The following is a 71,645-nucleotide window of genomic DNA, read 5'->3' as shown; positions in this document are numbered from 1 at the left end:
TTTCCACGCCCTTTCTAGGGCACGGTTTGGGACTATTCTCTTTTTTTAAAGAATTATTATGAAGCAAACAAAAAGTGCTGGTGGAAGTTGCAATGTCCAAACCAAGCAAGGGTTAATCAGGCTTTGGGTACATTTTTCACGTCTGTCATTAATTCTTTGGCTCATCTCAGTCTTCTTTCACCCTACCCTCGGGCTGGAACTGGGCCTATCAATGGTCGTTAAACTGCTTTTGCAGAGGAGACACCACCAGTTCATTTTGCCCTGAAGCCAGATTTGAATTGTAGAATCCAGAGACAAAGGCTGGTGCTCCACACTCAGTGCACAGCATCCTCTCAAAAACACTTACGCTCCCTTTTTCTCACACACACATGAAGAATTTTCTTACTCCATGACTTTGTGGTTGGGCTATTCTTGTCTCTTACCTGGGTTTCCAAAACCTTCAGCCTACCCGAAGTCCCAGGGACCACAGGCTCGCTGAGGAGGTACTCGCAAATTACAGGGCAATTGAACGTGAACAAAGCCAAGAAAATGAAGTCAGATCTTTCCTTCTGCTTGCGAGGATTTTGACATTATTTGAGCAAATCCCCAGATGATGCAGGGGAAAAAAAAAATAATAATATCAATATTCTTCACCTGAGCATCAGTACCTCTTAATTTTAGTGGCAATTGAAGGTGAAGCTGTCTGTGAGACTATTTCTTTACAAAGGCTTTTTTTAATACATGCTGTCATAGCACTTGCACAGACCCCACTGCCTAGGACAGCCAGGGACATGGAAACACAGGGACAAACGCCTCTGCACAAGGACGTGCACGCCGAGGCACACAGCTGGGGCAGAAGCATCATCCTCAGTGTCCAGCAGAGCCCTGCCGACCCCTCCATACCCCTCACTATGGCTGTTCCCTCCACAAGCTCCCCAGCCTTTTCTTGCAGACTTCAAGAAAGGGAGGTCTCACCAGGCTCATTGCAGCAAGGAGCTGCCATCGCCCTTTGGGTTCTGCGCCTGCTTTCCTGTCCCCATCGCTCCGGTTCCCGTCACAAGGTTGATTTCTGCCAGAGGTATGGACCAGCTCACACCTTTCACATTCAGCTTTAATCACCTTCCATCAGCTGAGACTACCAAGCTCCTTTAACCCATTTTGGGGGAAATAGCCTAAGAAACTGAGAAACTACTGCAAACGGGCACCACTCATCTCGTTTACACAAGCTGCCAGAAACTGCCTGGGAAGGAAAACTTCTCTCCCAATTCCCCACTTTTTCCCTCATGCAGAATTGCATGCAGCTGTGATTGCATTTGGGATGTGCCAGTGTAAAACCCACTCCCCTTATCTTTAAAGATAAATCTTCCACTTCATGCTTGTGGTGCCGATATTTATCTTCAATAACGTCAGCAAAATTGAACCCGCCATGACTTTTATTTTTCAGATACAACGTTCTTGTCAGCAGTAGAGAGCTTAAGTGTTCTTTCCTTTCACACCTATTAGGTTGGAACAAGCTTTATAAGCGTAAATAATGTTCCCCGTAGCATAATGAAAGACCTTATTATAGCCTGGGATTAATTTTTCTAATCTATTTACAAGCAAAAAGGTCAAACTCTAATTTGACACTGAGGAATGGAGGCAGGACTCATTATCTCCAGAAAGACTCAAGAAAATGGATGAGCATGAAGACATGATAGTTATGGAACGTGAATCCATGTCCTAGCTTCTTGCTAAAAACTATCCAGCAAAGCAGTGCATCGCAAACGTCATTAGCTACAGGAAAAATGAAATTCCTAATTACTAAGTGAAAATGTTTTGATCTCAACAATTAATTAATTTTTAAAAGTCATGTTAACTGCTCAAAAATGCATTCCGTTCTTTCCCTCCTTCACGTAAAAGCTCTGCATTATCCTTTTGTTACCATGGGATCATCAGGACATAGCCACACGCAGGGCATAGTTAGGCATGAAGGGGCCCTCGCAAACCTCATCTCAGCACCCATGGATCCCACCTAGTGCCCCTCCTGCTGCAGTGCCACTCTGGGCACCGCAGACACCGCAGGCAAAACTGCTTTGTGGCCAGCACCGCCAAGATGGTACCAGCCCCGCTCCTCGGGTGATGCTCCAGCGCTTGGACACACAGCCCCGGCACAGGGCAGGGGTTGCTGCTTCGTTGCTGTTGCTCTGCCTTAAGTGATTACCCGGAAAGGGCATTTTTTGCAAAACAAATCTCACCCCGGTGATTTGGGAAAGGGCTCGGTTTCCACCTCCGCACACGGCTCCGCTGTTCCTGAGGCTGTGCCTCCCTCTCCAGGCAGCCCAGGAGCTGGAATTGCTGCTGGTTGTCATTTCATGAACTTTCCTCCGAGCAAAAGTTAATTGACATGGGCTTAAGGTAGCTGGCAATATCTGCTGGCCAGCCCGCACGACGGCTGCTCGTTTCTGTCGTGGGTAACGATGTGGACAGGCTGCCAAACGCCTCTGATGGAAATCATCTCACGGAGCACTGGAGGTGTCACGCTGAGCTCCAGTTCAGGCTGCGAAGCTGCAGAATACAAAATACAAGATCACCACCGGCGTTTTTGTAACTGGGTATTTTTGTCCTGTGTTCACAACAGCTTTGCCCGAGTCTTCAGGATTTCACCTTGCGGTGCCTCAATCCGCTGCCTTCCCACGCAGCGTCCCCCAGCCTGTGTCCCTGGAGGCTGCAGCGCAGAGGCACAGCACCTGCCTGAGCCTGGGGCTCGAATCCTGCCAACACACTCCCAAACCCACCTGAATATCAGAATTCCTACTATGTTTGCCATCCCAAAGAATTCCAAGTGCCCCTGTGACAGGGATGTCAGTGCTCCCTTTCCCCCCCTGTGACAGGGATCTCGCTCAGGGACATCCACAGGGCTTTTCCCACTCATTTTTCTGAATTTTCCTTGTAGGACTTTACTCCTAACGGTATTTCTGTGAGGAAGCCCAGCAGGGACCAGCATTTCTAGCTGCACGGTCTCGGGGCAAGCCCAGACCCCGCAGGGTCCATGGCAGAGCAACCCTAACTCATGCCTGGCCATGCCTGGAGAGAAGTGCTCTGCAAACATGCCGGTGAATAACACTAAACAGGTACTAAAATATTCTATAAACAGGAAAAAAAAAATCATTGCGTAAATATTACTTATTCTCCTCAATTGCTGGTTAATAATGTAGAATTTTGTCCTGCATACAAGCCTTCACTGCTACTGAAGAGTAACGCACATTCTTAAATACGTGCGAGAGTGCTTGGCGCTTTGCCCACTAATAGCCCAATAATCCAGCAAGTGAATAAACCAAAACCCCCCTTGTAATAACCCCTTCCCAAAGAGCACTCGGGGGTGTGTTCACAGCCAGCGTGGGGCTTGCCACTCGATACAGATATTTGCACTAATGCTCCTTGCGTAGCAGACTGCGCTCCTCGGACATCAGAGGGAGTCAATGTACAGAGACCACGTATATTTATTCAGCCTGTTAACTGTATTTGCGTGTGTTTATTGCATTTATGCGTATACTTAATGTATTTACTTAACTCTATGAAAAATGTGCCAGGAGATTTTTCAGTTTGTATCCATCTTCACCAAATGCAAACACAACCAACCTCATTATGAGCCCAGCACAGAGCACTGGTTCCATTCGTACTGAAAATTGATGCTGCCAAAATTGATATTATCTTATTTCTGCCACAAGAATCACATGAAATTATGTTGCCTAACAAAGCAAGAAATAAATATAGTGGGAAAGCAGTGTCCAGTGCTCCTGGAGTTAGCAGTACAGCCTGTGCAGAGCCAAATACATCATCATATATAACTCCTACCATAAGAAATACGCAATATACCACTTATTTTTATGAGATATTTCTTACTGGTGTCATGCAGAAAGATGTGGCTATTGGGAGCATGAAGGATGTAAGCGCATCTCATAGTAAGCCGCATTCTGCGAGCAATCTAGGGAATCATATATTAATATAAACCACTTGCTTTTTATATTTTCCCTTTTAATACAAAGAGTCGCTTTTTATGCATTGGAACAGATGATCTTTCATGGGAGAGGACGGCTGCGTCTCAACTGCCTTTTGCCTGAGACATTTAAATTAAGGACCATGGAGCAAGAAACCCCACAGCTCCAGCCACAAGAGCTTCTTTGCTCTGTCACACAGGGGAAATCAATGCCACCCTCAGCCGGAAAATGCAGCCCGTACGCAGCAAATTGCTTATTTCCCCAGTTCCTTCCAAAATCCACATTGCTGCAGATCCTGAGCATTTTGGGGGAGCTGAGCCGCAAAGAATAGACTAAAATGCACTAAGACAAGCAAAACCATAAAACATCCATTTCACAGGCAATGGATATGTGCTTACGTGGGATGTCTCCTTCCTCCTGCGCTCCTCAGGCTCTTATTCCCAGAGAATTCAAGTACCTGGAGAAAGACATGAGGACTTCAGTTAATTAGTTCTCTGGCAGTCCTGTTGGGGTTTATTCCAAATAGCTCTGGTGATTCCTTAATGCCAAAGAAAGGAGGAGAGGGAAAAAAAAAATAGAAAACCAGATATTGTGAGGGCTTTTATGTCCCAGGCTAAATAAACACGCAGGATTATAGACACTGCCGGAACGGAACAGAACAGGTTTCCTGCCTGGGGCAGGGAAGGAAAGGAAGGTGAAAAAACTTTCCTGCAGCACATCCAATGGCATAAATCAGAGCAGCTTTTAGTACAATCTGTCTTTTCGGGCACCACGCATCTCTGGAGTGTTGTATTGAGCCTGGCCCCACCACCACTTTGCTGGGCATATAAATGGGACTATCAAACTACTGAGGCAGTTTTCTGCATTTACTACAGAAACCGTACTTTTGAAAACTTCATCCCTGCTGTGGGCATAATCAAGGGATAATTAAGACTTAGCAAAGCCTACAGCCTTTCTTCTCTGGCTCTTCCTCTGCTTTTCATGAAAGGGAGAAGACAGGAGCTTGCACAGCATGCCAGACTCTTTTCCTTTATTTTTTTTTATCGCCTTGCTAACTATTTTGTGGTTTCCAGATCAAGCTACAGAAAGATCCTCCCCCTCCACCTCCTCCCCACACCCTTCCCAGACCACAACGAAACTCCGCAGCAGATTTCTCATGCTGCTGATAATTATCACTTTATCACTTTCTAACATGATTGTCAGAAAATGGCTCTCAGTAACTATCTGAAAGCATTTTCAAAATTTACTTTAAAATAAGATTTACAAAGGCCATAAAATTCCGTTCCAAAATCCAGGCATCCACTTATGAAAACAAGTCACATCTGAAATAACCTGTTATCACTATTTATGTCTTCATCTTTTGACGTCACATCTCATGTTTTGACTTCTCTCCCATGCCAGCCAAGAGAGCCTAGCCCGGCAAGCGGGGTCAAATGTCGTGGGACCGAAGGAAGCAAGAGGATCCCAAACTTCATCCCTGAGCATGCGGGATCAGTTTAGCGGGGCATCATTACACCTGAGGAAATATACCTTTCCTCTCTGTTGGGCTTCCCAGCTCTGCTCGGTGATGAACAGACGCGCTGGTGATTGAAGCGGCAGTATTGGGGTGCGGGGGTTGCCAGAAGTGGGGAACCCCTGGACGTCACCCTCCACAGGGATGCAGATGCTGCGGCGTGTGGCAGAGGCATCCCGGAGCAAGGGCAGAGTTCTTCCCCAAGTGGATCCTGTTATCCATGGCCTTTCCAGCAACCATCTGGGCTATGCCAAGCTGTTAGCATGGCTCACACGGTGTTTAAACAGTTTGGCTGGGTGCTCTGGATAATTATAATAAGCTACAGCCCTAAAACCCCCACAAAATGTGATTCTACTCGTGCTGACTTATCTGACTGCAGCACTCATTCTGTCTCCTGGGAGTATTTACAAGAAGCAGGGAACTTCTTGCCAAAACGGGGCTGGGAAGCAAAAAAAGCAGCCATCCGCCACTGTTTGCCTGCCTTTCCCTGTGCCTGCCGACCTGACATCTCCTTCAGCCTGGGGAAAACCCATGCCAAGCCACAGCAGTGCATCCCGCAGCAACGCATCTGCCGTTTATTACCAATTAATTTACTGTAAAGATCCTTTGGGGCTTGCAAATACTGAATGTAAAGTGACTATAAATGTGAATTATTAGCTTTTTATAAGCCTGAGCTCTCCGTCACTTCTCTGACGGCCGCTGGCAGATCAGCACACAGGTCGGGGAGGGTTTGCATTCATTTTGCCCCCGCTGCTTTTCCCCACTCCTTTGCAGTGGGGCTGGATTTTGGCTCCGGTTTGCCTGAGGTGGCTGCTCCATCTGCCGGCTCCACAGATGGGGTTGTCTCCGTCTCCTTGGCAGGGAGGATCAGATCAGGGCTCAGCCCGCTGCAAGGCACCAGCTGCAGCATCTCCCAGAATAAACCATGCATCTTTCTCCCATAGCAGGAACAAAAACTTTAAAAACCCTCCTGGGTGGGTGGTTACGCTGCGGGTATTGGGGTCCGGAGGCACTGGGAACAGCGTGATGCCCCACGGGGATGGGATTTCATGAGAGCTTCGCTCCCACTCAGGCACTGCTGCTTCGGGAGGAGATTGTTTTTATGAAACAATCACTCAACTTCCATTAACAAACACATCAGCAGGCTCTGCCGCCGCCTGAGATGATTTGGACTTGAGCTTCTCCCTGGTGTGCCACCTGCTCTTAGCCAGGGACACAGAAGGGACAGCAAAACGTGGCAGAGGTGCGGGATGCTGCACAGTCATCTCCTACAGCAGAACCAAAACGAGGAGCAATTTAGATGGCCAGGACCAAGAAATGGCAGAAAGTTCTTTCCACACCAAAGGACATGTACAATGCCACAGGATCAGTAAGCAGCACATCCTGTGCAGCAGTAGTCCATTATTTTTAGTAGTAGTAGTGGTGTTTTTCTAGAGGCAAACACAGATATGACATACAGCTAGGGACAAGGGTGGCATTGTACAAAGTACACCACCATCATTAATGGATTTGGCTGGCAAGGCGCTGAACAACAATTCATCAACAATCCCCATCACCAGCATCCTTGGCCAGCTTTAATAACGATATTACTTTAGCATAAAGAGCAACACATAGATGCATGATATATGAAGTACAAAATGTGCTTTCCTAAACATCTGTGAGGCAGGCAAGCAACAAATTAACTTGTTGTAATTAAGTCTCATAGTGCGATGATTCGAGCGTGACCTTAGTAAAAAGGGCAAAAAAAGCTCTACCATCATTCATTAATGTTAATAAAGCCGTTGAGCTCTTTACTAAATAGCTGTCCATCAATGGTACCTTGCCAAATTGCTACACAGGTAGTCGTAATTAGTGTCTAGCAAGGCAGGTCACACTACGCGTAAGCTATATAGCAAAGAAGAGTTCAGTTTGAGACGTCTAGAATTGTATTGATATGGGAGGTAAGATGAGAGCTCCAGCAGTTTGTCACCCAAATCCAGATGGAAAGAGCTGGGGTAACCCTCCACAAACAGCGCAGGACAGATCTGAAGGAGAGAAGGGGAGAGCTGCGGCTCAGAGGAATGGGAAGTAGTTGCAGGAGGGAGCCAGTGTAGGGTTTTACGGAGGTGGCACCATCCATTGAGTGACCAAGAACAGCCAACAATGACCTCCAGCAAACAGAGCCACTCAGATTCAACAGAAAAAGCCTTTGCAGGAATTCTTTATGTTTGTCTTTTGTAAAAAAGAGATGGGACGTTGTTTAAACATGTCACAGAGCATTTAGGAAGAGCACAGAAATTACCTGTCCCTCTCCTGTTTGCTACCCACCATGGAAGGTGCCGTGGCTTCGGTAAGGACCCTCCACACCAGCTAGGGACTGATATCCATGAGGAGCACACAGACAACCCAGCCACACGTTACACCCGTGGAAACCATGAGACCACCCAAAAATGCTCTGAAACACCTGAAATCATGCCAGCAAGGCCACCACTTTGTCACAAAGCTGGGTCTTGGTGCTCCTAGCTGCCCTTCTCAGCCCAGCCCGTAGCACACCAGCAGCCAGCATAGCAACAAAACCAGAGGGTATGAAAAAAGCCATCTCTGAAGACTTGATTCGCAGCTCGGTTCCTCATTTCTGTGCCCAGTTCAGCGCCTGAAGACCGAACTCCTGCCTGCGGGGCCCAGCCAGAAACCACGGACTACAAAACCTCCAGCACCAACGAGAGACATCACGGGCTGCTTTAATTAACACAACGTCCTCTCTGCATTACTCAGTTTTGTGGGATCAAGGCGTGACTTAAACCACGTTTAATGGGTGAATAATTAAGGAGAACTCTAAAGCTATTAAAAAAACCCCTATCTGTGCCCACTGGACCCCAGTACTGCAGAATTACAACCCATGGTGAGCACATCATGCCAGGGAAGCAAAAGGGGTGTTTGTGGGAGAAGAAAAAGAAGCAGGTTAAACCCCGCTGGTGCCACGGGTTTGTAAAGCCTAATTTCTTAAAAAGTAACTTTGGCTGATAGAGCAGATGTGCGGCCGCGCATCTCCTTGATAGGAAAGCTCTCCCCTGTCAGAGTGATCTAATATCTGTTACTCGCAATTCCTCTCATTTTCCTCTGGCGTTTCAGCGCAGGGCCATGGCTATAAACAATAACAGGGGTTTTATGGCCAAACTGCAGCACACTCTCGCCTTCTCCACTGCTAACCTTTTTATTTTTTTTACCGGTGAGGGAAGGAAATGAAGGTGGAAGCATTTACAACACAAACACAGCACTAAATTCACCTGAGAACCGCACCCGCCGGGATGCTGGGCTGGAGTTGCAAGTGCTTTAAAGTAAGAACAAGGCAAGAAAAACAGCAAAGAAAAAAAAGTTTGCTCAAAATGAGCAGACAGACATTCTCTAGGAACTAAATAGGTTCACATCCTCAGGTGTAAAACAAAAACAGCTTTTAAAAGGGTGCTTTGATGTATAATCCTAAAATATATCTCAATTATTTTTAATTATTAAAATTATAAATATATTTTATTGTGTTAACACAAACAATACCTTACCCTAGAGTGCCCCTTGGAAGTTTAAGTAAGCCAACTTTTATTATCCTCTGTTTTCGAACGGTAATAAGCATCTGCTTTCTAATTTCCACAGCAGAAACATGACCAAGCCCGAGAAACTCGCTGCCGCCCGGGAAGCACCGGAGCAGCTCCAGCTCCTCGTTGCCTCCCTGGGGCCGAGCCCCGGCACCTTCAGCACGAGGTCCTGGCTCCCGTGGGGCTGGGGTTGTGCCCATCCTTTTTTCTAATTTAAAAACAAACCAGGCTTTGGCTCGGTTTTCTCAACCCCCTTCTCCCCACGGCAGGAATGCCCAATTCCTGGGCTGTACCCGAGCAGGAGGTAAAGAGCAAGCTCGCTTTTTGCCTTGGAAAAAAACCCAAGGAGACCATTGTAAATTTTAAATATTTTTCCAGGCTGGGCTGTGCGGGCTGTCGGAGCTGCTGGCGAGGGGGTCTTGGCACAGGGGGGCTCAGCAGCGGCACCTCCGTGGGAAGATGCTCGACCGCATCACTCAGCATTTAATGATGCTTCATGCAGCATCACGGCCGCAACCAGAGCAGCCCCCACTGAAGCGTGCGGCAAACTCCCCCCTCCGCTGGTTTTTTCATTACAGCAAATTCCCAGCGACAGCCCAGACCCCCAGACCACCTCATCTTCGGAACAGCCGGAGGTAAAATACAAACATTGTCAAGACAGTTTGGTATTAGAAGTCTAACATCATTATTGAGCTAAGTGCTACGGAAGAAATCCAATGAGCCATCTGCAGAAAGAATAGGTGTTGCACACCCCTAACAGGCACGGCCAATAAATATATTTATCAGTTTAGAAATGCTTAATGAGTCTATGAGTCTGTTCCATCTCATTTTTCCAACGGAATATTGCTCCAGATAAATATAAGGAGGTTGAAAACTTTTCATCTTTGCAGCTTGTTAGGAATCTAGATATTAAAAAAAAACAAACACACACTAAAAATCCATGGATCTCTGCAGGGTTTTTTTCTACAACTTGCTCACTGTAGGAAAACGCACACACAGCCCTTTGCTTTCCCTTAGTTTCAAGTTCATGAAACATCTCCTGAAAAAGCTTGTTCATTATTATTAGGATTCAAAATAATTTATGAAAAGAGGGCTGTAGCCATACACCCTGGTACAGGCAAGGTATCTCCCAGTTCTTACTGGGACCTGTCCTCAGGCCAGTCCCTATCTGGGCAAATACATGCTGTTAATGTAACTATGGGTTTCTCGTACTCATCCCCAAATTCCCAGCTGCCCTTTCCCTGCCGGCCTGGCCAGGGTGGCCACAGTGTCCCTGAGGTCAAGGCCACCAGCAGCGCTGTGGTGATTTCACAGCGGCACTAACGCGGACTTTGTGGAGGTTTGGTGCTGCGGAGGTGGGACCGTGTCCCCTCCTGCCTGCAAGGGATCGCAGGGATGCCGCAGACGGGCTGAAAGGCGTGAAACCAAAAACCCCCCGTCCTATCTAAAAAATGTGTGTGAGCTTATAGAAAAAGTGTGTGAGCTTATAAAAACGCTTATAGAAAAGAAGTTGTGAAGGGAAAACATCCCGTGTCCGACACCACACGGACACCAGCAGATTTGAGCCTCTGCCTCACCTCAGCTTTGAGCCTCCTTTGGAGCAGCCCCAGTGGAAAGGAAGAGTAGCTGGTTTTATGCTGGGGGAGATAATACACATCTTTTCTATTTATTAAGGTTCAGTAGCAGTTTGAAACACGATGGTTTTAATTCATAAGGTGATTTGCCTTTCAGATCTGTCAGGTAGGTGGCTGCATTAGTGACCCCACCTGCTTTCACCAAGCAAAGGACAAGGACTGATTGCTCATCCCCCATCTTTCGGCAAACGCATCAAGTATTTATTGCAAAGGAGGCTGAGAAGGGAAGCTTTTAAAAAGTTGTGGTTTATTTTTTAACTACTTGAAAGCAGTTTGTCCCCAGAAAGAACTGTTTAAGCATGGAGAGCGTAAAAGTAACTGTATCCATATCCATTTTGTCTTCAGGAAATGATTCCTCAGACATCATCCTTGTGTTGGGGAAAGAAAACTCCCAGGGCCCACAGAAAGCAGGTTTCCCACCCCTTTAATTGTACTTGCCTTCCTAAAATTGCAGTGCAGATGCTAGCCAAGTGCTTGGTCCCATATTGAACCAGCTTTGTAATCCCCAGCACCCAATAGGTCAACCAGATTGTCTGGGGTGTCTTTATTCTCAGCCTTATAAATGATTGATTTACTTCGTCTCTAATACAGCAGGGAAAACTCAGGTTTTGCTTGTATGATATTCATAAATGATGCATCGGTGCAATTCATGATTCATTCCTACATGCTTTTTACATACCTATCCATCACTTCAAGCATCGCCACGCGCGGAAGCCGCAGGTCCCCCAGGTACCTCCAAAGGTCGGGCAGCCATAAATCAGGCGGATGTTTCGCCCTGGGGGCTCGCTAGTTAGTACCGATCCTCACCGCGGAGCTCTGAGCACAGGAGCGAAGCAAAGGTGGTGATTCTCAAAGGAAAGTGAGCAAGTCGGACATCCAGGCAGGATTCCCACACTCGCCCTCCTCAAGTTCCCAGCCCAGGAGCTCGGATCCGGCTGCCCCAACACTGTCATCCATTGCTGCCGGCAGCCCTGGGCGTACAAACCTCGCCAGACCAGGCGCTCGGAGCTACCGAGAGCACTGCCTGGTACATTATTTCACTTTCCACATCAGTGGTGGCTGAAGGGTACGTGTGGCTAATGCTTTGAACCTGCCCCAACCCTTCTCCTGTCTCTTGTTACCTCCCCGGGGAACCAAAGGACAAGATTCACATGGTGAAATTCTGCATTTCCACCTCGAATTCATTCACTTCTGCCACCCACTGCCATTTTATATGCAAAGCTTGACAAATCATGGCACAAAAGGAAAAAAAAAAAATAAAAGTCAGTAAACACTAAATTGCACTCACAATTCAAAGGCCACAAGAGAAACAGGGTATGGTCCTTCGATGAGGCACACGTCCAAACCTCTTTCAGAAATACATTTGTTTCAGTCAGTTAATTCATCTACAATTGATGTTGGTACATCAGCCATGTCCCTGAAGTTACTTAGGCACCAGGGTTTTGAAAATTACCCCAGCTTAATAGAGATATTTTGGCCAAATTGTATAATAGAGAGGGGCAGCCCCCTCCCGGGGTGAGAGGGGAAGCCCGTGTCCCACCAGCGTGTCCCAGCTACAGCTGGGGATGGGTGTTATGGGCCAGACCATGAACACATTACCCACATCACCAGGAACCGCTCACCAGAGTCTGACTAGGCGGCTTTTACTAAATCATCAGTTTCACCAAAGTCTGCAGTTTTACCCCATCGTTAGTGAGCCGCGGAGAGTCGGGGTCCGCCGGACCTGGCAGGTGCTGGAGCAGGAGCCGCTCCAGGAGGGGAGGGATGGACGGATGTTCCCAGCTCCTCACACCACAGCCAGGACTTCCTATGCTCAGTGCTTTCTGAAACGTGCACACAAATAATCAATTTCTGCAGAAAAGATAGGTCTACATCATTATCTGTCCTTTGCACTGCCAGGCAATGTATATTAAAATGTTTGAATAGAGAATACTGCAAAAAGTCCAGTTTTGATTTATTTTTTTGCCTTCTGGAAAGCGTAAAAAATAGAAGTGAATATAATAACCAATGAAAGATAAAAATTCTCGTCTTCTTTCTTTTAAATTGAAGTTTACCTAAGTTACACAAATGCCGCATTTTAGCAGCGCCTTTTACACTTCAGAGGATTTCTATGTTTATATTAACACCTTGATCAGCGGGATTTATTATGTAACTAATTCCATTTGCAGGAACAAACCAGAGATAGAGCAGTCTTCATTTTAGGTAGTTTTTCACCATAAAGTGTTTTCCATTTGGCAGACAGAGGGAGGGAAGCCATCAGTCAGCGAGCCCTACGGTTCATTTTATCAGACTCTGCGCTTTGACTGAGCGTGGACTTGTAATAGGCTCTTCCCCGCATCCCACCCTCAGAAACACAACTGCTAAAATTACAGAGCGTGCCACGTCCAGCGTGGTTAGCACATCATTTAGCTGACTCATTAGGGAATCACATCCAGCTTGTGCAGTGTTTTGGGCTTTCAAACTCATAGGGAATGACCAGAACGCACGTGTGATGCAGCGACGGCCACCGCGCTGTAACAGTCCACAGCTTCCCAGAAACACCGTTGGAAATGGCCTGTCTCTCTCGCAGATCAACAGGAACATCCCAATCCTTAGGGAAAAATAAAAATAAGTAGCATTTAAAAAGGGATATTTAGGGAAAATGCAATTGAATGGACTGAAGAGTTTATCCACCTGCGCCAGTTGGGTGACGGGGCAAACCACGGCGGGTCTCCAAGGCCACGCAGGTGTGGGTTAGAGAAGCCGCGAAGAAAACAGAGAGACGGGGAGGGGCTCTTCATGTGGGAGGGGAGTGATAAGACAAGCACAACTGGTTATAAACTGAAAGAGGGGAGATTTAGGTGAGATATGATGGAAGAAATTCTCTGCTGTGAGGGTGGTGAGCCCCTGGCCCAGGTTGCCCAGAGAAGCTGTGGCTGCCCCATCCCTGGAGGGGTTCAAGGCCAGGTTGGACGGGGCTTGGAGCAGCCTGGTCTGGTGGGAGGTGTCCCTGCCCAGGGCAGGGGGTGGCACTGGGTGGCCTTTAAGGTCCCTTCCACCCAAACCATTCTGTGATGCTATGAAATCCATACAGACCGCGCTGTGCCCTACTTACTCCAGTGTGAGTGTTTATGCACGGCCGTCCTGCTGCCAGGCCCGGGTTGCAAGTGTCACCGGCGGTGACACAGCATCCAGCAGTTGTGCCCAGCATAGTTAGCACTGTACACTTTTGCTGTAATTATATATTTGAGAAAATAAACGGAAGTTATAAAGTTGCATCTTGCTCATACTAAGTTTCCTTTGAATGGATGCTTTTATTTTGACATAATGGTATAAACATATAACAATTCTTATTAAAAAGAAAGAAGAGCAACAACTACATAAACCAGAACTTAACAGGGATAAGTCAACATAGCTCAGCTTAGTGAAATTAATCTTACTCCACTTGCCAAGGCTATTGTTAACCTTAAAATGACCTGTTAACCACAAAATGAGCCGTGAAGCCACTTTCTCAAGCAGGTTGTCAAAATCATCTGAGGGAATGAAGCGCTGAAGTTCCCTGAGCCCCAAGTCACCCCGACACTCCTTTCACAAAGTTCGGCTCCCTCCATTGCTGGATCACCCAAGCATAATCTGTGAAGAGACACTAACAATTAATTGCTCCCCTGGTCAGAATTTACTTCTTGGGAGAGCATCTTCAGGCGGGATTTGCCCATGGAAAGGTTGTACATGTGCAGAAGTCCCGCACAATCACCCCCAGGAGGTGGGCTTGGCACTCATTCCCTTAGTTATTAACAAATGTTTCCCTTGTCCTTGAGATCTTTCCATTAAATACAACCCTCTGTCTCTTGTAGAAAGCAAGCTTGACCTTTTCTATAGAATTAAGAGCCAATTTATTGCATATTTTAAATTCATAATGAGATCAAAAGGGATAATGCTAAGATGACCTGGAGATCAGCCCAAGACATGAGAGATAATTGTTTCCTTAATTGTGATGCCTGAATTAAATTACTTTTGCACTCTGTGTACTCAGATGATATGTAAAACAGAGGTCTCGGCAGCCCATGGTCATTAATACTCCACCGGCAGCTCCCGCAGGAGCGATTGGGGCAGTGACATCCCTGCTGCCTCCTCGCCGCCTCCCAGACATCTACCTGTGTCTTCACCTGCTGCTCCCAACAGCCGCTTGCTGGTGCGGTCACCTTTGCCAGAGCCACCAAATCCCAGCCAGGGACACCTGCACCTCCCACTCCATTCCTAGGAATTCAATTTAATCCAGACTTTGCTCAGGTGGGGAAAAAAACCCCATACGTGCAGTGCGAGGTGCTTAGAGGAGGCCCAGAGGCTGCACCCATCACCCATCTTTGCTAATGAAAGAAAGTTTTTAATCTCATCTGAGAGTGACATCTGAAGTCATTCATTTTTTCTTGGAAAACAAACATTTTTCTTTAAAACAGCCAACTGTTCTGTATCAGGAAAAATAAGCCACATTGCTCGTTGGGAAAGTTTTGTTCACGGATACAGATAGCTCCCAGAGAAACCTATGAATTAGGGCTTATCTGGCACCCGCAGGCACAGGGACAGGTGCTTACGTGGTGTAAAACCAAAGACATCAGACTTTAGAAAAAAGGTTTACTTTACGAAGACTTGATAAATTATTGCCTGAGGTTTTAATGAGTGGAAAAATCGATAGTTATAGGCTGGCTGGGCGCTTACAAATGATGCTAATGGGTAAGCAGGCATCCTGCTGGTGCCCTCACGTCCCCCTGTAGCACGTAGCACACTTGGTAATGTGTTTAACACCTGTGGACTGTTTATTAAGCTCTTGCACTTATGTTTTGCAACTCTACTGTTTGCCCAGTGAGAGTTTAATATACAAATAGGGAGTTATTTACTAATTGAGGACAGACAGGTCAAGCTGGCTGAAACACCCTTTCCTGGAACACGGGGCTCCAGCTCTAGGGATCACAGTCACTGCTCTTCACCATTCAAAACCTGCACCTCGATCTTTTGCAGTAATCCTCTTTCCAAATGATAGTGAAAAACTAAAATTATTACACAGAATTGCAAGTATAAGCCCCCAGCTAAACATGATCATTTGCTCTGGAAATTCTCCCCCAGCCTCAGCTAAAAAGTTGGATTTCCCATTGTCGTTATCCCAAGCGCCTCCGGGCATGCTGGCCAATTTCAACATACACACTCTACTGCACCTCCAGAGCAGCAAGCCATTATTTACAGGGGAAAAATTAATTTAGATTGAAGCTCCCCCCAAAAAACAGATTTTACCACTATAATCCTTTCCTATAAGAAACACAAGCATCTCACCGAAAGCTGTTTGCATTTGCATGTCGTCGTTTGAGTACAGGCTCTAAAATTAATATCCATCCCAAGGGTAACACCAAATCCTCCGTCTCTTGCCCTTTCCTTATTTAATCCCTCTGCCTCCTCCTTTGTCCTTCTGCATGTCTCCAGTCGTTTGCAGGACAGGCACCTCAGGCACCCATACCGCACCCGGTCCCGGTCCGGCTTGGTACTGTAAGTGCTGTCGCGGTGTAAGCAATAGCCTGGGTTTTTTTCCACCCATAAATAATCTGTCAGTGGCCCTTTGCCGGCTGACGGTAGCGAAGTGGTATTTTGAAACCATTCATACCAGATGATTAGCTAATACTTGTTGAGCCAGCAGTGTAAAAATTAGATGATTTGGCTTCATGTGGAAGTCAACCCTCTAATCAATGTGCTTTAGCTCATGCAGTTCATATTGAATTCTTAAGTACAATAACTGGTGAAGATTATGGTTCTGTACCTGACAGCTCACAACAGCTTTACAGTAATAGAGCTGGGGTTTGAATAACCTTTTAAAAATAGCCTGCTGCTATCCTCCTTAAAGAGTGAAGTAGCTGCTAGAAGGTCATTATTTGTAATGTGCTATTCCTATTGATCACTTGCACAAGAGCAGATATGTAACAAGGAAATATCCATCCCAGAATACCCTGTCCCCGTCGGGGGGAACAGGATTGCAGCCACCCCAGCAGCGATTCCTTCACACCGCGCATTCTCCAGAGATGTGTCATAAATCACTGGTGATATGAATTACTTGTCTTCTTCCAAAAACTTGGCTTGCATTGACCAAACATCCCAAGAGTTAAACACCCACCCCAGAGACCAGTGGTTTCTGCTTTGGCTGCAGAGAGCCGCGGCCAGACCGGCCTAAGTGACTGCAGGGCTTTGAACGACATGAAACACCTTCGGACCCTGTCCCGCTTGGGTCCATCAGGAGCTTCCTTTAGTGGCAGAGCTCAGAACAGCGTCCTTACCAGGTGCCTGGTGTTGGCTTCTCCGGGCCCCAAAGGGGATGTCAGTCCTGAAGCAATTTCTTTGCAGAGGGAGCAGACGCATCCTTTTTTTTTCTAGGACAGAAACAATTATTTCCTTAACCCACCCTGAATTTCCCTGTGTGGTGAGAAAGCAACACAGCAGCTGGTTTTAAGAGGCTGTTTCTGCTCCAGATTCCTTTCAGTGGGGGCTGGGGGTTCAGTACAAGACTCCTTTAAGAGCCCCCGCTGCAGGGAAACACTCGGCATTGCTGCGAAGTCCTCCCCTGCCTTCAGCGTTAAAGCAAAGACAAGACGTGTCTGTGGTGCCAGTCCTGAGGCTGCTCAGGAGCGCCTGCAGCCACAACATCATTCCACATGGGTGACGGGGACACCAGCCACCACCGTCACTGGCAGCGGGGTCAGGAGAGCATCCCTCAGCTTCACCTCCATCCACAGCTCTCAGCACAGGTTGCCACGAAAGGTGGATAAAGACATTGATATGCTTATTATGCTGCTTTTTATACATTATTTATAAGTGGTTAAGAGTTTAGAACTGTTATGAACATCGGCAAATGCGAACAGCATTCATTTTAAATAGTTTGTAATAGCTATCAAGTGGTTACGGCTTATATTATAAATAGCTTACAGATTTGCTGAGTTCTCTAACCTGCAAAAACAATTGATCATTCCATATAAACATTAATGTGAAGTGCAACTGCAAGTTATTAACGTGACTATGAAAACACATTTAAACCTTATAAGAAGGCCCAATTAAAGACAGAAGCAACATAACAGCATGTCGCTGTATTTTCAGTATAGGTGATTCAAAGAATAAAGAATTAAAAGACAACATTAAAATGAATAATATATTAGCAACCTCTTGCATACTCCAGGTTCCAAGCTCACACTGGCAGGCAGATAAATTAAATCTACTGAATTGCATCCATTTACGCCTTTCCAAGGGGTTTGGCCCCAGACAACTGCAAGTAACTCCGCATGCCTGGTCTCAGGGTAATAGGAGCGCTGGAGGAATGAGCTGTGTGGGAAGTTATAAGGTCAGGCAGAGCCTCGGGTGGGAGCCGAAAAGAATCTTCCAGGCAGGAAGAGCTCCGGGGTGGGGGGAGGGGGGTGGGGGGTGACAGCCGGGGGGTGACAGCGCTGGGGGCAGCTGGCTGTGTAAGTGGCTACGGGCAAGAATACAAGTGCAATAATGGGGTAAAAGGACCGGTTCATGCTTCCTTACACAGCAGCACCTAGGTAGGGAAAGGAATATATTTTTTTTTTACTGAAAATATAGCCATAAAGGCTTAATTTAAAGTACCACAGTGTCCCAGAGCCCCACTGGCGGAGCACGGCATGCTGTCATGGGCGATGCGGCTGTGGCACCAACAGGGAACAGCAGCTGGGGCAAGATGAGAAGACACAAACTCCTTTCCCCTCCTGCCCGCAGCTGGGCTTGCCCAGCACAACACCTCTCCGGGAGCCAGACACGGCCTCGTGTCCTCCTTGTGTCCATGGCATCCACGGCATCGCCGCCCCACAGACCACGGATGGAGCGAATCCAGTAGCACAGGAGCAACCGGCCGGGGGCTGGGGTTTATGGGGAGAAGTAAGACCCAAGGCTGGCATCAATCTTTGCTTCAGGGAAGCCAACAGAGCTAATCCCTGTCACCTGCCGAACATTCATCCCCCTAAACGTGCCCATGTAAGTGTGTGTGTGTGAGCACAGATGGCTCCATCTCTGCCGTGCACGCTCACTGTCTGCCCGTCAAACCTTACACTTTGCAAATGCATTGAACACAAGCAAACTGCAAGCAAAAATTAAGTAGACTGTCCTTTTTCTACTCCGAACTGCATTTTTACTCATTTTCTCTAGCCAGAAGATATATTTTCATACACACGGTGGTGGGAGCACACGCAGACGCGCGCGTTACACGTTCCCACCCACATGAACTAATGAGAAACCATTCAGATGGAAACAAGGAGATTGTATCTTACAGCAAACTGGGTAAGTGGCATGGCTCGCTGAAACCTGGAATAATAAACCTGGAAGCAAGGTACAAAGAAGGATGAATATCAAGTAAATTAAAGGGTTTGCGGGAGGCTGATGGGAAAAAAAACACACTCAGAGAATTACCAGCAAAAAATCCCCAAGGCCTCTAGGTAGAAAGTCCAGCTTCAGTAGAGGAAGATGAAATCAAAGCAGAAAACAAGATCGGTGGTTGTAAAGAGTGGAGAAATCTGTTATAAATCAGATAAAGATGCTGAGGTCCCCAAGAGGATGCTCTCTGGAAGCGTTCACCTACCGCAAGGAGGAAATAATTGCTCCGGAGGAAGTCAATGCAGAGCACTCAAAAGCCCATTAAACAATATAAACCACATTAAGATGCGAAGCACCATCAGCCCAGGTGAGTCCGGATTTCATGTGCCCACCCAGGCTTCACAAGAAGGAAGACGAGTATCGCTGCAGGAGGCAAAACGTAAGGTCACCGGAGGGAGCAGCACGGTCCCAGGTGCCACCGAGGTCTCTCCTCAGTCCCCTTCTGCCAACACAAGCGAGGGGATACACGGACCAGTCCACCCCTGGAAACGGCCGCCCAGATGGCAGTTTTACAACCATCTGGCTGATCTTAGTGCTGGAGAACTGCAGCCGGGACCTGGCTCTGCTCGGTGGAGCCCCACAGCCCTCCCACAGCATCGTTTCTTATCAACTGCATGCAAACCCCCAAAAAAGGGTATTTTCCTTAAGCCGCATTTCATGGACCCTGCAAAAATAAGTGGAGTATTTCACCACACGATAACCTCCAGGGCTGATCAACAAAATGCACTTTCAGTCTTTAGCCCTCTCTGCTATAGTAGCATACGTAAAAGACACATAAAAGTTAAAAATAATCCCTAAAATTTGAAAGCAGATGTGTGACTTCAGCTTCATTCAGGGAGCAGAGTTAGGCACACAGGTCTGTGGTAACATTGTCTAATTTTGGCCCATCTGCATTTGTAATGTCAAGAGAAAAATTATCTTTTTCAACAGATTTGAGTACTTTATTCCCAGCGTATTACCTTGACCGCCAGCTCCTATCCCCGTGCACTCACTTTAAACCAGCCTTTTGACTCCACAGAGGAGCGACTCCAGCCAAGTCTTCTAAGACACAAGCTCCTTCATTGATCTCGCTGCATTATAAATAATTTCCATAGAAACTGGAAATATTCCCTAAACCAACAGAGGCTTCCTTATTTCCAGCAATTATCTTAAGGTCTGATTTGCATTTTAAATGTCACCTGTATAAATTAAAACTGTTTACTGCTAACACTGTCATTATTCTGAGTCATCTGGCAATAGCCAGCTACAGGCTTTTTTTGTTTCCTCCAGAAAGCTCTACTACGAGAACATCCCCCAAAACGCTCGCCGGGGCTGTCTCCTCCAGACACCAGTGCCCAGCCCCTTCTGCAGGAGTTAAACCATAAAACACACCATTTTCCACCGGTCCCTTGTTAATTCTGGCAATACAGCGACTTCAGAGTATCACTTGGGATGCATTTTCAAGCTGCTGCTGCAGATTATACAGCTGATCTTCATTGCTGAAAGGACATACGGGTAACAACGGTCTCCAGTATTTTCAGGCGCTGGTTTGGATTCTCCTACAGTCATTTTTTAGGTTATAAATAATCTTTTTTCTTATGTTAAACTTTTACAACAAACAGAAAGTCTTCCCACTTGAAAAGTTTGAAAGGCACTTACCTGAAATAAGTCAGGTAACCAACTGGCCGTGCTCCGAAACAACAAACAACTGTCAAACTGGTCAGCTCCCAGTTCGGACTGGAAGACCTCTGCCAATCCTCAGTGCACACAGGTTGGGTAAATCCGGAATTACGCTCCGCTTCCTTGCCGGCGAGGCTCTGCACCCTGCTTCACAGCCACCAGGTCTGGCTCGTGGCCGATACTGCTTCTAATTTTAAACGCTAAAACCAGTGAAAGGCAAATCGTTCACTGAAATCCTGCCATGCTCAGACCAATATTCTGTAAACTTTAGGTGTGGGAAGAACAGCCCAACCACGTCAGCCTATATCATGTGCGTAAGAATAAGCAATGGTGACGACTTGCATTTATACTGCATATTTTCCTCCTCTGACCTGAAAACGGTTTGTGAAAATGAGACTGCATTTAGTGTAATCTGGCCGATGGGTCAAGACCTTTTGTTTCAACTCGTGCAATGCCCTCATGCCCATGGGCGCAACCCAGAGCTCGATTCACCCCCAGCCTCCAGCCCTGATCGCTGAAGAACCTCTCCCCAACGTTTTACTAGCAGCAAAGTCCCTTGAAGATAAGAGAAGCTGGAAGTGTGGGTCCTGACCGCCTGCGACGACCCTCCGATGATTGGTTGGTAATCACATTCCCCTTTTTTTAGTGATAGAATTGTAGCAACTCATGACTTTTTCTTCAATTATTATTCTGTGGTTTTCCACCCTTCAGACAAATTCTGACAGTTTTACCTGCCTGCACCCAGGACGGAAAAATGAAGAGAAACTGCTAAAATCACAGTTCCTCCCTGGAAATTAAAAATTAAGAGGGGAAAGACTTTCCTTAAATATTCACAAACCAAACTTTCCATTTAAAAACAAAAGAAAAAGCAGAAACACTGAAGAACTTGGAGACCTTCCCATGAGGTCTGAGACCCACCTCAGCATCCACGGCTGTGCACGTGTGCATCAGAGGCAAAACGTTCCCACTCTTCTTTCTAAAAAACAACAAAAAACAACAGCAAGGCTTTTTTCTCTTTCTTCTCAGACACAGCATAAGCAAGTATCAGAGCCCCACAAGGTTACTGGCTGATGTCCTTCAGCATAATTGTTCAGGAAAATTATTATTCTAAGGAAGTTTATGAAATGATTATTTTGTCCAACTTTCCAGTTCAGCTTAGAGATCAATCTAGGTGAACTAATTTCATCTCCCTAATGATTAAATGCTTCATATTAATATAACCCTGAGAAGGCAAGTTCAAGAAGCCTGTTTTTTTCATTCCCTGGAATAATTAGATCTTGAGAATAATTTTGTACCTCCTTGCCTTTCTCCAAATTCGTTATTTCTTAAAAAAGCTTTCCTGCACCTTCTGTTGCCATCTGTCCTAATAGACAAACTGGCATTTTAACTCTGGCCTTGCAGAGTAAATAAACTTGAAAAGCAATGAAGAGCCAGGCTGAGGGAGCTGAAGTGATTTACACCAGTATCACTCAGCAGGGCCAGGATACAGTCAGAAACATACCCTGGTCTTTAAAAGCACATTTGAAAATATAGAAATCAAGGTAGGTTTTTTTATAATAGAATGATCTAGGTTGGAAGGGACCTTTCAGATCATTGCATCCAACCATCAACCTAACTCTGTCAAAAACCATCACTAAACCAAACCTCTAAGCACTATGTCTGTCCATCTTTTAAATACCTCCAGGGATGGCGCCTCAACCACTTCCCTGGGCAGCCTGTTCCAACGCTTGATAACCCTTTCGGTGAAGAATTTTTTCCTAATACCCACCCTAAACCTCCCCTGGTGCCACTTAAGGCTGTTTCCTCTTGTCCTGTCGCCTGTTCCTTGGAAGACGAGACCGACCCCCCCTGGCTACCCCCTCCTTTCAGGTGGTTGCAGAAAGCGAGAAGGTCTCCCCTCAGCCTCCTCTTCTCCAGGCTGAACACCCCCAGCTCCCTCAGCCGCTCCTCACAGGACTTGTGCTCCAGACCCTCACCAGCTCCGTTGCCCTTCTCTGGACTCACTCCAGCACCAAATGTAAGTCACGTAAGTCATCAAGAGAAGGAGCTTTTACTGAGCAGAAGACAGCTGTCGCTAGACACGACATTACAGCACAGCCCTCGCTGACTCCCCAGCGCTGCTGGAGAAGTGGGGCAGAGCTCGGTGGCTCTCCAAAGATGATTCCTGCAGTTGGTCCTGACTCGGGACAAAGCAGTGAGAAAAGTTGTTAAAACCATAGATGTTTTCAGAAGTCAGGGAGATTAAATGCATGTGAGATTACTAAAATTAATGAAGATCCTGTAATGAGCTTGAGGCTCTGGAGCCCCGTGCAGAGCAGACACCTCCACACCTACAAACACTACATGCCAACGCCAAGGAGATGGACTTGTGGACCCAACACCTACAAAACACCCAGGGACTGCTTTTGCCGATATCAGAGGACTTTGTGCAAAGCCCTAACTTAAAAACATATGCTATCGCAGGCTGTTATTCCCTTTGTCCTAAAGCTTATGCTGTAATTTTGCACCACAAACTCTGAGTTTTCCTTCATGGAGGAAGTGGTGACAGGTGATTCTGCTGGGGCTGGAGGACAGCATTTAAGGTCTGAGTGGACTCAGGTCTTCAATATCTTCTGTGAAAATGTCACTTAAGGAGGAATACTCCGCTTGTCATTAAAGGGTCCCTGCAGCCAGACCAGCACCCTGCCAGCAGCACCTGAAAATGCTGCTCTGGGGCTTGGGCCTCCATCACCGCCCAGCCCACGGGGCCCTGGACAAGCCCCGTGACCAAAGCAGGACCTTCTCATTAAATACAACCCAAAGTGGCAGCGGAAAACAGAGTGCTTCGGTTTAACCCTGCAGCAGCCTCCCAGCACCAAGCCTGGACTCTTCCCAGTCAGGCAGAGAGCAAAGCAAGGATGAGGAGAGCAGAGCCATGCTGCCAGCCTCCGCCATGCTTAAAAAGCATCCCATTTCAGTTTTCTTTTTAAGCTGTTAGAACTGATACTGAAGTTGTTAATTATATCTTTGTTTCCTTTGAGGGCTCTCAGCTCAATTAATTCGTATAACGCACCGAGGTTGCAGTTCAATCTTAATGACAAGGTCTCCCTTCACATACCACCAATTCCAGCCAGCACTTAATTTTAACGATAGTTAAATGAGGAAATGACAGTTCTATACTGCACACATTCTGCTTAGGAAGCGCAGTGTGAAATTTCCACTGTGATTTACAGCACTGTAGATCATATCTTTCAGACGTGAAGCTATGGTGGTGTATAAGTTAATTGCAGTGATTTCTATCAGGAAATATTGCTGAGGGCCCGGTGGGAGCCGCTTTGTTTCCCCACCGTTCATGGGGAGACATCCCACATTGCAAGTCCAGCTTTGTGCTGACCTATCATCCCAGGATTTCTTAATACGTTTGAGTTTGCAGGAAACTGACAGGGTGACAGCTGGGCGGTGGATGACAGTGGTGCACATCCCTGCCCTGGGACACCCAGCAGCAGCACTGCCGCAGGGCAGCCTCCGCAGGCAAAACCACCACAGCTCCTTTCCACCCTTCTCTGCCCCTTCAATCTTTCCTCCCTCAACCCCCGCCCCGCCCCTCCCGGCTTTTCCTTTTGAGCAATTTTAATTTTTCAAAGCTTTCGTAAATCCAGGTTCAGGAGCTCTTACCAGCCCCGCTCAAGGCTGGCAGCGCGGCTGATTAGGATTGTGTTCATTGAGTCCAACCGTACGGTTCTTACAAACCAGGATTTGCACAAACTGCAAGAACCCAGGGCTAGAGTAACCTTATCCATAGCTGCCTTACTGATAAAACATCATTTTACAGAAATATATCCCCCACACATCACCCAAGATGAGCTCCAACCCCAGGGCAACCCCTCCCTCCCCAGGGCCAAGAGCCGTGCCAGTTTCCAGCCCAGTTAGAGCCCACAGGGATTGGGGTGCTGGGAGGGGACCCCCTCCAGCTGACCAGGGTGTCCCCAGCAGCAGCTCACCCCAAACCGGAGGGGAATGCCGCTATAATGTGCCCTAATATGTTTTTGTTTAATTTACCTTTCATTTTTACAGTTATTACAAGGCAACGCAACTTCCATAACCAAACATTCATTATCATTTGAGTTATCCCTCCAGGAAATTACGCTGGAGAAGCCGAGAAGCAAAGATAAATTACACATTGTAATTATAGCGGCAAGCTCAGCGCTACAATAGCCTGCAAGTTGCATCAGGGAAGCTGTAAAACAGACACAGGCTGCTCGTAGCCAAGGAAAATAAGGTCGGACCCCAAAACCTCACTACCAGGAAAACAGAAATAACAGCGTGAGGGCGGCTCAGTCGGAGTCAGAGCATCACACCACGAAGGAGTGCAGTTCATATCTCTGTTCAAAATGTATTTCATGTAAACAGATTTAGAATTAAGTTGCTGTCGCGTATTTACTTCAAAGGCCGTTCTCATCCATCTGTATATTCAGCGCAACTGAAACAAATTCCTACTGATCAGGGTTTATGTCGTATTTTTCAAGGTCTGAGTGAAATGTAATGGGTCACGCTGACGTTTTCTCCCAATTCCCTTGGTCGTGACGTGCCCACCAGTGCTGAGACCAGCAGACCTCCTCCAAAACCAGCATTTCCCCATCAGCACCAGGAGCATAAAAGCAACAGAAGAGCTTTTGGGTGTGAAGAGGCCCAAGGTTCTCCCTAAAGCCTCTTCGCTTACCTCCCAAGAAAATAAACCGCTCCTGCTTTTAAGCTGTAGGTGATGTCCAGAATGCAAAAGATAAGAGGCCCAAGAATCAAAAGGAAGCGTGGAATAACTGGTGCGATTCAGGAAGGAAAAGCAGCCGCGGAGCTGGGAATTAAAACCTCCTTCCAGGGACCAAGAGCTGCCGGAGGAGCAGGAGCCACCCGCTCTCCTGGAGGGACCTGGGTCTGCACAGGGGCTCGCAATTCCTCCTCCTGCCCAACAACGGCAGCTGGATGCATAAAACAATCATTTCTTTTTGACCAAGAGCAGCATCAGTCAGAAGACCTCACACCACAGATCTCCTACAGGTCCTTAATCTAATAGTAAGGTTTAGAATAGCGCTTAAAAATCATAACCTCTAAATTGAAAAGGCAAGTATACACAGCCTCCAGTATTGATTAAAAGCCCACAGCTTTATCACCAGGTAATTGCTTCATGATCGGTTTTCCAGCAGCACAAGCCTCCAACTTCCTGAATAGGAAATTTTAATTTCAGTGTGCTGCTATTTATTGTGCCTGGTACTGCTACATTATAAAAGCTAATGCCGTATCTCTGCAGGTGCGACATTTTCCTTCCAGGTTTCAGCTCCCTTCATTCCCCCATTTCCAGGTGGCAGAACCTGCATTTTCCCATCCCTGCGGTGCCATTCTGCATTTACGCTGGTTTGCACGCCCGCCGCCTTCCCCACTCACCTGAGGCTGTTTCTCGGGTATATTCACACCTGAGAAATATAAAGGAGCTCCGCGCTCCTGCCCTTCCCGCCAGAGTGGCTCCAACCCCGGGCTCTGTCCCCGAGTCCGGCCACCGGCACAGCACAGCCCCAGGGACTCGGGACCCTTCCCGCGAGCCGTCAGTTCCCACACCCTCCTGGCACCAGACTCACAAGCTAAAAGTGATGTTCAGCCGCCAACATCGCTGCAGCAGCGTCCTCCAGAGTAGAAGTTGCGAAGAAAAATCCCTTGGGTATCATATGAGAAATTCTTCCCATTCCCAGTCGCTGGTGAAAGCACCAACCTTCTTTCTCCCAAGGTGTGTCGGCAGGCAGCACAATCTGGAACAAGCGGTATCGGAGGAGATGAAGTGATGGAAGCACCTTTCCCTCAGCACAACCCCTGGGCAAATTACAGTTTTTGGAAGCCTTAAATGTGCATCTCTTTTTTATCTCTCTTTCTATTCATTTCTTAATGAATCTGGGTTTCTTAGCAAAAAAAACAGTTCTGTGATGAGAACGATCCGAGAGTTGTAGCATTACAATAGTGTTTTTCAAACTACAGAGCAGCTTACCCAGCAACAGCATTTTTTCTTTTGAGGTTCTGTGATAACTGGTGACACAATTCCAGTAATTTATACAAAGTTGAGGGGCTTAGTTGTTGTTTTACAGTCACTTACCTTTGTTTTAAAATGAAGAAGGCTATCGCCAAAGATAATTACTCAGAAATAAATGTCAAGCTGCCTAATGACTTGATTATTTTTTTTATTTCCTACAATATTTTCCTTTTACACAGCCAAGCCCAGGACCCAGTAAAGTCAATCGCAACACCACCTGCCGACAGCAGAGGGGTATGTAGTTTGTAAAACTTTATGCACAGCGTCAGGGAGATTATTTCATAAACCCACCGTATGACAAACTGTAGTGCAAAAGGAAAATAAATCTTTCCTTACTATTGCTTCGAAAAACGATCTCCCACTTGAAAGAGCAGTGATAAATTAGGCTTTACCCCCCCCCAAAAGCATCCCTACGTGAGCTCAAAGGTTTAAACATCTACGCCTGCGCTGCTTTTGGCTTGTCCCGGCCCCGCTGTCACTCGCTGGTGACACTCAGCAGACACCACAGGGCGAGGAGGCATCCTGCGTCTGCCCGCAACTACTGCCATTAATTGCATGATTAATGTCATTTTTCCACTGTGAATTGCCATTAGGAGTGGTTTTGACTTCCCCTGGGGCTGGAACACTACTGACACCTCCCAGTTTTCTCTCCCTTTCATTGTTTGTATTTATCTAGTTTTTATGTTGCATCCACTTACATCTTCTTAATTATCCTTTAAACAGAGATTAGAGTCTCCTCCTTTCCCCAAAAAACTAATTCAGGCAGGAGCTGTAGCACCAGAAGTCAGCCAAAACCAGGGGCTTAACCCGAGGAGTCCCCTGCAGCACTTACCTGCCCTGTCACCTCTGTCCCCTCTGTCCCCAGGGAAAACCAGCCGCCGCGCCGGCAGCCGCCTGAGCTCAGCCCCGAAATCCCCCCCCGCTTCCGAGCTCTGCCCAGAAATGCTTTGACATCAGGGTGAAATATGTAAAAAGAGCTCCTCTGCGTTCTTGCAGTATTAAAGCCTCAAAACTGCTCCTGCAATGAGTTTCTCTGAGCTTTTACGGCAGCAGGTCCCAGCAGCATCCCGGCCCCGGGCAGCACTGCTCCAGCCAGCACTAACCTCTTCAAAACCTGCTGGAACCAAAATAAAGATGCACCAGAAAAGACGGGGGCTGGGAGGGGATGTGATGCGGTCAGACTGTGCAAATTCTTCAAAATTACATCCTTTTTTTGGTGACAGAGGCCAGTACGGTCCCCACCAGAGCCTCCAGCTACCCCAAACTGGGCTGCCCAGCCCCAGGGACGGGACCAGCTCTTCATAGATAGAGATTTTTATTTATTTTTTTTCCTATGAAAAATGGTATACAGTGTATCAGACTGGAATTTTTTTTTTTTTTAAGGGTAACACAAAATGCCTAGAACAAATTGATTTTGCTGCTCCTGTATTTATTATGCAGGAAGAGTTGTCCCTAATTAGATAATATTAGATTTCTTGGCTCACACAAAGCAATTCAGAAATAAGACTCTCGTTATTGATGGGACAAACCATACAAAGGAACTGAGCAGGGTTTAATAATGCAGAAAAATATTAAAGGGAGAAAGGTTTTAATTCTTAATAAGTAGATCCATGGGTTTTATTAACCAGCGTTCAAGATTTTTTTTTTTAGGGTCGCTTTTATTACCTAATTAATTAAAGCCTGACCAATAAGATAGATTAATCTAATGGAATCGCATCTTGTATTAATAGCAATACTAATTAATCACAAAACCGAAACATTCCTCACCCGCTGAAGAGAAATCTTTCTGGTGCTAAGCCAGAGAGACCACTGAAAAAGACAGGGAAAGGACGGGCAGAGCACGTTTTTCTCCCCCAAAAGGTGTTTTGGGGGGAGCTGGGAGGAGAAGGCAAAGCAGCAGCTCTGGCAGCAAGCGGGACGAGTGACATGGGCTGTGACACAAATACAATGTCACACGGATGCCAGGTCTGGGATGACCCATGGCGGTTGGACACAAAAGCCAAACCCCAGTGTTTTACTGGTTTAGAGCCTGCAGGGCTTCTGTCAGCAAAGAAACACAAACCCCACACACGCTCCCCCGCGGGTGCGCTGGCTGCTGCGGCACCCTCACATCTCATCCCGGCTGCCTTCCCATCCCAACGGATCGGCCCTAGAAAAAACACCTCGTTCCTTTTGCTAATAGGCAGGCAATCAAAATACAAATCCGCATTCCGTTCGGGATCGTCAGGGCCACGTTACAGCACAGGTCACCCATGAAATCGCTGCTGCAGGTCCTTAGGGCCAGCACACGCCAACAGCCGAGGCCGGTTTGTTCTTCCTTACTGTCCTACCAATTACTAAATCGCTTCCTTGGTTCAAAAAAATCCTGGTGCTCATTTGTGTCGTGTCAGTAGCAAAACAAATTCAGGTGCAGTAATATCTTCCAAACCTAATAATTGTGTGTCAACAGAAGTGAAAAGCTACATTTTTCACATTATGAATAATACATTTTTAATAGCATTTTCATCTCTGAAGTTTTAAATCTGTCCCTTTACACCCCTTTCCGCAGTTCCACCCTTGCTGTAGCCATGTGCGTTACGTGTGGCTGCAGATGCATCCCCAGGATGAAGGCAGCCACGGATAAACCAAGACAGAAGAACCTCCGCATATTTTTTTTTTTAAATCACTGTGATCTCCATTCATACATGAACTGCCTGAACTTCAATGAATCTCAAAATTAACATCAGATCTCCTTTCTTTTTCCTTATCGCACATTTTCAGCCCATGCCAGACAATGAGATTTCAGGCTGTTTTAAGGAGAGCCATCTCAGGAGCTGAGGAGTCACCAACCTTATCAAAGCCGCCGCCGTTACTACCCATTACGCTGTTGTTTGCAATTAAAGTGGAGTTGGAATTCAGACAGCAGCCTGGGGCTGCCCCCATGTCTGAGGAGAACAAGAGGTTCAGATCTGACCCCTCCTGTACAGCCAGCACCACTCACCACAGCCTCCGTGGTCACCATGAAGATCCCAGGCTGGTTGAGGCTGGGGGCATCTCTGGGGTCTCCTGGTCCAACCCCCTGGCTCAAGCAGGGCCACCCAGAGCTGGTTGCCCAGGACCATGCCCAAACAGCTCCTGAGCACCCCAAGTGGAGACTCCACAGCCTCTCCAGGCAACCTGCACCAGTGCTCAAAGACCTGTGCAAAGAACTGACATAACTCATACCACCAATTTCCACCAGGAAGCACAGCCCAAAGGAACCTGCTGGGTGGACAAACCGGATTTCAAATCTTCATTCACAATGTCCTCTCAGGACCATGAAACAAGGAAAGGGGCCATGCGCTCACCTGCATTTCCTAATGAAGAGGGATTTTTCACATCGATGGGTTGAGCACAAACAGAGAACTTCTGGCCCCGAGTTTGCCGGTGTTTGAGCCAAGCACCCCATGTCCTGCTCCCACCAACTGCTACTGGTGATCACAGGAACGAAGGGTCATACCCAATGGCTATCATTCGAGGGTTCTTCTCGTCGATGGCTGGGACGCTGCTGCTCTTTGAGCTTCACGTGGGGTTGGAAGCTGCCATGGTGTGAGGAGAGGTTTTGGGAAGGCTGCCCTTCCAGCTCCCCACCACAGAGGAAGCTGAAAGTGGTCACAGAAGCAGCAGAGAGAACATTCCGCCTACTCCAAGGCACAATTGCATCCGTGCCATAATTTAACCATTTTCAGGAATTTCACCCATTTTAAATGAAAAGCATCATTTCCAGTATCCTTAAGGAGTTTTCCTCTGGGTTTTTTTGCAGGTCGGTGCCCAGGGGCTCTGGCTGGCGGCTGCAGCAAGCAGTGACCAGCGCATCCCCCCCATGCAGCCCCAGAAGCGGACAGAGCCTCCCTGGCTGAGCCACGGGGGACAGGACAGGGACACTGCCACATGCCCTGCTCCACAGGTGGCAATACCGAAGCCTCTCGTTTCCAGCGTGCCCCAGTCATCTCCATCGCTATCTCTGAGAGCAGCCACCCAGCCCCAGTGACCCGGCAAGCGTGAGACTGCCATCAAGGCATCACTGCAGATTATCGCAGCTTTGCCTAACGTCACGCAAGGAGCTTCAGCCATCAGTCTCCAGTCGTTGCACAGTCAGGTGCAAAACGCACTGGCTGGGGCTTATATAGTGGGGAAAAAGAGAGGGGGGGAAAAAAAAAAAAAGAAAAAAGGCTAGGGGAAAAAAACAACCCCAACGCTGTTCGATCTGATTTTTCTTTCACCGAGTTATGGATTAATTATTCTTACTACACTCCGCAAAGTACTGTACCGCTTAATGACAAGCACGTTAAAATGGCAAAAAGCCTGTTGATGTGCGTAAAATGCAGATCCAGGCTCTGCTGCGGTGTGTGCGTGGCACTCAGCTGCAGGGATGGAAGCAAAAGGAAAGGAGGAGTAATCACTTGCAAAAAAAAAAATTTAAAAAAAACACACTGTAGCTGCCGCATAATTTATTTTTTCATTAAGCAGCATCTGAGAGCAAGGAGGTATTTGTTCTATTAAAAATGCTTATTTAAAAACTCCATTTAGAGTTAATTTTTCCTCCTGAAGGCTGCTTTAAAATCAATCTCCCCTGTAAAAGAGGAGGAAAAAGCAATATTTTTTCAAAGCAGAGTTTTGAATTTCATCTGAAGTTCATCTGAAGTCAACGGAGCTCCTTGACAAAACCATATAATGCCAGATTGCTAGCACTACCATTACATGATGAAGATAATTGATTCATGGTACTTTTCAAGAGCTATTAGTGTTAAGAATTACTTATTACACCAAATGATCATTATAAAAAATTAATAGTAGGCAGATTGCCATTATTGTGAAAGGCTCTGGGCCTTAAAGGGCAAGTAATTTCAATTATTCAAAAATATTAATAAAGAAAAATTTTTTTTTTTCATTTTTCTAATCTGTTTTTTCACATTTTTAGAGCACCTGCCTCGAGTGTGCAAATTCCGCGGCATATTGTGTTCTGGCTCTAAAAATGCGCAATGATGTCCTCCAAGGAGAGGCTGGCCAAGGGAGCTATCAGTACGATCTCTGTCCCCAGGGACAGGGGAGGTCACTCCCAGCCATGCTTATTGCTCCTCCCGGAGACTGGAATACAGCACCAGGCTGCAACACGCTCAGGAAGCTTTTTTGCGTGTATTTTTCATTTGAAATGGCAGGTGAAATAATTTAAGTATCCACTTGATGAATGCTTACATTGAGACACGCAGAGCTGCATCTCCAGGTGGGAAGAGAGATGGAGAGGGAGCGAGAAAGGTCTGAAGCTCCTCCAGCTCCTTCTGCAACCCGGTAAATCCACCCCTGGTCAAACGGTATGGAGCATGGCTGGTCCCAGCTCTCCCAGTTCACCCAGCCACAGCGGCAGCTCCTGCCCCGGGTCCGTCGCACAGCACCATCAGCAGTGTTCTCATCTGTGACCTGCGCAGCTCGCAGGAGGTCGGTGCATCTTCACCAGTCACGGGCTGGGACATACAGGTACCTTTTTCACCCTTATTAGCACTACCTAAATAAAAAATGACTTCACAGAACTTCATAGAGTTACTATTTTAAGAATCAAACCTGCCGTCTCTTCATGGAAAACGGGAACAACTGACTCTCATCACTGACACGCCAAGTTGCACTAACACGGCTGGGGCAGTTCTCCCAGGCTGTCATCTGCTATAGCCATGCAAAATTTAAGGCAACAGAAATTGCATTATCTTTAGGGGGGGGAAAAAAAGATGCTTTTCAATATAATCTTTGCAATCAAATGGCCTTCTCAGCAGTACAAGTTAAGCAGGGGACAAATAAGGGAAAAGTAGTACAAAGCAGCTTTTAGCGAGTACTTGCTGATCTCTTTTAGGTGAATAAACAATACCAGCGGTCATCAGCGAAACAAAATTTCTCTCTAAAAGAAGTTTCAAGCAAGGACAAAGGTAAAGGTCTCTAGGAACGAGAAGAGACAATTTTTCTGCACCTGTGGGGAGAAGCCCAGCAAGGGACGGGCTGCTGGCAGCACAGCACAGCTTTGCCTTTCCCACTCCACTTTCCTTACCGATCCCCTGACAGGAGACACAGTGCTCCACGAAGCTACAGAACTGCATCTTCCAACCCTCCACCTTCAAGACATTACTGCTGTCTTGCTGCTACACAACAGGCAGAAATCTCCAAACAGCAGCACAAGAGTGGTCTCTGGTGGAAGCAGATTGGATCTACAGCAGTGTCACCAAACGCAGGGCAACCCAAGCCAAAGGCCTGTGCCCACAGCTACCAGAAGTCACTTCTCTTTAGCCGTAACACTAGGTGAGCCTGATGCATTACATCCTAAAAAAAAATAAGTTCTCACGCACACTTTTGGACTTCAGATCTTTTATCGCATACGATCTTACTGTACTCAAGTCTGCCAGAAAACAGAGAACAGGAAGAGTGGCTTTTCTGAGGTATTTTCTTAAATGCGGAGTTACAAGAAACTGCAATCAGAACATTCGGTCCCCCTTGAGAGCTGTCACACATTGAGCAACCAGCTTCTCAACAGCAGATAAGGAGGAAAGCCAAGATAAAGACAGCAAATAGTTGCTCAGGGCAGTGACACCACTAGTAAATGTGCAACCACAGTGAAAACACTAGAGCTCGGGTTCTTTCCCCAAAATCAGCCCTCTTACGCTTACTTCAGAATTGAGACTTGCAAGTCTGAACCCAGCAAAAGTAGCATTAGACAGGCAAGAACCTCATCATCCAAAAATTTAGAGGAACTTTCAAAACATTACAAAAATCCACTGGCTCACATTCAATAGACATTTTCTTGCAACTTGGAGTTTGATCACGGCAAGCAAAAAGTGCCCTGTTAGCTTCAATGGCCTTTGAGTCACGACTACAAAACAGAAAACAACAGAAGAGATAATGTCAGTCAACAAAAAAAATCCAGGAGGAAAAAAAATAAATTAAAAGAAAAAAATCAAAATTATGGTCTTTGTATCACAAACAAGTGATAGCTTGTTTTGACATTCCTCTGTTTTTGAGCACAGCATGAGCTATTTCCCAGGGTAGTTATCCACAGACTGGAAAGACCCCAGCAAGGTTCTCGGCGCAGAATTCCCACCTGCACCAGGTTCTTCATGGACCAACTTGGAGAAAGCGACATTTGGGAACAGCAGCAAGTAGGGCAGTGCTTACTCAGATTCAGCTACCTGCTCACGAGGCCAACAGCTTGGTGCCGCCACACTCTGTTTCTTCATTCCACATCAAATCACTGCTCTCAGCACAGGCTGCCCCTCGAATCATTACACAGGAAAAATGAAAGAGGGATGGGGGTAGAAGAAAGAAGCGTTTTGTTTTGGAGGTGGGGTGTTGGGTCTTTTTTCCTGCAGTAAGGAGCCATCCCTTGTCCCCTGAAAATCCAGCATATCTAAGAAGGCACCTCATGTCTATGCATGACATGGCAGATGAAGCTGGCAAGAAAGCTCTCACCAGACGGTAACCCATTCTCCAAACCATTAACTGATTTTGTGTGCTATCGTGAGGATATGGTCAAGAAGTCTCTTTTTCCCCCAAGAAAAATAAAAGCTATTTCTCGCACACCTCAATTACACATTCCTGAACAAACCAGGTCTAAGGCAAAGACAGAGCCAAGTTATCCTTGGAGACAAAGAACTGTTAAGTTCTGGTTGAGGCAACCTTTTCCTTACTCCGCAAAGTACCCAGCAGCACGCCCAGCCTCTAAGAAAGCTGAGTAACATGGTATTTGCTGCAGTAGACAGCAAAGCTCTTAGCAATGACAGCTCATGACTAAGGCTGGCTCCTAAAAAAAGTGAATTCCCAGCCTACAGTCTTTGGGGCACATGGTCAGAGACTTACATTCTCCACACACAAGATGCCACAGACACCTACAACAGAACTGGAGAACTGACCGGGGACTTCTGTTACTGAAGTCAGAGGTCTGGAGCTCTTCTGAGGGGCCAAGTCAGGGACAACTTGAATGAGAGCCACAAATCTGCTTACAGATATGTTTTCCTTTACTCACCCCTACTCCCAAGGTCACCCTCAACTGCTGAAGTTTTCCTGCCTGGTGAATGGCAAAGATCAGGAATACACACTCAAATTCATCTTTTCCCTGCGTTTGGGAGATCCCCTGCAAGCTTCATGACAGCCTTACAAGAACTACACTATAAGAAAAACACACGTAAAAGTGGTCAAATACACCATTTTTTAATGCAGATTCGTAAAACTTATGCTCAGTTTTGAGAATTCAGGACATTTCATGACAGAGCATTTGGTCCTCTTTTAAAATTTCCCATCCCCAATTAAATACTTCATGGAAAAACAACAATTAAGCATACATTGCATTTTTAATTAGGAAATATTGATATTGCACATTATACCAAGAAATACAAAAGTCTGTTTCAGCAAGTTATTCCAGCAGTTATCAATTTCATTTTGATATATCATTGACTTATACAAAAGTTTTAATTTTAGTGCATAACATGTGCCCTGTCATTACAGAGTAAAAATGTATCAAAGCATTTTTAACACAAAGAAGAAGAAAAATTGGCTCCTTAAAGAAGACAAAGCCCTTTTACCACATAGTCAGCACCAGTCTCCTTGTAGACAAAAACCGTTCCTATGGAAAGACAACTGTCAGATCACCTTGGCAACACAAATTTCAATGCAGTTTCTAACGAGAAGCTGACCATATACTATTTGGCACCTTAATTAATGGCCCAAGTCGCTAAGGGCTGAAAGGCTGCGATACTTGCCCATGCTGTTCCCACCCTACAGCCACCTCCCACAATTTCTGGCAATATAAGAGCGGGAAAAGCACGCTGGCGGAACAGTTGTGCAACTTCATTATAATCGTGTAATTCTCTGAGGAAAACTCTGAAACAGATTTCTGTGCATAACACTCGGCTGGAGCCCTGACCAGGGTTCAGGTGCTTCAGAAGGCACAAAACGCTGAGAGGCAATTCCAAGGTATATAACGCACATTCACAGAGCTACACTGAGAGTCAGGGAAAGATCATTACCCAGAAGTAGCCACCAACACACTTCGGGCAGTGTCCGTCCTGGCATCTGCTACACCAGGGTTTTAAACGGCCAATTGTGGAACGCTGCATTTGGCTTCCGCGCAGCCAAGCTCTTCTCATTGCAGGGCTACGAGATCTGGCCCAGCAGCAGCATTTCAGAAAGCCCAGCCATTTTTTGCTTCCTGCCTCCCTCGGTTGGCAGAAACCACTCCATTTACACATCCTCCTGTGCTTCTTTACATGTTTACAAACTGAAGCACACCTGCACACCCAGGCAACGTTTACTGGTTAAGAAGCTATACCTTGAACCTCTCCCAATACCTCTTTGGATAGCAACATCTTGAATTTATGTGTTGCTTTGAAATAGACAACTAAAACTTTCCAGCAATAGGTTTGCAAAGCCTAATCTACAGGGATTGCAATTGCCAGCTGCCTCAAATATCAAGGTAACTGATTCTATTGCAACATTTTGGGAAATCTCAATGTATTTCCCTCTCCCCCCATCCAATCCTCCCCCCTTTAAAATACACATAATAAGACTAAGAAGAAAGGATTATTATTACTTTTTGCCTGAATACATGATACAGCTATCATGGAATAGAAGATTCTACAATGAAGTCCCTGAGATGCAACTGTACACTAAAAGATTAAAACAACCTCTTCAGCACTAACTTCATATTTATTAGAAATGTTTTGAGTTGCAACATATGGTTTAAGATAAACCGGTGTTATCGTAAGAAGGTGAAAATACAGCAGATCACGTTTGCCCTTATATTTAAGCCTTAATTAAAAAAAATTAACCCAACAGTAACATTCAACTACTTCAACTGTAGTCAAAAGTAAAAAGCATGTAAGCAATGGGGAGTCACTGAAAAAAAAAAAATGTTATATTTAGAATAAGTTGGTTTGGCATCAGTTTGTTTTCATCCCTCAACAGCCCTGCCTGAATTTAACTGCTTTCTTCCTGAACATTCACAGACAGTTGATTTCTCAGACATATCTGAGCTGTGTTTCAAGATGGTGGGATGAAGCAACTGCATTGTTTCATTATTCCTCACTGGAACGAAAAGGCACAGTACACAGGTACAGTACAGCACCACAGTCAGCATCGAGAGCTGCTGCAGCCGTCACCCTGTCACGATGGCACATACCCAACCTGTGACAGAGAGAAGTTAGAATACTGCAGGCTCAGACCTCCTACTAACTCCACTCCACAAACCCAGCCCACAAGTATTCTTTGGGATGGGCACAGCAGTTGATAGTTTTCCAGTATCCTTTTTTTTTTTTTTTTTTTTAAAAAAAAAAGAAAAGGAAAAGTCATCTCATATGTAAATTACTTTTTAAGTTACTTTAGGATCCACTGTATTTTGTAACCAGCTAATCAGAAATACTTTATCCACCTTCCCAAGCAAGCTCAGGTTTTCCTGCTAGCGAAGAAGACTTAAGGCACTAACATATTAATGCTGTCAGGAATGTGAAATAGTTTGTTCTTCATGTACTGTTATACCAGTTCTTAGCAGCATCTCTCCTGAAAAGGCACTAGATATGTGGCAATTAAACTTTTGGAACTTCTGCTCAGCTAAGCTACATAAAGTTAGCTGCTTGGACAGCTGAGTGGCTTTGCCATTTCCCCTTCCCTCCCCCCCTACTCCTTTACTAAAAAAAGGCACCTAATTTGTTTTATTACTGTTTCTGTAGCCACAGGCTCTTGCAACCGTGCAGTTCTATACAACTGTGGATATGAGGGATATCATGATTATTATACTGATAGCTTCTTACACGATCAGGAGTTATCTTTTCAAGGTCCTATTCTAAATACAGCGTTTTTGTTTCAGCAAAACCCATTACCAGTGGGTTCCTACCTGAGTAGTACTTAAGGTTCTGTATTGCTAGTCAGAATAATTCTATGATTAAACTTGGTGTAAGAAATTGCACTTTCCCATTCCTTCCCCAATCCCAAGATCATTTCAAATTAAATACTAGACCCTTTTCTAAAGGGACATTTGTAATACAGCTACGAAGAGGTAGCTAAGTGGCATGTGCCAATTTTCTTTTCTTTTTTTTTTTTTCTTTTGAAGTATATTCAGCCTTCATTTGCAACAACGATTTTCATAGGAAGTCTTAAAACAAGAAATCTCTATTCAGCTGGCACATGGAGTTACCACAGCTCAGAAGACAGAACTCGTAGGAGAACTTGATCTCCCTTCACATCCAGAATTGAAAACTAACAAGCATGGGGGATACCCAAGTGACTCAGCAGATGCAGGTGTGTAGCTGAAGAGGAAAGGAATGTCTGCAGCCAAATCCCATGCTCCTCCTGACGTATCATAAAAGTTACTCCGAAGATCCATTCAGATCAAACCCACCATCCGATCAATCTGTCTCATGTAGTTACTCTTCAATGGCAGTAAGTATCTCCTCTCATCAGGAACCCTGTTACACTGTTAACAAAATGAGAATATTTTTAAGAACTCAAATATGAAAACAGGCAATCCCATACCCTCTGTAATCTAGCAGGCATTTCAGCATCAGTAACCATAGATTTCCTCCCAGTACAGAAAATTGTACCCAATAGTGCTTTTGGTCCCAGCTCTCCCTCACTCTTTGCAAACTACAGCACAAGCCACAGAAATGAACAGCAAGTGTTTCCTCAGCGCAGGCTGCAAGCTTCCAAACACACACCAAACTGCTGCAGCTTGTTATTCAACTGAGACTTCCTTCACTATGACAACTGTGAATGTTTTTTAAAATAATGCTCTTTTTCTGCAGGACTGGGGGGTGGAGGAAAGGAATCATGCTAGAACCTACCAGCAGAGATTTTAAAAAAATATTCTGTATTAAACACATATCTATTTCAGTTGGTGATAGGCATTGGATCTATTGCTGTCTCCTCAGCTGATGCCTAGCTAAGAAAGGTCACCTCTACATGCCTCAAAACCACTCTGAGGGGAAAAAAGCTCTGTTAAAACGACACACTCTAATCCTTTTTCCCCATCACAGCAACACTGGAAGACGTTAAGGGCAAAGAAAAGGGGAAGGGAAAAAAATAATTGGAAATAAATTAACAAAGAACAAACTAATTGCTGCAAAATACTTAAAAGTGGACAGGTTTCACCTTCAACATAATAACTCCTATTATCCTAATCCATTCATTCCACTATTGAAAGTTTTTTTCACAAGGGAGGTTCTCAGATATTGACATTTATAAAGGAAACCCTACAGATCCCTAAAGTAACACTTCCAAATGGCTCTTTTTCTACTGCCTAACCCAGTTTAACACACACCCCTTCTCCAGCAACACAACCAAGAACACTCTGTGTATTCCTTACATTAGAACTGAAGTTGACTGCCTTTAATTCATTAGGTTTAATTTTTTCTGCGCTGTCCTCTTCTCCAGGGAGGATGTCTTTCCACAGCGAGTTACGAAAACGTTCATCAACAGACACAATATGTCCCTCAGTTGTAAACATATACTTATTTCCAGATTTATGCAGTGGATTCTCTTCATCAAACAACTAAACAAGAGAGGGGAGAGACAGCTATAGTATGCACGCAACATTCGTCATGTCCCATCAACACTAAGTTAAAGCACATGCACTCATGCATTTGAAGGATCACACAAAAAGCACAGCTTTTAGTGCTAAATGGGTAACTACTGTTAAAGCAAATGAAAATAAATAGTTTTAATGCAAGCGATTTCTTTTAACAGTTGAAAGAGGACAGAGAAAGAAAAACTTCTCACACAACTTAAACCGCCCTTATTTTTCTAAGCTGCACAATGGCAGGCACTTCTAGGCTGGCATCCACTGCTGCCATTCGGTCAGATTTATTTGTTTTTCTGCACTAAAGGAGATTGAGAACGGTAGCTTAAGCAGCATGGCTCAAATGCTTTCTCCTGTGACTGCCAAAGCCTGATGGGGAGAAATCGGAGGCTGCTGCGAGGCAGCCAAAATGGCTACAAGCAGTAATTTAGCTCAGAGCTGAGCAGTAGCTTCAGTCTTGCTTCCTCTCCTTTCCAGCTCCCCCGCAAAGAGCTGCCAGCTCTACAGCTAGCAGCTGCCTAAACCTCCAAGGTCAGGGTAGAGTGAAAGAAAGAAGAGCCGTGCATTTTCTGATACATTCTGATACCCAAACTCCTCTCTTCCCTAGAGTGCAGCAGTTTCTAATTAACCACATCCTGCCTCCTCGCTGTGCTGCATTTGTGCACCATGCATGCAAGAGAGTATCTTTGAAATAAAGAACATATACACACCAGGTACAAATATTTACATGTTTCACTGAGAAAAAAGCTCTCCATTCGATCTTCCTTCGTCTTCTCTACAACGTGGTGTAAAGTGGCATAGCCACACCTGCAAGATTTAATATTAGTTTGGGTTTAGTTCCCAGGCATTCTGATCTGGAAGCGGTTCCCAGGTATTCCTTAACTTCAGACCATTCCAATTGTCACTAGGGGTGAAGTTAAAATGAAACAAGTCTCTTTTACAAGTAAGCACTGATTATTGGTTTCTGGTATTCTGATGAGACTATAATCATTGACCCTGTGGTCAATACAAATAGTAAAATAAAAATTCACTGTCTTCCCTCTGAATCGTACAAGAGGTTCAGATACTCAGTATTACTGTCAGGATTCACTGTTATTGTCTTGAGATAAAAGCTGACATGCAACAGCGTGCATCTTAGAGGCCATCCCTAAACACCACAAGCCCAGAAATATTCTTGCAGGATCCATAGGAAAAAAAACCATGTACTAATTTTACCAGTTTTTAGCAACTGATTATCAACAATGTATTCTGAAAGGGAGTTATAAAATTCTGAAGGCATAAAGTTGTCACTGGACTATAATTTCATTTTCAGATGAGAAAGAAATAATTGCTCAATAAATAAATCATCACTTGTGGCTTTCTGGTTTACCTACATTTGGCAGATTGGACTCTATATAATATTTATATAATAAAATACTTGTATATAGCAGTGAGAGAAGACAAAGAACATTGAAAACTGACTTTGCTTTTGTATATTTTTCCAAACTCTGCAGAATATCCATTCCCACATGAAGGTAAAATGGGTTCTTTGTGGCCTGAATAAGGAAGACAGACAAGAGTTAGAGTCAGCAATTTCGAAATCTTGTAAAAATAACACTTACAACAAAGGCCTGAGTAGTGTTAGACTCTCACGTATTACAGTAAACTTATCTTTACAGGAACATGACTCGGATTACTCTGTGCAAGCCTCTCACATTTGCTTTAGTGCAAATCCTAATAAAACTTGTGGTAAATTCAAACTTTTTGATAGCTTTTCTTGCAGCCAGAAAGTTATTTTCATTTACTCTATCTTCTGCCAGTTGGAGACTGTGCCCAGACAATACAGCAAGGAAAGCTACTACATTTACTTCAGCAATTTCTATTAAGAAGTCACAAGTCTCTACCTTGTAAAAATCTGCCAGCTATTTTTTGAAAAGGTTGTTTAGTCTCATTTTTGTATGTCTTATAAAGAAGGCTATTTTTTAAGCAAACAACATAGCAACTACATTGCATAACAATCAGTGCCCAAACAGGGACCTCTGTATAAGAACAGGCAGATCCAGAGGCACCAAATTTCATCAGGCCAGAGGCTAGGGGTAGAAAAAGGGACTTTCTGAATGGAAACCATTTTTGCCAAAACACAAGCTGTAAGCTCAGAAAACTCAAGTACCTGATAAAGGAGATATGTGGATTCCACTAACTCTGGCCTCAGTGGATAAAAGGGAACATCCGGTGCTTGCAATTGCCAGTTGTATCTTTCTGGGAGAGCTCCGTATCGCTTCCATATGGCATAATAAAAAGCATGGAGACAAATAGCATCTTCCACATCTCCTATCAATACCTAGGCATAACAACAGCCGTAAACATGCACGCATCATACTGCAAGCCAGCAAATTGCTTTCCACTCTGTACAACAACATGCCATATAATAAAACACTCCCCTCATAAGGAGAGACAAAAAAATAACCCAACTCCACCCAAAAAAGCTGATGTATTAATTCCTTCGCACTAAAAGCTTTAGGGCGGCTCAGCCTTGCAGCATGGTTTACAAACGCTGATGTTAAAGGAGAAAAGTTAAAAGTATCTCAAACCCAGCAGAGAGCAGGCTAGGCCTTCCAATATTGTTATGCTGATGCAGAAGCTGGACCGCCCTAAGACTCTCTTATCAGAGCAGCCAGATGTAAACCCAAAGGTTGAAGCTCATCTCAGAAGCGATGCTCAGATTCATTCACAGCCTAGAATTCAAATGAGCCTCTCTGAAACCCTTTAACTGTGTCGTTCGGTCTTTAACAGAATGAAAGTTTACCTGTAGTCCAGGAAAAAAAGCTTGCAAAGAGTCAATCCACGTGTTCATCAGCTGTCCTGTGAACATGTTCACATTAACGTACAAAGGAGGGTCACCTTCACCTTCATTGCAAGCTTCTCGACTGCCAAGTAATAATAAGCATGTGTAAATATTCACTATTTCAGAACACACTGCACTTTTCATTTCACAGCACTGCCACCAGCAAAGAGAACGAGCCACAGATTTGTATGACCAAAGCCATTTTGAAAAGAACAAAATCGTCAGTCATGCTTCCCAGAAAAATTAATTCATCAAGGTATGCACATCATCTGCTTAAGTTATGTCAGCAGAATCTCTACTAAAAAGTCATGCTAGGTAAGATCAGGCCTTAAGTACTAAGCTAGCTAATTTAATACATTTCCTTTGCAGTTCTACAGCCCTTTCTCAGCCTGACGTTTACTAACCTGGACTGTAACCAGTTTCGCTTCTTTGTGCCAATAATGCTATTCAGATCAGTTGACTAAGGAGCGAAGTGAACATTAAAATTTATTTCCACGGTGACTACCACAGAAATAAGACTTTGTCTTTTAGAGAAAAAAAGAGAACACAGACTTTCTACAGCATGACACAAAACACTCTACAGTCTCTCATATCTTGCTGGAGTACTCATCGCTTAAGGAACTGATACTCATAGCAAATAACATACCCTCTTCTTAAGTGGTTCTGAATGTTCCGATAAGCATCATTGAACATGTCCAAGTCTTCCTTTTCTCCAAAGAGGATGTAAGACTTCAGAAGGTATTCATAGAACGAATCCGACCCTGCTCCCAAGCCACTTTGCTTTCCAACCCAATGGCCAGTTTGAATATTCACAACATTTCCTTTCAGAACAGACAAAAAGTTTAGTCTAAAGTTGCCAAGTACATCAGAAAAAAAACAATCAAGAAACAGAATTTAGAAATCTTCAAAAGTCTTAAGGAGAAATGATCAAAGATCACTATCCAAATAAAGTGTTACGGTGCATTCATCCGAGGAACAAGCACATACATGCAGTTAAGTACTTGTAGTCATCTGCCAATCTAAATTCTATTAATGGCGAAACAAATACAAGAACTTCAGTTTCATTTCCCAGTTTCACTAAAAGTTTGTCTTTGGAAACCTGTGCCCTAAGTAGTCATTCAGATACTCCGTTTTTCTTATGAAATTACAAAGTGCCATTTGGTCAACACAAACCATGAGCACACCAGGGGAGCATGACTTAACAGCTACAGAGGAAGCAGATCTACAAAGTTTATGGTACATGAAAGAAACCTGTAGCATGATGGCATTCTGCTACAGGAGACTGAGGCAAGTTTAAACATGGAGCTAGTCAATACAGCATCACCTCAGAAGACATTACCTAGCAGTCCAGTGTTATTGCTCCTGAGATTCCAGAGCGCTTTGACAGCTCTCCTGGCCACCCACTCAAATGTGGAATCACCAAGCAGCCTGCTAAGGATACCAAACTCCACCAGCAAGGAACCAGCTCCTGCAGTACAAGTTTCATTATTGCTGTCTGGAGGTACCCCCTTCTTCAGATTGACCTGTGAAGCAAGTGGAAAGAGCGCTAACAGCAAGCAGAAAGGCTACACCTCATACAGCTGTGCAGTATGATGTTTATTATAAAGCTTTGTATTTGTTTTTGCAACATGTAGTGTGCAATGTCCATATAGTTAGAAACCCAGCGTATCACTGCTTGGTCAAAAACCTTTCCTGAAGAATCCATGAAATTGATCTTCCAACTTTATAACATCATGCTCAAGGTGGGCAATCCTAATTTTGCTACTCTTACACTTGCTGATCCTTCCAAATTTCAGTCCACTTTTTCATCATGTCTGCTAAACTTTCAGGTCCTTCCAAGGGTGATGCAAGTACCGCCTCCCCTCATTTAGTGCTCTTGAAACCAAGAGTTTCCTCAGTGAATGCTCCTCAATTTCCCCACGGAACAAAACGTTGATGGGAAGTTACACTACCCTCAAATGCTTTACCAAACTCTGAGCAGAAGTGAAAGTTCATGTTTCTACAGCCTGACAGGTCTGACGCAAAAGCGGAGCTGCTGTCCCCAGAAATTAAAAGCAGTCAGGCAAGTGCTTATTACTTTTAGAGCTTAGAGTTGTTCCACTGAAACTGACACCCTCCTTGTAAACTGCATCTACTTAAAACAAGAGGACGCAGTATTCAAGAATACCTCAGTATTCTTGAGTACTCACTGAGCAGTATTCAAGAAAATTACAAATTCCAAGCCCAGTATGACAAATATTTTAGATTACTTTCATTTTATCACAACTACCTTAGTACCAAGTCACCAATAAAGTCACTTTCCTAGGCTATTTGCCCTTACAGTATTTCTTGTTAATCTTCTTAATGACAGCATGTTTTGTTGCTCCATGATATATAGGAAGAAAGTGCAGGGCAGGGCACGTTTCAGCCAAACAAAACACAAACTAATGACTACTGACCCATACAGAGCAATATACCTGGTGAAAACACAGGCTAAAGAAAACATTTACTAGACGTAAGAAGCAACTTATATATCATCTGTGTCACCATAACTTAGTGCAGTTTTGACCCCCACACCATTTTAATGTAACTTAGAGCAGGTTCAATACCCCAAGCGCACAAATAAAGGCACACACAGGGCACAGAATTCAAGCGGCAGGACAGGCAAATTACTACTTTTACATTATTTCCCCACTGTTTGCTGTGCTCACTTACCCGAGGATATGGAATTCCGGTTTTGGTGTTCTCAAAGGCTGGAAGTAGTCTCACTGCTAGGTCATGAGCCATATGCAACAGCTCATTGTCATAATCCTTAATGGTCATATCACCAAAAGGCTGTTTGGTATCTGTAATTATTATGTGGGCAGAAAGCAGGCTTCCCAAAACCCTGCGGGAAAAGGAAGAGATCTTCAGTTTTTAAATCCGACCTAAACCTAGTTCTTCAACTAAACCCTTACCAGTATCACATTTAACAGAAGTATTACTTTGTGCATTTACATGCACTATAGAAAGATCTACTTTACTCCCCACCAGCAGTGAAAACATCTAGAAGTCACATTGCTTGCCACCCACACTAATCCCAAAATCCAGTTAAACACTGTTTAAGACATTCAGAAAATGACGCTATTTAAAATCAGACAGTATCTTAAACTCATCTCTAAGACAGAGAGGCCTGGTTTTTCATCTAAAATGAAAGTGAAAGCAAGCAGAAGGTCCATGAAGAAAACCAAAAGGAAAGCCTGTCAGCAGGCTTGTTTGCTGTGCAATAACAAAAAAGCAGCATTCTGCAAGCCAAACACTGTTGAGACTACCATTGTATCATTGCTTCAATGATACAATGTGACTTACATGTGACTCATTAAAATTATTTCAATTATGAAAGGATGGAATATTTTCATAAAATGTTAGAAAACAAATTACTCCAGGAACAATTATGGAATACAGCCTAACAAAGATATCCTGATAATGATTTCACTTTGGCTCTCCCATATATAAGTACCAAGTCTTTAACCTTGTTACTGTTTAAAGACAAACTCAGAGTGACATACCTGATTGTTGCCTCAAAAACTTGGACCGTTGAGTCTTTATCAAATGAAACCGTGTCAATCACCAACTTCACTGCTTTCTGGAATTCTGAGGAGTTTCCCATTACCTTTTACATAAAAAACAAAGTTATTTTGTCTAATTGTTGCTTCAAAAGAGGGCTGGGGAAGAGAATGGCAAGTTCACATTTTAGACCAACAGTCATATTAACTAGATACAGAACAGAGTACTTCAAGCTCCTGCTAAAAAGACTTTCCAGAAAGTTACCCATCCTACTGACATGCAAGAGTGTGTTTTACAAAAAGTATGTTAAAACAGGAAAATCCACAAAGATGTATTTTTGCCCGTTATACTAATCCATGCACTCATATGTTCTTCCACCCCCAGCATCAGCCTTGTGGATGATCTCTTAGAACAGGAGTCTAAAAAAAAATCTTAAGATCTACCCCACTGAGTGTTTTAACTGCTTAAACTATCAGTTAGTTAAGTTTAGCTTAAAAGGTAACACAACTTGCAGAAGAATGAAGTCTGATTTGACATTTCTTTGACCAGGGGAGTCCAACCTTTCAAGTTTTTGACTTAACACTGCATGCCATGCCCAGGACTTCTGTCAAGCCAGTTTGCTATAGGTACACCTCAACAATTCATTTCCACTATATCCAGAGACAGATGTAAATTCAGCCCCAGTTTAAAGGAAGCAGGAACACAGAATACACAGGTTTCTGCCTGTGCAAGTTCACAATAAGGCTGGAAACCTAGCTCTTTAACCATCAAAACACCATGCACCAGTCAGTCTGCTCTTTACAATACCCGGACCTAGTGGGAAAGCATTCACATAGATCTGAGCAGATGAAAAGCAAAACAGGCTTTCATCACGCAGAAGCTTCTGAAACACAAGAAACTAAGAACAAAACGTTTTCAGTTTAAGAAAAAGAGTTACATACTGCTCCAAAAGGTATGGATAGGACTCTGAGGACAGGAAGGCAACTGTTTAGCCACACCATCATCAGCCACATAGCGCAGATCCCTAAAACCAACATTTTACTCACTTCCTGATTTCAGTTCTGTTCATTGCTGCCATGTTCAGTTGAGACCTTCTCACCTAGAGCTGCAATTCCATTGCAGCAATGGGAAGTATTTCATAACCTGAAGCACCCATGCAGTCCTTGCACACACCACCTTCTCCACAAAGAGAGAGAAACGCACCACAGATCTGGTCCTGACACTCCAGAAGGCCAAGAACCTGACCTGGCTGCAAAAATGAGGCCATGAAACTTAAGAGGGTTTCTCAATATGCATAAGGAGTTCAAGGAAGGGGCTCTTCTCCGTGACACCACATTATTGTTACTACTAACATAAAACTGCTTCTCAGATTATCTTCAAATTTTACCAGAAATGCATATGATGGTCTATTTTAGCAGGCAAGAAGCAGCTTCACAGCTTTTTCCCCTCCTTCCTTTCACCACTCTTCATACAGGTTTATAGCACACTCTGCCAAGCAAAACAATCAGAGCTCTTGCAGTCATCTCAAATAAGACAAACTCTCTTCCTGACATATCTCTCAGCAACCCATGCACGTCCCAGTTCAAATGCACCCTTCCTAAACACCAGAGTGATGGCAGTATTCCAAAACAGATCTCACCTGAGCATTGGGGAAGATCTTAGAAATTTCCTCTGTCTCTTCTGGAAATCTCTACTGATACATCCCCCACATACTCTTATCCTTCCCTGCACGTGTAACGCACTGCTAGCATGTGATCCAGCTGTTAGCTGTACAACCATCACCACCTTCTCCTCAGAAGTGAAAGATTTAATAACCTCACACTTACAAACTATTAAACCTTTTACTTTAACATTGCTGAAGTTCATTACAATTTTAGTTGCTTCCTCATGATGTCATTTCACCCACACTTCACGTTAAGAATTGATCTCCATTTCTATCAGCAGCTCTGCATGAAACATCAGCACCTTTTGTAGTAACACCACTAACAAGCAAAAACTAAACAGCACTAGTCCCACAGCAAGTCCTTGGAAGATACCATGGAGTAACTCCATCCAGATTGAAACTTTCCGTACCTGTCTTCCTTCAACTTTTCACCAAGTTTCTCTACCAAGTAGCCCTCTTCTTCAGTTCCACTAGCTTTGTTTTCCTTTTTAAGTCTTTCATTCAGAATCCGTTCTAGAACAATGGCTACTGTCAAGGTAACAGCTCAGGACCACGCTCCCACTTCAATCCAACCATCCCACATCCAAGATCTGCAGTTTCACAGCCATGTTAAACAAAGCTCTCTGCCCACCACCGAGCTTTGACTTCCAGTTTACCACACTGGGGTTGGGAATAAACCACCCGGTGAATTGCAACAGGTGCCCATTTCACTGCTACCAGACAGACTACCAGAACGGAGCAAGCTAGACCCATGCATGTTCAAGCACATCTAGGGTTTCTCATCACTCAAACTCTCTCATCCAATTGACTTCAGCCTTTCAGACATTAATGTCCATATCCTGCTAAGAGACTGCCTTCAGAGTTTAATTAGCAGAGTTGTTCTTCAGCCACAGAATCATAGAATCATTTAGGTTGGAAAAGACCCTTAAGATCATCGAGTCCAACTAAAGCCACCAGTAAACCATGTCCCTCAGCACCACGTCTGCCCAGCTTTTAAATACCTCCAGGGATGGTGACTCCACCACTTCCCTGGGCAGCCTGTTCCAATGCTTGACAACCCTTTCGGTGAAGGGATCTTTCCTAACATCCAGTCTAAACCTTCCCTGGCACAACTTCAGGTCGTTTGCTCTCATCCTATCATATGTTACTTGGGAGAGAAGACCAATCCCCTCTCACCACACCCTCCTTTCAGGTGGTTGCAGAGAGCAAGAAGGTCTCCCCTCAGCCTCCTCTTCTCCAGGCTGAACACCCCCAGCTCCCTCAGCCGCTCCTCACAAGACTTGTGCTCCAGACCCCTCACCAGCTCCGTTGCCCTTCTCTGGACTCACTCCAGCACCTCAATGTCTGTCTGGTAGTGAAGGGCCCAAAACTGGACACAGCACTCGAGGTGTGGCCTCTGTGTTCAGTTTTAGACCTCTCACATCCTAGCTACATTAATACACCTTTACACTAATTTGCAAACCCCAGTTTTTTCATTCCAGCTGCTAACAGGAACCTCCTGAACTCCCCTCCTGATTCAATTTATCCCAACAGGGCAACGCAACAACTCTGCAGCCTTCCCGTATTGCAAAGCACAGACATGGCAGCCCGAAGGGCCGAAGTCTTCCTCGCAGGAAGAAACGAAGCTCAGCTGACGGGTGCCGAGCCTCTCAGGGCCAGGGCCGCCGTTGGGGGTGCCCCCCCAGCCACCCCCACCCCCCCAAAAAAGGACTCACCGCCAGGGTGTCCAGCGCATCGATCAGCGTCAGCGAGTAGTTTCCCAGGACGTCGTTGATGTTGAGGTTGGAGCTGGAAGAGAAGGGCCGAGCGTCAGGCCCCGCCGCCACAGGGCGCGGCCTCCCCCCCAACCCATTCCCCTCGGCCCCGCGACTGACGGGTCGTGGTCGGGGCCGCGGCCGCGACAGTGGAGGGGGTCGAGCTCGTCCTGCGGGAAGGCGTGCTGCATGTAGCTGTCGTAGCCGAAGACGAACATGCCGCGGGCGGCGTCCCGCAGCCGGGCCCGCAGCTGCGGCGGGAAGGCGCCGCTGTACCGCCGCTCGTACTCGTCCCCCCCCGTCGTCCCGCCGTCGCCGCCGCCCCGCCGCAGCAACGAGCCCCAGTGCGAGGAGCCGGCGGGGGCGGCGGGCGGGCCGAGGGCGGCGGGCGGCGGGAAGGGGAAGGGGAAGCGGCGGCGCAGGCAGAGGCCGGGGGCCAGCGCGGGCAGCAGCGCCAGCAGCGCCTGCAGCCCCAGCCTCAGCAGCAGCAGCCCCAGCACCAGCGACCGCCATTGCATGGTGGCCCGCGCGCCGCGCGCATAGTTTAAAGGGGCCGCCCGCTCCCCAGCCCCCGCGACGCGTCTCCTTTAACAGCGGAAGCGAAACACCGAGCGGAGCCCGCCCCCGCCTGGCTCCTATTGGCCGAGACGGTGCGGAGGCTGGACAGGCCTCCGCTCATAGGGCGAGTACCGATGTCACTCAAGGGCCGAGCCCTGTGAGCCTTGAAGGGCGGTGCCGCGGGGCTGTCGTGGCACGGCCCGAGGCCGGAAGGCGGCCCCGGCCCCGCCCGGGCAAAGGACTCAGGCCTGGGACGGCGACGTGGGGAACGGGAGCGCCTCCGCTCGGCCGGGCGGCTCGTTGCCCTCAGGGGTAAAGCGAAAGCTGAAAAACAGGAGGTTTTCCAGGAAAAACAAACAAACAAACCAACACCAAAAAAATAAAACAAAAAACGCCAAAACGCAAGGATTCTAGTAAAGTTTGCGATCCTCCTGCAAACTAGCACCTCCCAAGGCCTGCTTACCTCATAGATGGCATCAGGTCCTCGCTGTGACCTGCGGTCTGTGGAGCAGTCCTCCCTGCTGCCACGATGAGCTTTTCTCCGCACCTGAGGAGAGGACAGGTCGGGAAGAGAAGGGGAATCAGAGGGAGCCGAGGGCCATGGAGATGGACACAGGGCTCCCCTTCACACAACAGCAGAACCCGCTCAAACAGTGAGATGGAAAACGGAGCACGGGGTGCGACCACAGGAGCACCCAGCGCACGGTGACCTACCTTCGAAGCGACAGCGCAAAGAACAAGCTCCAAGGCAGATGGAGTTTTCAGAAAGCAGCATAAATAGAAAAGCTGGTAAATGCCGCTGGCAAATTGTAGATATGAAAGTGAAAATAAAGTCAGGCAGTACTGGTAAAACCAAAACCCTTCAAAAGGCAGCAAAAAGAACAGAAAAGTCAGCAAAGAAACTACAGCTGGGGGAAGGTAGAGAGGAGACACATATCTCTGAGCCACCCCAGAAACCTTCACAGCATCACTAGTAGCTGTGGCTGTAACGCGACTGCTTTATCGCTCAGCTAAGGACTGGTGTTCACTCTAGCATTGCATCCTTTTAGCAAGAAAGGTCATGACTTGTTACAAAGAAAGTTGACAGAAATAATACAAAAGGTCCCGACATACGGGAAGAAAAAAATATTTTAAGACTTATCAACAATAGACAGACAACCAGACATTACTGATTTGTCTTCAGCCTGTATTTTACACTTTCTTTTTCAGAAGTCAGATCTTGCCCTTTGTTTTATATTCATTGCAACAGAAAGAGCAGAACAAGTAAATCTTAAAAAAAAAATAACTACAATTCAGTGGTCCACCAAGACTTCTGCATGCTGACTCCTGCTAAAATCCCCCAGCCTGTTCAAACATAGCAGCCTGAGGTTGCTCTTCACACTCCTTTACTCAATCCGTCAAATTCATGCATCTTTTTAATGTTTTTTCCCTTATGCACCAGAAATATTGTTCACACCAAAAAGGAGATTCATTTATTGACTCTAAGAAAATAAGGAAATTTCCTCATTGTCGAAAAGACTGAAATATCTTCCCACATCCCAGGTTAACAGTTACACAGAAGCAACTTACCAGTTTACTTCACTCTGAGACTCTTGTGCAAATCAAGTTTAGCTTTAAATTTCACATATCACAACGGCTTTTTCTTTCTCTACTCACATATCTGCTTTGTTTGTAGAATAATATGGTTTATGAACTTCTCCCTGATTGGTCTTTTCAGAGGGAAACACAAATTAGACCAATAAGTGCTTTCAGCATCTAAAGCAAAGCCACAATCATAAATTATATAGAGTTTCACTGACCGACTACACAGAGAGTTGCCCCCCACGGAGCACAAGGCTTACGGTCACTCTCTCAAGATGAAGTTACACAGTTAACACTCCTACACTTTCCCCAGAAACCGCTCTCCTAACACACAGCACACACTGACCAGGCAACAGCATTCAATGACTTATTTTTTTAAAAACAAAAACATGAAATTTAGAATTAATTTTGAATTAGCCTCATTCATGACAGTGTTTAAAATGTGAAGTTCCCTAATTAGGGAAGACTTCTTGAATTTACTACTGGCAAGTTATCCGCCTGCACAGCAGCAATACCACCTACTCTCTTCATTGTTAGAAGAGTGCTTCAAGGAGTCAACCTGTTTGCTCCTCTCACAGATGATCTAAAGAATTACATTTTAGCATAGACTTATTTAGTTTAGCTAGAATATAACAGTGTTTCACACAATTTGGCAATGAGGGCTTCTCGTATGTTGTGAAGAGTAATAAAAGCAGCTGTAGTACTACAGATGAATATGCAAAAGAATGTTTTTCAACAACACTTTTATTGAAGCACTTCAAAACGATCACAGAGATAGATGTTGCCTTTAACAGAATAAAACCTATAATGTCATAATTAAAAGGCACTAATCCTGGCACAAAGGTCTACTTACCCACCTTCCACTGTGACGGAAATAAAAACATCAAATATTTTACTTCTCCTGTAAAAGAGTATGTGCATACCCCCTTTGAGTGACATTCTGTGTTTGTCATTTAAGTGACACGTAAAAGAAAACCCCAATGTTTCACCAAGGCATACTTTAGCGTTCAGCATCTGTAGTCCTAAAGCAATACACTACTCATTGAAGGTTTATGATCTAGTGAGACAAGTCATTTACACTCATATTTTGAGAATAAAAGTCCTGAAAGCACATGCCAGGCTCAGGCATTCACGCGCTACTTCTCCTTTAACACAATTCATTGCTTTGCTGCTCGTGCAATTGGGAACGCACCGCTCTTAGTAAAACAGCTTAAATAACCTGATTTACCCCCCCGGTTTGGAATTCACACAGCTCTCTGGTCAGGGTCAGTGCCAAAGCAGTGCCAGCAGGGAGCAGCGCTGGGGCATGCTACAGGGAGAAAGCGCATTTCTTTCACATTCAGTAAACACGCACAAAGCAAACTCAACACATGCCATTGCACAGCCACAGTAACTATAAAATTAAACCGTAGAAAAGTTAAAAGCTTGTTAATCCAGCTAAATCATACTTCAAGTTATTATAGATCCCTGCACAACATTCCTGTATTAATTTAACCAGGGAGACTGTTTAAGGCATTTTCTTTGGCCTCCTTTCTTCTACCAGAAAGTGAAGATTATGCAGTTTTATATGTCAGCATCCAAAAAGGACCATCTTTCCAGCCCATTTCCATAAAGATGCAAAGAAAAAAAAAACACAAATCCATAAGAATCTAGATTATTAGTTCCACAGATCATGAAACAGCTCCACATTTGTGGATTTTTCATGTTGCCAAGTGGTAGGACAGAATTGCTCTGTGCAACTGCTAAGACACTCAGCCACACTCGGGGTGATGATGAGAATCATGCTGCACTGTAATTGCACTTAAAGAAACCACCATCCACACTAACATCGACAGGACATTAACACTCCAAAGAAAACCTCCGCACAGCTCAGTACTGTGGGTGCACGCACAAACATTTCTTCCCAGTCTAGTCTAGAGCCATGCTGCTCTGTGATCAGCAAGATCTTGAACAAACAAAACTTGTACTGAACAAAACTGACACCAAGTTTTCAGAGTTGACAGCTATTTTAAATCATCGGGACGCCATACAATACCAACACATCATCAGGTCATAAAGGTATGACCTGGTGTCTAACTTGCATACATATTCACGATCGAGAGTTCTCTCCAACTCAGTATTTGCCTTTTCACAAGATCCAGTTTTCTTAATATGCTAAAGGCCAAGGTCTATTGCAGATACATCAGAAGAGAGTTTCAGGACTACAGCTACTGATGTTTGAGTACAATATTTTATAATACTAAAATGTAACCCCTAAGAGCAACTTGTTAAGAGAATGGGAAATTTAATCAGTCTCCTTTTACTGTCCGGGCTCACGACTGAGGCAAGTAATCATCATGAGAGATTCAATTGACTTAACAGATTTCTAGGAGCAGAACACAGCTACAGCACCCAAGTTCAGCAGATAGCACTGCTAATGCCTATCTTAGGCTCTACAGCTTTATTAGAGCAGAAAAGGTTTAACTTTGTCAGATGAGCAAGTAGTTTTTTCAGTCCAAGGCTGAAAGGTGGCAAGAACAGCCTCACTTCTCTGGAAAGACTTACTGCACTTCCCTTCTGTTTCAAAGTGAAGTTAATCAGGCCCTCAACCAGAAAAAGTGTCACTGGATTCAAATAGCCTCTCCAAGGTCTACATTTCTACACATCTGGAAGAACTGTACAAGAATAGCTGTGAAGATCTCACTTGAGTCATTTCATGAAGTAATGCAAATATACTTTTTAAGAGTACGCACAGTGTGGCCCTCCTTGCTATTTACATTTAGAAGTAGAAACTATTACTGAAATACCACATCAGACAAACAGCTGTTGGCAAAGTTCACACCGCAGCTGATTTAAGTGATTAGTACTGGTATCAGAGCAATCAGGGTGACCAATCTTACATCTGTAATACTGTTTTCAGATTTTGCATCTAGAGGCATTTTGCTTTGAACATGAACTCCAGGCAGCTTGTTCTGCACACTGGAAACCCCATCAACTGAAGAAATATGCACATGATCTTTTACTCAACAGTTCATTAGCCCTTCCCATCAGCCAAGTTACACATGAAGGATGCTAACTGACCAGTACTCAGGCCTAAAAACTAACCCGTTACAGCTCAGCAAGTTTGAAAGCTTACGTGGAGGAAGGCCATGAAGAGAAGACAGCAAGTTTGTTACGATTACTTGGAAGATGTTGACATACAGTCCTACAAGTTAATCAACGGTCCAAGAGAAATTAATGAAACACAGCATTTGGGAAGAACAGTCAGGGTAACTTCAGATTAAAATCACGGCAAAGATTTTGTTCAAGACCTCAGTCAATGAAAGCCTCGCTTTCCAATGAGATCAGAATCTTTACGCTTTAACTGGCAGTGAATGATGAAGCACTCCTAGTTCTGACACTTGTGTTAGAAAAGCAGAGGTTTTACTCTAGGCTTGATGACAAGAAACAAGTTTGTAGACACACACATTTTTCTTCTGAAAACAGACCTCCAGGAGGCTGCCCCTACTTAAGACCCTCCAGCTGACTAATTAGTGCTTTTCATAAACATAATAAAGCACTGAGGTCTGCTGAGACTGACTAGCTAAGCTTGCTCGTGGAAGCTGAGAAAGCCCCAGGCCTGAAAGGTGGGTTTATATGCATTTCACTTGAATAGCTGAACCACAGAACAGAGAAGCTCAAGTATTTACCAAGCCTTCTTCCCCCACTGTAATCTTGTGGGAGAGGAGACAGACATCCCATAATGCATTGCCATCAGTTAAGCCACATCAACTCAAGTCAGTCAGTTAAGTGTCAATACAACCCTCAAAACATAAGTTTATTGAATAAAGCTGAAGAGCAGTAAACCAACATATGCATCCACCTAAATAAAAAAATTCACGTATTTACAAAGTTCAGTAATTGTATAAGTTGTTCACATGCAGAGAGTAATGCACAGGTTAACAATTGGTAGTGTTTGGATGCCATAAACGCTGAAAGCAGTGAAGTATATAAACACCAAACACATCAAGTTTAGCTATAGGCCAGTTAACTAAACAGTGACCTGGTCCCCCACAAAGATTCACACATTCTAGTTTAGTTTCCTTATTTTAGGCACAAGCAAGTTTGCTAAATAAAAGTAACTGTAGCAGTTCCTGGTGAACTATGGACTACAGTAGCAAGTTAATATACCCTCTCCTCTACAGCACCAGAGTATGAATTAATTGAAATCATGCTTCAGAGAACTGAAAGGGGACAAAAAGTTAAAATGTAAGTTCAGACCGAATGCAGGCAGCATGTAGTGTCTGTGCAACACTGCGAGAGTTGGTACAGAACAGTAAGGCCATGGCAGTCTAAATTAAAACTGGCTTGTCATAACTGATATGGACTACACAGTGTTTCCAACCAAAGACTCCAACATAATGCAAACTACATTTAGGTGAAGAATCACACACAGTGTGAGGCAACACAAGCAGGTGTACCATGTATTTGCATACACTAGGAAGCTACACTGACATTACTGTATGAACAAACTAGTCTTAACAAGTCTGTCCCTTTAAATATACTGAAGTCATTGAGAAAGTAAAGCTACAAAAACATTACAATCTTTAGTTTATACATACTTCCCTATACTGTAGGAGCTAGTCAAGAAACAGGATCAATTCATTGGCTCTCTTGTGCTTTGACACAGTAGAACATTTCATCTTGCAACTTACAGACTTTGTACATGGTTACATCAAGAAAGCAGGCAGGTCTAGAGTTGTCACAATAGCCTAGATATTCCATAGCACCAGGTGAAACTGTGCCCAGCCATTTCATGAGCAGGAGAGACACTAGACAATTACACAGATATTGTGCTAAAGGTCAACAACTGACTCTATACAAAAACATCAGTAATTTAAGTGTCATGCAGCTGCTCAGAATGCGTGTTCTGGTTTCAGATAGAGACCACTGGTATCTGTAGATAGAAAAATGTATTTGAACAAAGTCTGATGTTCTTAGCAATTTGTTTTCATGCTGGAATACTCCAATATTTGAAAGCTTGACAGAACAGTCCATTCCCATCCCCCACACAAATGTTAAACAGAAGCAACAAAATGATTTTAAACAGTTGACTCTTTCCTAATTCATCATGAGAGTTTTCTTTTTCAAGTGACAGAATAAGATCTCAGCTGTAGATTAGTGATGCTGATCTATGCCTTGTGCTCCCCTCTGCAAACAGTTTCCATTTCTCTGCTTACATACACACATCACATGCATTTGTGAGATAAATCAGTATCCCACAACTCACGCTTAAATGTTTTCTAACTACTGTATGTGGCATCTTACAGAATCTTAATGCTGTCGAGCATCAGCATCTTCAAGCCACTAAACACTAGAAATAAAACACTTGCTGAAAATCATATAAAAACCTGGCCCTGAAAAACCAGAACAGAGTGTACCATCATAGTTAACATGGTAGAGATTTTTTTTTTTTAAAAAGCCCCCCCACAACCCTCCCGCCATAGATGGTTGTAAAATAAATATTTGTGCTGACTTTATCATGACAACTCTAGTTGTTTTGTGACAGAATAGGAATACAAGTCTTCAGCAGTGCACATGATAAATGAACCGTGAAAAGGCAGATTCTTGATACAGGATTTTTGGGTAATATCTCATTATGGAGGGAAGTGGACAATTGAGATTATGGCCAACTGGTACTGGAGATTCCAGGAAGACTTCAGCTTCTTCTAGATTTTGAATGCTGAATAAGCCACTGAAGCGTGATATCTGAAGGGAGAGAGAGAAGAGAAGGTCCATATTCAAGTGTCTATCTGTATTTGTATAACCAGCATCACTTTGGTATGCCAGTGTCCTCAAATACATGACAGGAATATCCAGCCCTTCGCTAGGGGATGGCCCAAAACAGATCAACAGAATAATTTTTTGGCATACTTGCTGTCTGTGCTTTGGTCCTAGAACTGCCCAGCATCCTTTAGGTAACATTTAAAGGAACTGCCAAGACATCCTGGTTCCTCAGTCAACGACACTTGTAGGAAAAAGACTTCCTTTAATCTGATACTTTGGTATGGCTCACATAATTAGTTTTAGATCAATCAACATTGCTCTATTTTGCCCATCTGCCTCTCCTCACCTGATGAGAGCACAGTTAGTTTAGCTCTACAGTACAAGGCACCAAGCTCCTTCATGCCTGAAAGAGGGTCTCCTAAGGAAGCGAAATGCACTGGCGTCATACCAGCCCAATGTCTCTGGCAGCACCCTCCCTACAGCATCAGCAACGCTCAGCTGTGCACCTTGTGCGGGGATATGACAGAAGGGAGTATCTGCTCCTCCTATCTGCCATGTTTGAGTCTTTAACTGATGGTAAGGTGACAGGGACTTCTTGGAGAAGCCGCCAGAAGAGTTCCACAGGCTGTTCATTTTTCCTGGAAAGAAGTTGAGTCCTTCATACGAAGGAGTTCCATTATCCTCTATAGCATGTTCCTGTGACCACCAGCCTAAAGTTTCCCCTCATCAGTAAACTCACATTAGCCTGCCAATCAACCAGTGTTAATCTCATGGCAGCCACAAGAAGGTATCAGGAGAAGGATGGCAAGTGGTGTTAAATACTGTGTTTTCATCCAGTTGAGATTACTCAGTTTACTTACAATATTAGCGTCAGGTACTTGGTACTACACAGCACCATGGTTTCTGCCTTTGAACTACAGAAATTCTAGAACAATTTATGTCAACACCAGAAAAATTTACTGTTTGGCTGCATGCAATAGTCACTAGCACAGGACACAACATGGACCACTTTGATAAGAGAGTACGGGAAGATGGTTATTTTAAGGGAATGACTGTTGCAAGTACTTGCTAGCCTCATGAAGTGAGGCCCAGTTGAGAGTACCCGATAGAAGAATAAAATCATTTAAGCCAAGCTAGAAGTGAGACTATTTGCTGAGAACTACTTAAAGGCAGCAGGTTTCACAGGAGACTAACATATGTTTCAATAACTACAACCCCTACAACTTTAATACCAGTCAAGCTTGCTCACTGCCATCAGAAGTTATACCAAATTTAGCCAGTGCACTTACACGTTGTTCTTTGATTTGTTCAAACCAGGAAGCTTGTGTTTAACAAGTTACAATCCCCCAATCCATCCTTCATAATGCTTAGCATTTTAGGTTAATAGTTACCTATATTATCTTTCTCTTTGCAAGAAATTGAGTAGCAGCAGATTTCTCTGTCCTGAATAGCAGCAAGGTTCCTATGAAAGAGAGAAAATTTCAACATACACTTTACTTATAACAAGGACTCTTATACTGAGAATCTAAACTGTTCCCCTTCATCTTCGCCACATAACTTGTTTCTGCACAATGTTTCAGCTACCTCCTGTTGCTGGGTTTTCTACTTACAAATGCAAGCTTCTTGATCTAACAACACTATGTACACAAAATTCATTTATTGAGTTCAAGTAGCCTTTCTTAGGAAGGGTTAGACTTACATCTTTTCAATTAGCTGTTTCTCATCCAAAGCATTAGGCAGGTCTCTCTTATTTCCAAGTACTAGAACCTGAAATCCAGAGCAGAAGAAAATAGTTGCAGCTTTCATTTTTTCAGGAAAAAACACAAACAAAAGCCAAACACAAAAACATAACCATACCATAAAACCAAAAAAACCCACAAACACCAAACTTCAAGGGAGTCTGACAAACAGTTTGCACTAGGCTATTAAATCTAATGGAATGAGACATTCACTATTAAACCAGATCAAGGAGGAAGACTGATGTAGTCACAGGTAAAGAGGGGTAAAAGTAAACTGTTATGCGCAAAAATCAAGCATGAGGACACATCAGCTGATAAAACTGAGAACAATCCCAGTAGACTTTCAGCTGAAATTCTCCAAACTTACTGTATATTTCTGTACTACACTCTGGTTAACCTGTACTAGAGTAGACTCTAGAACAGAGAATAAGCTCATACTGTGGAATACTCTAATCTACTGTTCCAATTTTATTTCTTTTTTTTTGTGCACACTGAAACAAGAATTAGATCACTGAAGGATTGACTGAGGTCAACAATTTGATTCAAGGCACTAGGGGCAGGTATTGTTCTTGTTACACCAATTAGTAAGGTTAGGCCTCACACTTGACTTCAGAGTTGCTGAAGTCATGCATGTTGCTCAAGCAAGTTTAATACTGTGTAAGGCAATATTACTTACAGGGATTCCTTGTAACTGTGGCTTATCTAGAAGATTGTGCAGCTCATTTCGAGAGGCTTCTATTTTTTCACGATCTGCAGCATCTACCATGTAGCTTTAAAAAGAATTTAAGGTTAGGTCAGTGAAACTGAATTACTTCAGAAACAGCAGTGTTTCCTTTACACTGTCAGTTTTGAGCACATTCAACACGGCTTTAAACAAAGCTAGGTCATCTGAGCAAAGAATTTGGCTTTTTAAAAAAATTCTTTAAGAACAGAGTAGATGAAAGATTCTTTCAGTTAGACAGCACTGCCACCCAGTTCAGACAGGAAGTAGTTAGTACTCCAGATTAGACACTGATAAGAAAATAACCCATCTTGAGCCCTGAACTTAAGGGTAAAAGAAGGTCAATACAGTTGCAGTACAGTTTCAAAATTAAAACTAGTACTACCGAGCCAAGCATGCACTGTTAGAAAGGCTACACAGAGAAGAGAAGCACATCTGAAGTTAAGTACTAGCTGAAGGAAGACGACACTTACACAATAGCATTAACTCCTCTGCAATATCGCTCCCACATGCTTCGGAATCGTGGTTGCCCTCCTATATCCCAAATCTTAAGGCAAGGGGAAAAAGACAATTTAGCCATGCGCTATATTTAAACACATCACACAAAAATAAGAGAAGAAATCAAAACACAGTTTTTCCTTCCTCCTTAGGCCAGCTGCAGGACCTCTCACGTATTAGAAGAGAAATAATCCCTAGTACAGCTCCTCAAATCTTACAGGCCCAAGAGCATAAGATGCAAACTAGAGCATCTCACACCAGATGCAAGAACACACCTGTATACTATGTTTACATACTGCAGTATACAAGAAAATAAAACAAGACATATTGACTTAAAACTTTGCTTTTGATGTAAGCCTTCCCTTAAGCAATATTGATGAGCAGAAGAGGAGGATCTCTGGGCCCTAAACATGTGAAAATTAATTCCAATTAAAGCCAAACAGCATTATAACAACATTGCTTTAACTAGTCCATGAACCCGGAAATCACACACAGATTCTCATTTAAGAAACTCCATGAACATAAGCGTATTCTTAAGCTATTTGATAGATTTAGCTGAGCCTCTTCAGTTTCCTATATTTGTCCCAATGGTGGAAGCAAAACAGAGCAAACATACATATTTTAAACTAGAAGCTGGAGACAACCTTGCAGAGACAGTCAACAATGGTAACATACCTTTATTGTAACATTACCCTTCGTAACTTTTCTCATGTTGAAGCCCACAGTAGGAATCATATCTTCACTGAATTGACCTGACTGAAAAAAAAAAAGTTAAATTTAGTGCTTATCTGACACAGCTAGTTTACATAGTAAAATATCATAAGCTTTTTCTAACCATTTGCCTTACAACTGAAGGCTTTATAGCCAAGAAGTCATAGATACCGTGTTCATGTGTATTGAAGCTTGTGTGAAGTCAGTCAAGTAATTTCTTACAAGCACTTAAATGATTTTTTAAGCCTTGAGGCAGTCAGGGGAGCAAAGTTACTTGGGGAGAAGTGCTTTGCGTAGCTTAACAGATGGACAGCCAGGGCAAGCATAGGAAAAGAGCCGTTCACCTACTTCTGCTGAAGCCAAGCTCTGTACATCAGGATCTCTTAGTTACCTGGAAGCTAGAAATATCCAGAAGATTTTCCTCTGATGCAAGCTACTCCATGGACAACATTTACAGTAATAAATCACTCTTGTGGAGTAAGCCTCCAACCCACAGGGATGGGTTAACTCCCTAAGGGGTTTTAAAAGGCTGGAAAGTGGAAGGACCTGACAGGCCTGCTTCCTGCTTGGCCACAGTGTCCAACTTGTTCAGAAGTGGAAGAGGCAATCAAAATGCAACTGGAGAGTATTTCAGCCCATTTCCACCAGAAGCTCAGCATCGCTTTGACATAACTGCTGCAAAACAGCGTTGCATTAGAGAGGTTCTCTGGTGGCAGATGTTTTACTATCTGTTACACTTTTATCTGCAACAGCTTGAGAGCCAAGTTCACAGCTATCTCCTGTAGCTAACCCAGGAGCCATAACAAGCGTTATCAACTGCAGCACAGATTTCTCCCATGCTCCCTCAGCTATTTGGCAGAAGGTGAATCTCAGCCACAGTGGTCATTATGGATCTCACTACATCCATTATGTGTAATAGAACCAGACAGTCAACCAGATCTGGAAAAAAGGTCGACTCAAATGCATTCCGTTGTTTAATTAGCATTTGATATCATAGCAGCAGAAAGCCTGCTTCTCTTCCCTGATGTTGCACAGAGAAGCTAGCCGAAGTTGAAAGCCCTTTAGGATCTATGAAGCAGACGTCAACTCACCCTATAGAGTTAGGGCCCTACTGCTCACAAGCTGGAACTATTAACTAATACTGACTGGACATGCTTTGAGTACAGGCTGTTCAGAGTTTGCAACCAGAAGATGATCAGATTCTAATACCAACACTTTGTCATTCACATCTATGCCTACAAGCCTGCACTTCCTTCAGCTTGGTCCCCCTACTCACCCCCCAAAAAACCCTGTGAGCTTCCACTAGCAAACCAAAGATGCAAACTTCATACAATAAAAACTCCAGTACAATGCTGATAAACATTAGAAGCCAACTGAAAACATACAGATGATAGCAGTCTCATTTGGCCTTATTTGGCAAAGTCCTTCAGTTAAATGCCACATTGATCTTGCTGTTGACCTCCAAAAGAGAAACACATCCGGAGCCTGGATTTGAAGCCAGCAGTCCCCTGAACAGGTGGTGATTTTTCACATTTAAGATCTGCTTTCCAGATGCATGGCTATACAGACTAACAGTCTTTTAAAAGGAGTAAAAAAAGTAACTAAGTCCTTGAATCCGAGGAATGCAACATTAAAAACGGTGATGACCTGAAAAATGGACAGCTTAAACCTCCTTAGGTAGGTGTTCTGCATTCTCATTTGAAAGAGGTTTCAACTGTTTGATATACACTTTTCTGTGTATCTTAGTCTCATGCAACATTGTTTTAGAAACTACTCTAACCTTTCTGCTTACTTTGCAAGGTAGGTGCCCAACCTCAATGCCTGCTCATTACCTTCCCCTTCCTGTCCTGAAAGCCCAGTGCATGAGCTGTCCGTTTCAGCCAGTTTGATTACATGTAGCTCAGCAGCTGATGGTTAACCATGCTTTCCATGTCTGATGAAGTTTAGTTCAGGTCATAAAGCATGCACTGCCAATGTTGCCTTTGAAGGGTCAGCTTGCCACGGTTGCTCAAGAACCACTGCATTCCTGCCTCTACAGTCACACCCTACACCCACATCTTCTAACCAAACATCTCCCAAGCACTCCCTGAACCTCCGTCTCTTTGTGCTGTTTCATATTACCCCATGTGCTGTCAGCTATTCCCACTCAGATACTTCCAGATTCTTCACTCAAGAGCTGTTCCTATCTACAGTTCACGCGCTCTCACCGCCCCTTTAAGATACAGATTCCTTCAGATTGGAGCAGCACCTCATTTGCCACATGCTTAATGTTGAAGAAGTTACTGTGATGCACCACAAGGAAGGTTTAACAGAATCTTCATAAAACCTGCTGCACCTTGTATTACTTTCCAAGTACTCTCTATCCACACTACACATCCAGGTGGCATAAAAACTTGTTCCAACTTGCCTATAAGCTACACTACAGAGTGGCTCAGTTACAACCTGAGTTACAGCTTTCTGCGCTCTGCTTTGTAGGTGAGACAAGCCCACGTTATCTGACATACTTTCCAAACTGTCACAAACAGAAGGGTAGCAGGTGCCTTCACTGAACTGCCTCCAAAACACAAGCATGCCCTTTCTCTCTAGAGGAAGTTTGGATTCTGAGGTGAGGCAGGCACTTTATAGCTTTGAGAGGCACACCTGACTAGGTTTTGAGCATATTGATCAACTCAGATCTTAATTTGAAAGACCTTATTCTGATGCAAGTGTGGGTGTTCCTCCGTTCACAGTGTACCTACAAGGTGACTGCCAGTACCTTTCTTTAAGACAGGTCAAAAGTGGTTAAAATTATTGTAATGGATTTTGTTAGCAGGCACTGATCTCCTTTGATAGATTCTGCTATTGTATCCAACTGTCTTGGCCCAAAAAAGGGTTCTCTAAACCTAGACTTTAGAGGTCTTTTGTTTACTACCTCTACAGAGGAAAAAAGCCAGCAATTCAGCTGCATCTTAAGAGTATTCATATGCAAAAGCTACTTGCACAGCAGAACAAGAAGAATATGCTTTTATTAGTAGGCAGTTCTGTTTGAATCAGACTCCCCGCATCCCCCCTAGAGCAGATTACTCAGCCCTGTCACTGTGTATTCACAATACGATGCTTTCTCCTTCTAAAATAGGCAGCAGCTTTAAAACAAGTTTGATAAGCATAGAAATATTTTCAATTCCCAATCCGAAAGTGCTTGGCTGTTGTCATACACAGTAAGCATTGCTCAAACACTCATCAAGAACAGCCAGAGTAGTTGCTTACAAATCTAGCAATAGCATCTGTTTTCAGCACTTGTGAATATTTCAGACAGACAGACACTGTACTTCATCCAGGCCTCCCGGAAGATCAGCTTTGTGTACTAGAAGTGATTATGAATAAGCCATTAGCTCTGAGGTCATACAGACCATACAGCATTAATACAAACTGTTTGCTGAAGGTCACAAAACAAAAGTTAACTCTAGACCCTATGTGAAAGATAAGAAAGAGAGAGAGACTAAACACCAAATTTCAGAGACCACGTGCAGAAAGAACCTGCAGGACTAGTCTTAGTTTAAGAAATGCTCCCTTCTCCTGGAGAACCCAAGCACGTGATTTTAATGCAATATGAATCCATTTACCTGCCTGAGTACTTACACTGGATAAGGATTATTCAGAGGAGCAACACTCCTTCCAGACTGAACTAAGTCCCTGCTCTGTATTCCAGTACACCATTCATGCCGACACCTACCCGCATGAATCAGTTTGCGTTCAGCTCACCTTGTATCTAGCGTTAGCACAACTCTTGCACAGACTAACATTTATGAATTGCACTCTCCATCTCACTACCAGATCCAAGTCTGGCCCACCTCTAACACACCAGCTAACACAAGCTTTGGTGTGCACTCCGAGACACCAACACGTATGCCGAAGAACAGCCACATCCACAAACACTGCTTTTTACCTGTAACTCTGGGTCTGCGCCCTCTCCCTCAGCCCACCACCAGGCCAGCGGCAGCTTTGCCAGCCAGCACCCGCAGAAGTCTTGCCTCAGGAACGAGCCAGCAGCATGCTAGTTACAGGTACAGTTCATTTCCCAGAGGGTCGGGCAAGTGTTTAACTTACTGTCACCTAACATTCCAGAAGCATACAAAGGATGCAAGTTTAGTCTTCTTTAATACTTAGTTAATATTAAAATAAGCTGCTTACTAAACCTACTATTTCCAGTTGTCTTGAGTCAAAAAAAAACCAAACACAAAATAAACCACACACTGGCTACTTCATCTGCCCCTCCATAGCCATAAGCTATGGCCAGAAGACTGCCAACTTCCAGGGAGTTACACTTACCAGACTGTCAGCACCAAACCCTAAGTAGCTTGATCAAGTAATTGAGTGCAAGACTGGTACTCCTACTTCCTGTATCTTCCTTAAATATTCATTTCAATACATTAAAGGAACCATTAAAGGCAGAACTCAAACTGCAGCAGTAGAACCAGTGCTCCCGCTTGTTTCTTTCCAGCTACAGCAGTAACTCTCCTGCTGGCACTGGAAAGCATGCTGCCTACAATGTTCCATCCTCATGGTCCTCAACCACCAATTCACAGCTACCAGATTTTGATTCCACAGCCTGCACAAGTAGATCAACAGAAAAGGTCAGGGCAGCACTTAGCATGCATCTCATAAAGCTACCATGATTCATTACCATTAGAGGACAAATTTCTTCATATAGGCTTTGTTACTACATAACAAAGATTTGTTTATCTTTACTCCTAATACTTTTCATCCATATAGAAGAGATCACCAACAAGTTTAGCCAACTAGGAGACAACATCATCAGAGTATGGATTCCAGCCAGGCCACTCTGAATCCACCTGAACCAGCATACTACCTTAAGCCCTGCTGTTCATCCCTAAATTTCTTTCTTTTCACACTAAGAAAAACACTGCATCTCTCAATTCTCTTCTTAAAAAAATAAAAAAAGCAGAGTCATTTTAGCATTACATAAATCTACTGTTACACTAAGCCTCCTCTGCAACATTCATAGCCTCAACGAAGAAGTGCATCATATATGGACAAGTCAACTCTCCAGTTTCTGTAGCCTAGCTTCCTTCTTGAAATACTTCAGTATTGCAGCTGCTTGTTGTGACCACATTTAGAAGCTTGAACACTAGTTTAGAAGCTTCAACCCCTGTGATCTAACAGTCCCTTGAAAGGCTTTACAACAGCACTTCTATGAATGATTGCTACAGAAGGCAAAATAGCAGTTATCTGACCAAAAAAAAAATGCATTTTTGTTTCCCCAACCCTGACTTCAATGGAATATTTAAAAAGACATGAGCTGCTTATCATGTAGCTACCACACAGCAGTGAAACAAGACCTAAAAAAGCATATTTCTATCTAGAAGTCAGTCATGTAAGAGCTTAGGACATTTCATGCCTCTGATAGTCATGAAAGCATCTTTCTCCAGGAGTCCTATATGGGAACTTAAGGCCATGATGGAAAAATTAGATTCCGATTTCAGTCACCTTTTTCAGACCATGTGGGGTACAGCAAGCCGGACCTCAAAGAAAGAGTATTAACTGGAGAATGAGACCTTATATTAGCTTTATTACCTAATAAAGTGAGGCAATCCATTTATGAGACTTTTGTGATTAAGAAACACTTATGTATCAACCTTCTCACTCAACTATGTGTATGAAGTGACAACATATGCTATTTATGAACTACCTGGGTGTTCCAGAAGGCACTGAAGCAGCAGAAAAACTCTTTAGAGCAATCTTTTTCCACACGTCTCCAGTATGGCTTCTTGAAGTCAAAGTTACTTATAACAGTCATGAGGACGGAAGGAAGTCACAGCTCCCAACTTGCCAAACTTATCTTTTGTTGAGAGGCATTTCAAGAATTGCCTCTCTCTAGAAACCAAGGCCTCATTCAAAGACTTGTCAGATATTCCAAAGTTAAAAAACAAACCATACTAATGCATGCTTTGACACAAATCCTAAAAAAAAGGATCTTACTGATCATATCACCACAAACAGAACAGGTTGAGTTTAGCTCTTAAACCTGACAACTGTATCAGCAAAGTCTGACCCCCTCCCACCCTGCAGTTCTCTTCTCCTGCTCACTGAGGATCAGGCTACCAAGCTTCAGTGTTCCAGTGCCAAACACCTGGATCAAGGATCAATCTACCAGTCTTCAAGCAAGACTTCACAATAGGAAACGCCGCTCTCCATGAAGTACTTTTCTGAAACTGAACAAGCGTCCCTTCATTCACCAGCATGCACTGCCTGCAGCCTGGAAGGAGAGTCAGTTTACTTGAGTCATGTTTCAGTTGCGTCACATGGCGGTGGAGCTGGGCTGCCTCTCGAACCTCCCCACACCAGCGTGGCTGGGACTCCCAGCTTTGACAACAAGTCTGATGAAAGCCTATTAACAGACACTAGCTGCAGAGATGCAAATGACAGAAGATACTGCAGTCTCCAGTGAATAATGGTCATTTCAAGCCCTCAGATAAGAAGCTAACAATTCAAGATGCGATACTGGGATGACATGCAGTTTCTCTGAATAAGAGCCATAGGCCATCTACATTATGGAAATTAGGACCAGGAAGAAATGATATCCTCCCTTGTGAGCAAGTTTACTCACGCATACGGAAAACCTATGCTTAATATCTAATTAGAGACAGTGACTAATACAGAGCCTTCGCAAAGCAGAAGCTGCATTAGTTGTATCCAGCTATAACTACATTTCACTGCTAAGGTTGTTTTTTAAACCTTCTAGTCTAACTTTGGTCTGATTTACAAACTAAGCACTTGTTTACAGTGGAAGAATAAATATAGCCCAAACCAGCTAGCAACCTAGAAAAAGATTATTCTGGAACTGGACTGCCTGCCTTTCATGGCCTTTCCACTTCAGTGTCAGCATCAAGCCTCCTGTGTAATTGGCTTGAGTTTTTCCTTTAGTTACATAGGCCTGATTTGATTGGCATAGATTACATTAGAGATTTATATTAGATTAAACTCACTGTTGTCAAAAGACTGGCAACAGCCCTTCGGTAGGCAGAATGCAACCTTATAAGCTATACCAAGTTCCTGGTATGTAATCCAGCTTTTAAAACTATTCTATAGGACTAGAATCTTGCTGTGTCATTCCTTTCATTTTAGTTTTATGGAATCCCAATGCTTGACAGCTACATCCATCCAAACCATTAACCGGCCTGCAGAGAGCAGTTATTCTTTTCCAGCACTAATTTCCAAATGCATACTCTGAATTAAAGTCAGTCAATGAAGGAACTAACAGGAAGTTAGCGCTTCATGCCATGGATAACACTGCTCCTTCTGCAGAAAGCAATATTGTGCTGACAACTGAAGCTCATGCTATTATCTTTTTAAAACCAATAATAGAAAACCGAGCAAGTTCCCTCACACTGTTTTTTGTAAAGAGTCACTAGATTCCCTAATTAAAAACTTCAGAAGTGTGACTTGCTACTTCCAAACCTAAAACAGCTAACTAGGCTGTGTCATTATGTATAACAGCTTCCTTATTTCACTCAGTTTTGCAAGGCTATTTGAATGACACTCAGATAAATGTCAGGGTGTGATCCTAATGTGCGGTTGAAATCTTGCAAGATTCAACCCCTAGCAAAGCAAGCTGGATGCAGAAGTAAGCTTTACTTAGGAGTACTGTTACTGTTTGACACAACTTAGATGGACTAAACTGACATGCAACTACTACAACAATGCTCTACTACTCCACATATCTGCAGTACGGTTCCACGGGTAAATCCTCGAAGGAGCCATGCTGCTGGTAGTATACAGACAGAATGGCAAAGTGATACTCTGTCAAGTGCCATCACCATCCAGGACTCTAGAAGACAAAAAAACCTGTAGAGTAACCTCAGTGCCCAAAGTTGCATGAACACACCAATCAGTATCAGCTCAGCGGCCACAGATTGAGGTTGTCCAATAATTACAGAGTTCCATTTTTAGAAATTCAAGCCCAGAGGTAGTGGCAGCCACCACTGTGTGTGAAAGAAAATGCTTCTGACATTCTCAGGTTAGTCCAGCAGCTTTCACCTAACACAGCTAGGCAGAGGAAGAGTTACCTTTTATGAAGGCAGACCCATTTCACATGATTATCATGAAGCCTAGCGAACTCTAACATCCTCAACTACACAAGAGCTTGGTTATATTTTGACACTAGCCAGTGTAACAAGGATTACATATAACTGCAAGAGAATGAGAGTCCTTTTCCTATCCAGCAACTCATTCAACTGACACTCACATAAATACATTCATAAAAATACTCAGTAATATTAAGGAAACAGCTTAAAAAAAAAAAGAAAAAGCTGAAGGTCTGCTCAACTAAGGTTGAGGACATCAGCTTTCTCATTCCAGGTGCACTGGACTCAAGTCAGTCATGCTCCTTGCAAAACCAAAAGGTACACGTGTTTCCCATTCCAGCCTCACTACAAGGGCTTCCAAATTCCAGCTTGACTCTTTGAATGTTTTCCGTCACATGCATCTGTAGAACAGGTCACTGATGAAGCCAAATAAGCCATTTAAGCAATCCACTCTCTATCTTGTTTGACAATGGAAAAGCTTCATGTAGGAGGATTCCCACACCCTTCCTTCATCTGCTCCAGGCAGATCATCAGATAAGTAGGCCCAAGTTCAGCAGTCTGCTGCTGTTACACTTAGAAGCTATACTTCTTAGTGCATACTTTAAGAGAAAGTAGACTATTTGATACAGGTTCCAGCAGTCAGGATAAGCAAATACCTGAGAGATGACCCATGAGCAGAAAACATTTAAATTGCTTACTGAGATCCACTAAAAAAAGAGTCAAATGGGAGAAAGTAGCTGAAGACACTGTTCATGCTATGCTAACATGAGCCCAGCCACACAAGCCTTCAGAGCATACTGTTATCAGTGCAGTCCCGTATCAGCGAGGTCCCATTAGCACACAAAGGTTCACGGGGCCACAGCACGGTAGCCAGCCTGGCTCGGCCGCCCTCCCTGCGAGCCCACCCAGCAAGGGCAGACACGCCTGCTTCCCACCCCGTCGGCACAGCTCCATCCCAGAGGTTCATCCCGACACAGGCCTGCGTACCGGGGGAGCCGGGGCAGGCGCCGACCACGGGCTGCTGAGAGCGGGTCCGCTCCCGGCCCGGCCCGGCCGCCAGCCCCCTCCCGCCGGGCCCCCATAGGCCGCAGCGGCCAGCAGAGCCCGGCCGGGCCCCGCCGCGGCCTACCCCCGGCCCGCTCACCGCGATGACGTTGACGAAGGTGGTCTTGCCCGAGTACTGCAGCCCCACCAGGGTGAGCTCCATCTCCTCCTTCCAGAAGAGCGAGCGGAACCAGTCCAGCAACCGGGAGAGCAGCGCCAGCATGGTGGCGGTGGGGGGGGCCGGGGGCTCTGGCAGGCTGGGCCCGGGGCTGGCGGCGGCGGCGGCTGTCCCACACCCGCGCGCTCCCTCACGGCCCGGCTCGCCCCCGCGCCGCGGTCATATGACGCGGCGGCGCGGCCCGCGCGACGCACCAAGAGGGGCCGCGCCCCCGGCCTAACCCCCGCCCCGCGCCACACCGCCCCCTGGCGGCACCCGCCCGCGCTGCCGCCCGGGAGGACCGGCCGAGGGGGGAGGGCGGGGCGGGGGCGCGGCCGCGCTGCGAGGGGCGGGGCGAGCGCTCACACCCCCTCAGCGCCGCCATCTTGGGCGGGTGGGGGGCGTCCTGTCCCAGGGAATGATGGAGTCATAGAACTGCCCAGGTTGGAAGGGACCTTTGAGATCATCGAGTCCAACCATCAGCCTAACTCTGACAAAAGCCATCACTAAACCACATCTCTAAGCACTGTGTCTGTCCTTCTTTTAAATACCTCCAGGGATGGTGCCTCAACCGCTTCCCCGGGCAGCCTGTTCCAATGCTTAATAACCCTTTCAGTGTAAAATTTTTTCCTAATATCCATCCTAAACCTCCCCTGGTGCCACTTGAGGCCATTTTTTCTTGTCCTATCACCTGTTCCTTGGGAGAACAGACCAACCCCCACCTCTCTACAACCTCCTTTCAGGGAGTTGTAGTTGTAGATCCCCTCAGCCCCGCCATCTTGGGTGGGTGAGGGCAAAGGGTGCATCCTCTCGCACCTCTTCAGCCCTGCTATCTTGGGCAGATGAGGGAGGTCTCCCCTTACACCCCCTCAGCCCTGCCACCTTGGGCAGGTGACGGTGAAGGGGGTGTCTGCTCACACCGCCTCACCCCTGTAATCTTGGCAGCCACAGGCAAGGGTGTTGTCTCCGCCCCTCAGGGCTGCCTGGCCGTGGTGCCATGGCCACGTTTGATGCCCAACTCTACGGCCATGGTCCCCTGTCAGCCATGCTGCGCTCCCAGCCTACACCCCGTCACCCATCCCTGGCCATCTCCCCCACCCAGCCCCACAGAAGTGCCCTGGCCGCCCGCTGAGCCCCTCAGAGCCACCCTGGCCACTCTGCCACCCAGCAGGGTGGCAAACGGGACCCCAGCAAGACCGTGTGGTGGGTTGAAGCTCTGATTATAAAGGACATCAACTGTGGGGGCTTTTCTTGGTGCATCCTCTGGTTCGTTAGTGTTCTCAGGTTGGCCACCTGGGAGCTTCTCTTTGTCCCCAGGACCACTGAGCTGAAAGATGGCCTGTAGGCAAGTCCTGGGCTTGCAGAGGACTTAAGTCCTTCCTAATATTTAAGAAACATTAACCATAATATTTTCATGTGACAAATGGAGACTATTTTTTGAGCAAGTGAAATATCTCACAAAACCTTGTGTGTGCCCTTAGAATTTCCAAAAAACTAAAGGTTAGGTCACACGACCTCATTAGCCTCAGTTATTCTCACATAACCGGCCATTCTCTAGAAGTTTTTGCCAGGAACCCATGTGTTTTGCATGAACTTTTCCAGGTGATTTGCTGTGGACCTTGCTGCTGTGCCGGTGAGGTAGTGGTAACTGGTTATTTTCATCTGTGGCCAAGTTAAGCCCAGTTCTGTACAGCAAAGCAGGTGG

At 44.8% G+C, this 71,645-nt stretch overlaps 2 protein-coding genes across 4 annotated transcripts; both read right to left on the bottom strand.

The window, feature by feature from the left end:
* Positions 1 to 37,868: 37,868 nt before the first annotated feature.
* Positions 37,869 to 49,722, bottom strand: EDEM1 (ER degradation enhancing alpha-mannosidase like protein 1). Of its 3 annotated transcripts, XM_074602814.1 has the most exons (12): positions 49,223 to 49,722; positions 49,064 to 49,136; positions 45,688 to 45,791; positions 44,855 to 45,026; positions 43,500 to 43,683; positions 42,807 to 42,981; positions 42,122 to 42,242; positions 41,486 to 41,656; positions 40,798 to 40,871; positions 40,047 to 40,143; positions 39,124 to 39,309; positions 37,869 to 38,235 (listed from the first exon to the last, which is right to left on the bottom strand). In XM_074602814.1, exons 1-12 carry the CDS (start codon positions 49,618 to 49,620, stop codon positions 38,146 to 38,148), a joined length of 1,845 nt encoding a protein of 614 aa, XP_074458915.1. In that variant the 5' UTR covers positions 49,621 to 49,722; the 3' UTR covers positions 37,869 to 38,145. The 3 variants fall into 3 exon arrangements, with proteins under 3 accessions (XP_074458915.1, XP_074458917.1, XP_074458916.1); XM_074602816.1 differs by having other exon boundaries at positions 49,064 to 49,718; XM_074602815.1 differs by lacking the exon at positions 37,869 to 38,235 and having other exon boundaries at positions 39,169 to 39,309; positions 40,064 to 40,143; positions 49,064 to 49,702.
* Positions 49,723 to 55,005: 5,283 nt separating this feature from the next.
* ARL8B (ARF like GTPase 8B) lies at positions 55,006 to 70,137 on the bottom strand. The gene is made up of 7 exons (XM_074602679.1): positions 69,884 to 70,137; positions 60,620 to 60,700; positions 59,920 to 59,993; positions 59,402 to 59,495; positions 58,686 to 58,753; positions 58,378 to 58,448; positions 55,006 to 56,968 (listed from the first exon to the last, which is right to left on the bottom strand). Exons 1-7 carry the CDS (start codon positions 70,004 to 70,006, stop codon positions 56,919 to 56,921), a joined length of 561 nt encoding a protein of 186 aa, XP_074458780.1. The 5' UTR covers positions 70,007 to 70,137; the 3' UTR covers positions 55,006 to 56,918.
* Positions 70,138 to 71,645: the final 1,508 nt, after the last annotated feature.

Source organism: Larus michahellis, chromosome 10, assembly GCF_964199755.1.
Source record: "Larus michahellis chromosome 10, bLarMic1.1, whole genome shotgun sequence".
NCBI classification, from domain to species: Eukaryota; Metazoa; Chordata; class Aves; order Charadriiformes; family Laridae; genus Larus; species Larus michahellis.
Note: the sequence above shows the minus strand (reverse complement) of the source record. Positions and strands in the feature narration are given on the sequence as shown.

What these genes read in the sequence shown, in the direction of transcription:
- EDEM1 (XM_074602816.1), bottom strand. Translation starts at nt 49,615, where the DNA reads ATGGCGGTCGCTGGTGCTGGGGCTGCTGCTGCTGAGGCTGGGGCTGCA. An exon ending in CTTTTTTTCCTGGACTACAG is followed by an intron (nt 41,657 to 42,121) that starts GTAAACTTTCAT and finishes TGTTATGCCTAG; the next exon opens with GTATTGATAGGAGATGTGGA. An exon ending in CATGTAAATATTTGTACCTG is followed by an intron (nt 39,310 to 40,046) that starts GTGTGTATATGT and finishes TCTCTTGTTTAG; the next exon opens with TTGTTTGATGAAGAGAATCC.
- ARL8B (XM_074602679.1), bottom strand. Translation starts at nt 70,006, where the DNA reads ATGCTGGCGCTGCTCTCCCGGTTGCTGGACTGGTTCCGCTCGCTCTTC. An exon ending in CACAGTTACAAGGAATCCCT is followed by an intron (nt 58,754 to 59,401) that starts GTAAGTAATATT and finishes TCTGGATTTCAG; the next exon opens with GTTCTAGTACTTGGAAATAA. An exon ending in AAACAGCTAATTGAAAAGAT is followed by an intron (nt 58,449 to 58,685) that starts GTAAGTCTAACC and finishes TCTCTTTCATAG; the next exon opens with GAACCTTGCTGCTATTCAGG.